Source organism: Tasmannia lanceolata, unplaced genomic scaffold, assembly GCF_043159265.1.
Source record: "Tasmannia lanceolata isolate RefF3 unplaced genomic scaffold, GAP_Taslan_0.1 ptg000005l, whole genome shotgun sequence".
NCBI classification, from domain to species: Eukaryota; Viridiplantae; Streptophyta; class Magnoliopsida; order Canellales; family Winteraceae; genus Tasmannia; species Tasmannia lanceolata.
Window position 1 is genome coordinate 22,454,094 of NW_027518682.1, and position 50,689 is coordinate 22,504,782.

Consider the following 50,689-nt stretch of genomic DNA (forward strand, 5'->3'; position numbering starts at 1 on the left):
TTTCATTATTCTCAATCGAAGGTCTAGATTCACCTAAGGGTAGTGCCAAAGGTGCAGCCTAGACTCTAATCACCGTACGTGTGGAACTGATACAGATCTCCGATGATTCTCTTCCTTCGTTCTCAAAAACAAACAAGAATCCGTGGTTGTTGTCAACGATTGCAAATCTTTCAAGGGAAGCAAGCATTTTAGCAATGTTTTATAATAAAGTTTTAATACGGTGCCCGTTTGGGCATGCCCGTGCAAGGACAGCCACACTTGACTTGATTGATATTACATCCAACAGCAGCCCATTTTTCATCTTTTTAAGAGGCTGTTGTTGGATCAAATATCAAGGGCGGCAATTCTTAGGATGACCCATTACACGAGCATGCCTGATCGGGCACTATATAAATTCTTTGTTTGATATGGTGTGCGAGTGCATTAATTCCAGTATTTTTTAACATGTACAGTAGGGCCCAATTTTAGGATGATCCAAACCGTTCATTTGATGATCGGAGGGTTAGGATCATCCTATGGTGATGATTTACAAGGGACAGCCTATTCGTGTTGTGGCCCGTACAGTGAATAATTTGGATCGTCATAAGAAGTGGGCACCCACTCCACAGTCCTTTACGACAAATATTAGACTTCACGCACAGACAACATATAAAATCTCCTTAGAATTTTTATGATGAAGGAATGGGCATGCTTGTATTGATCGACAAAAGTACCCCCTTGATATCTGATCCGTTGGCAACACAGTTTTTAAGATGCCGTTGATGGATCAAATATCAAGGGTGGTACTTCCGTCGATGACCATGAGCATGTCTGCTCCATCATCATATAATTTCTCCCATTTTACAAAGAAGTGATAAATTCGCCTCATTTTCTTTCTTGGGCCACCTCTTGTTGTGTTAAAAGAGGATTCATAGACATACTATAGAGGTGGTCCGGGGAAGAAAAAAAGGGACGAATATATCACTTCCCTTTTTAATCATATAAAAAAAAATTTATGCAATTTTTATTAGAAGTGATATTATGGGAATCTCTTGAGAAGCCCAATCCGGGTCCACCCAAATGACATAAATATGATCTGGACCATTTATTTTGTAGGCCATCATGAACCAAAATTCCACTTTGGATATGATCATAATTATCAGAGTCTTGCATACAACTCACTCAATTGAATAGCTACAAACATTTTGAACAGTGATTTTTACGTTGAATTATAATAAATTGGATTCTTGGATGAAATATCTGGTTCATGTGGGATGGGGCTAGATCAAACTTCTCAAGGCCTCAGTGTAGTTGTTTCTGTACATAGTGACGTCCTTTTACGGATCGGAGAGTTATGATTAACCTATGGGGATGTTCTTTTGGGGCACGACCTATTTCCGTTGGGCCCATGTACGAGAGGAGCAATTGACCATTGGTTAAAAAGCTAGTGTTGCGAAACTTCTTCAAATTATGATTGAACGCCACTAACTCAGAATCCAAGCTAAAGAAGTGGCGCTTGTGCATGCTCTGTTGACCTTATGAACATGTGTAGTTAGTAGCCTCCGGGGCATATGATTCGGGGAGTGCCGCAACATAATTCTTATCGACTCGATGGCGTAATCCTTTGCAGAAGACTTAAATAGGCAACATGGTATTATAGGTTTTAAATTAACATTACTCATACAATCTACTGAAACATTATTGTGATTGTACATCTCAGTGGTAAGGCTTTGTTCATTCACCTAGGTGGTTAAATCCCAGCTTACATGCCAAAAAAACTTTCGAAAAAATCTACAATTGAAGCTAATAAATAGGGATATCAATAATTAGGGACTTTTTGGTAATTTCCACCTAAATTTTATTGCCATTTGATAATGAGAATTGTTCGATCAAGAAAGGCTTATCGGTATATTCGCATTCTGCGGGGTATCATCCAATTATTTTCTTCCTTCTTTAATGCCTGCGCGAGAAAAAGGGGTTTCAAAGCCCCATACTTCAAAGAAACGGGTCCGACACATTAACCTGTAACAGGAAATGGACTGGCAAGGACATAAAATTCACCGAGTCAACTCGTTGAGTGCCAGGGTCGACCAAACATGACTTGTTTTGCTAATAAAGATTCACTATGTCATTGATTGATAGTGAAACATATAGAATTTACTCAAATTGCACTAGGATATAACTTACTTGGATGATCCAAGCCATCCATTTGATGAGCTACAACGTAGATACATTGTGCCCCCAAAATCATTTCCATAGGATGATATCAACCCTCCGATCTATAGAAGTTTTCATAGATATTAAGGCTAGGATCATCCTATGAAAATGACTTTTGGGCACAACCTATTTACTCTGTGGCCCATGGTCCCATGGTTTGGATCATGCTATGGTATAAGCCGTACTGTACTCTTTGACAGATACTGGAATTTACGGACTTGCACCATGTAACATCTCATAACTTGGTTATGTAAAAAGGAAATACTATGTTTACAGAGACAGCAAGTGATGTTTCAATTTTCTGAAAAAAAATTAGTACTTTTCTCCATAAAGACCCACGTTTGGATACCCACAAGATTAAGATTTGGATTTAGTTCATATTTTGAACTGGATCAAATCCTTTAGATTTCCAAATCAGCTACGACAGTGCAAAAAATTCCGATTTTAAAATCTTTTCTGTTAGACATTATTTGGAAATCAATATTTCTGGCAACTTCTTTCACCGTTGCTGCTCCTCGATAGACCTCCCTCCCTCCCTTAAAACATGATCATGAAGATGATTGATGTAGTTTGTATTCAAAACTCAAATCCAAATCAAAATACAAATGCTTGAGGTATTCAAACGGGCCCTAATGTGCATATCTCTGAGGCCACGTTTGGATACCCACAAGATTTAGATTTGGATTTAGTTGACAATTTGAAGTGGATCAGATCCTAAAAATTTTCAAATCAGCTACGACAATACAAAAAATTCTGATTTTGAAATCTGTTCTGCGAGACATTATTTGGAAATCAATATTTGTGGCAACTTCCTTTACTGTCGTTGCTCCTCGACATTGCTCCGGCAGCAGCGAGCCATCCCTCCCTCCCTCCCTCCCTCCCTCCCTCTCTCTCTCTCTCTCTCTCTCTCTCTCTCTTAAAACATGTTCATGAAGATGATGGATGTATTTTGTATCCAAAACTCAAATCCAAATCAAAATACAAATGCATCAGGTATCCAAACGGGCCTGATGGAATTTTAGGGAAAAAAAAATCTCTCTTGGATTTCTTAATAGTCAGTCACTGACTTGGTGAAACAGATAAGGATTCTAAAAAATCCATCTGTACATGCAATGCATGTGTTTGGTGATTGAGACAGTTAATCCAATGGGCCACCACCACAATAACAATGGATTTGGCCGTTTGGGAATTATTCATAAACGAACATATTAAAAAAAAAATTGAAAGTATTTAGGAAGAGTCACGGAAAATACTGTGAAAAAAAAATATATGCTTTTATCTTTATCTTATGTCTTTTATATAATTAAAATTTCCGCACGGTATTTATACATGGTTTTTGAAAATTTTATGAATTATTTGTGAAATTTTTATTTAACTTGAAGAATAAATATTTTTTTTCGTGCAATGGGAATTCTCTGCATTATTTTTCGAGAGTGTATTTAAGTCTAAAACAGCAAAAAAAAAAAAAGTATTTTCCAAGAATTTTTTCTTCAAAGAAAACTGTAGATGTAGGGAAACAGTCGTGAGATGTTGGGTTCACGTGAATTGAAAATTTATTCATTAGATGAAGCTTGCGGAACAGATCAATAATTGATTTTTTTGAGATAATCTTATAAGAGAACATTATATAAACACACGGGCAATTCAACTGTAAAATAGTTACCGTGTTGTTTTTTCATCAACTAGAGAAACGTACGAGTTTTGAAGACGTGTCCGCGTGTCTACTACAGATTCAATATTAGGGTACTTAAGAATGTTGCTCTGTTAGGTTGAGTTGAGGTTTGGCTAATCAACCAATTGGATTCAACACGGAACCAAACACATTAAGAAGGTCAAATCCAATGAACCCGAAACCATAGTTATACAATATCGAAATTTTAAAAGGGCGATGATATTTTCACCCCCCTTTAAATGTAATTTGACTTTAAAAAGGGTTAAAGCTGCCCAGGGGGCGAATGCATACTGCAGGGGGTGAAAAAATATATTGTAATTTTCCATCCTTTAAATACTACAATACATTGCTTGATTTGTTATAATATTTTAAAATATCATAAATTTATCGCCAGACATCGGCCGATATATTGGTATCCGAGGTCAGCAGATACTGATATAATTGATATATTGGTGGATATTTTTACAATATATTGGCTGATATATGGTTGTATTCGTAAATTAATAATCGAATATCGGTATCAAAGGTGGACGGATAGTAATATACTAATACAGTCTATATGTTTTGGTGGATATTTTCTAATATTTAAAATATTGGGACCCACAAGTTCTAATGTATTGAATGATTGACCTATTCATTACCTACCATATGAGTAGATTACATTACCCTTTCCATTCACACTTCTGCCATCGACAAGACCCGGTCGAGTCAACTCACCCCGAACCAAACTAGTCGACTCCGAGTCACGAATTTCTAACCCTTTGTTTTTAATTTAGGAAAAATTACGTATAGACCCCCTGTGGTTTGGCCATATTCCATTTTAAACCCTGAGGTTTCAAAGTCATCAAACACACCCCGGTGGGTGGTTTCTGACACTTTTTAAGTAGACCCCTTCTTTTAATGGTCCGTTAGTTAAACCCGACGGAATGACTAAAAGTTACCATGGTTAATGTTTTTATGACGGAAATATCCTTGCCCATCGTTCCAAAGCAGTAAAAGCCCTTCCCTTCTTCGTTTCAAACGTTATTTCCTCCCCTCTTTACAGAACATTAGGGTTTTGCCATTCGTTTGCAGAATCAAGGGGATTTCCATCTGAAGGATTTGGGTTATTCTTCCAAGGGATTAGGGTTTTGTTATTTCTCCAATTAGCAGATGGCATCAAGTGGATCATCGAATGGGTTTTCAAGAGCTTCAAGTAAAATCCATGGTTACTCCATTACGACATGCCATTGTTGAAGACGAATCACGGTGTTGTTGCAGTGAACAGAGCTTCAAGACGCTCAAGGTTGAAGACGACAAACGGTGGAAGACGAATCACGGCGGAGCGAGGTTGAAGATGAAGTACATTCAAAAAACCCTGGATTCGTTCCACTGAAAAACCCTAGCTTCGTTCGATAGAAATAAGGAAATAGACGAAATGGATTTTTTTTACACTTATAACGAAAGGGCATAATAGTCATTTCACCCAGTCAGTCAGCTCCGTCACATTAAAAAAAACCCACAGGAAGCACAGGAGTGTGTTTGATGACTTTGAAACCTCAGGGTCTAAAACGGAATTGCCAAACCACAGGAGGTCTATATGTAATTTTCCCTTCAATTTGCCAGCACCGCAACCACAAGCCTCCAAACAGCACTCCAATCATAACGTATAAGACGCTTTTAACACGTTTTGTTTTTCCTTCTTCTGAATAAGTCACAGTGACCACATTTTATTACCGAGTTTTCGTTCGACTTATCTCCTTGCCTTTTCCAGCGTTTTTGCCGTTTTAACGAGAGCTCCCTGTAGAAATTAAAAAAGCAGGGTTTCGGTATTTTTATGTTTTTGTCATAAAGAGGCCAGCAAGGAGAGATCGATATTTTCCATTTAGTTTTTTTGTGGATTTGAGAGTTGCTGAGGCTGTGGTTTTCCTTCGCTCAGAGAGAGAGAGAGAGAGAGAGAAGAATATCGATCGATTGCAGGGACCTGTTATTTTGATTTTTTTTTTCCCGATCCTTTTTTCTCCCTCGATTTTAAGTTTTTTTTTCTAGCTTCTCTTTCCCGTGTTTTTGAGACTTTTTTTTAAGACCACAAGCCCTTGTATGTGAAAAGAAAGAAAGTAAAACAAAGAGATTGTCTGGTTTTCTCTATCTTGCTCCCGTGAATGGAAGAGAAGGAGTTGCAATAGATAAGGGATTTTTGGAGGAAAATGCTATATCTGAAGCAACCGAACCGATCGCCATTTTAGGGTTCTGTAGCTCGAAATTTTGGTGATCTCTCTGTCTCGCATGTCCGTGTGATTTTTCCCGAGCCCGAGGCTCGGGATCTGAACCATGGAGACAGCGAATGAGCCACAGGCTCGGATCGAGGAGGCACCGGACCAGATCGAGGAGGTGCCGGACCGGATCGAGGAGGCACCGGACCGGAGGAGCTGTTACCTGCAGAAATTCAAGCTTTACGAGACTCGATCGGTGAGATTTTCCCGTTTATCTGCTTATATGAGATTTTCTGATGAATGCTTGTTTTTTTCTTTTTCCTCTTGGTTCAGATCTGTAGTGAACTCATAGAAAATCTTTGTACTCGTACGTTATGATGTTCTTTCTAAAGTTGTGTTACTTTTTTATTGCTGATTTTTTTTCCTAATGCTTGATCTTTTTGCAAAATTTCTGAATTCCTTTGTTTTTGTGCTTAAATTTGTTATTTATTTCAATTATTGTTCTTTTATGTTGAAGACATGTCCTTGCTTCTTTTGATGGATCTCTTACTATATCTGCTGTTTAAATTTTATCGTCTTCTATCTCCTATTTTATATTAATGTGAATTTTCCAGTTTTATGCTTGATTTTGTTGGTAGGATTATATTAACATCATCCTGTGTGCTAAAGCTTTCAGATAGTAGGATGGTTTTACTGTCCAATTTCTGATTTGTTTTATACCATTCGTTGCATCTGTGTTTATGCAGAGCAATTTTTTTGTACCGTAACTGTGTCAATCGCATACTTCTTTTTGATTTGGTTATTTTTGATCTATTTAAAGTTCATTGTGATTGTCTACGTCGATTTCCCGTTCGTATGTCTTGGATATCTCTATCCTCTCTCTGACTTTTGTCTACTGACTTAGTTATTCTTTAATGGGAATTATTGGCAATTGGGACTAGAGACAGCATTTTAGACGTTTACTGAAACTCCTTATGTACCCTTGCTATATTATTTAAAAAAGTATTTTTCTCCATTACCTCCATCGTTGTAACACTATCTTTGGAGTTTCAAGCTGAGTTTTTGTGATTTACGAACGCCGTTTATGTTCTAACTCAGCTCAGTGGAATTTGACTACAGGCATCAGTGCAAGTTTAGTTACTACTGAGTGGAATATAATGGTTGCACTTTCTTTTGTGTGATCGTTACATTCATTACTACAATTGTGCGTTTTTGATGAATTAGGACTTTCTGACTGTTCTGCTAATGTTCTTTTAGAAGCCCGAGGTTTACTCAATTCACGGGTTAGAATTTGACAGTTATGCGAAGTTTCGTGGAATACATTTTAAAAAACCGAATGCATTTGAATGGTTCTAGAAATGTACCATACTTTCCGTTGTGTTCTTTAGGATGGTTTACAGTGGCAGTAGTCATTTAGACAAAAATGTCATTTCTCAAAGGCTTATTATTTAAGAATAACCATATTTCACTTCAAAAACATTTGCATATATAATATTATATGCAAACAAAATTTTAGTCGTATCCAAAAGGCCCTAAGATAATAGGTTGTTTGCATGTAAATCACTAATTTGCAAGGCATTTTGCAACGAGTCATTAAAAATTATGAGAAGGTAAAAAAGTTTAATTTCTGAGGAAATATTTCCAAAAGATCTACAAATACTACAGCACACTCGTATGAAATTCCTTTGAATCAACTCTAAAATCATTATTTTTTGCCTAAAAACTTTAGTCGTAGCGCTTTTTTTTATTCAAAATGATTGAAGTTTTCTTAAGAATAAAAAAACAATCTTTTTTGGGGAAAAGAGTTGTGCTTTTAGAGTTAAAGGACATTTTTGTCCAAAAAAGGCTAATGAATGACCATAAGCAGTGTCTAGTGATGTATTGGAAATATGTTTTAAAAGTTGAACTTTTTGCCTACATCATGATTCTTGTTGACTAATTTGTATATATTTTGTAGATTAAGAATTTCTTGGTTAGAAATTCTAAGCTAATTTTTTTAGGTGGTAATATGTTATGTGCTTATTTGGGTCCCACCTTGGCTGAAATAAGTTAGTTGTGATATTTGTTATTTTCAAATTTGCTTTGTAGTTATTTAGTTAGTTAGGAGTCTTAGAGATAAGACTTATCTAGATTATGGATTTTTAATAAATAACGTGTAACCAGTATTTTGGAGGGAATGAAGAATATTATCCCAGAAAGTGTGGTTGTCTACACAAAGGAGGACTGATCCTTCCCTCTAAGTGGATCAAGAGGCGGATCTTCCCTCTAAGAAGATCAATTCCGTTGAGGACCAAATCGGGTTCGTAACAATTGGTATCAAAGCGGTCGATCCTGCGCCATGGCTACGTCTTCGAAGATTTGGGAATCAATGCGTGGAGATTTGCAGGAGATTAAAGCACTTCTTGTGGAAATGATAGAAGAACATCGACGACTTACGGAAGGCTTGAACAAAACCAGCACAACGGTCGAAAAGGCCTGTACGATGAAAAAGAAACATCGAAACAGAAAAAGAGGAGGAAAGAAGAAGGGAGAAAAGAATCAGCTAGAAGAAAAGGCGAAAAGGCCACAAAAGAAAGTTCGTCGTCTGTTTTCAAAATGTCCGACGTCATAAAAAAAATTCTCGCCCATAGTCATCCGTGCGTCAACATCCAAATCGTTTTAGAAAAACCAGGGAAGCAGGATTCGTACCTGAGGGTGGGGATTCGCGATTCCCCCCCCGAATCGCGAATCGGAATCATGATTCGATTCGATTCCCCGATTCTGGGGAATCTCGAATCGATTCCGTCGGAACCCCGATTCCCAATTTTGGGAACCCCAATTCCCAATTTTGGGAACCTCGATTCCCAATTTATGGAAACCCCGATTCCCACTTTATAGAACCCCGATTTCCAGGCGATTCCCTGCGAATCCCCAGCGAATCCCAACTCCCCAGCGACTCCCAGCGATTTCCCGGCGAAGCTCCGACAATTCTCCGGCGATACCCCGACGAATCCTCGGCGAATCTTCGTCGACTCTCTGGCAAACCCATGATTCCCGCTTCCAACCATCCCAGGAGCCTTCGATTCCCGCTTTCGAATCCCGAATCGAATCCCGCTTTCGATTCCCACCCTGGCAACCTTGAGAAAAGACACCGCAGGAGCTTTGATGAATGCCGCGATGAGATCGGTTTGAAGATGGAGTTGTCTCAACCATTGATGTCAACTATGTTTTTCGTGAAGATGATGCCCAATAAGATTTGGGACCCCAGCGGAATAAATTATCTTCTCCAATGATCCAACCTTTGAGGACAAGGTTGATTTAAGGGAGGAGGAATGTTACATGCTTATTTGGGTCCCACCTTGGCTGAAATAAGTTAGTTGTGATATTTGTTATTTTCAAATTTGCTTTGTAGTTATTTAGTTAGTTAGGAGCATGGTTTTAAATTTTGACCGAGGGACTGAAACCGAAATTTTCTGAAATTTCATTTTTAGCCAAAATTTCGGTATTTTTTGTAATTTCGGTGAAATTTCGATTAAATGCCATTATTTATTAAGAAAAAAAAGTGTTACAAAATTTCGGCCGAAATTTCGAACCAAATTACCAAATTTCGGACTGAAATTTCGGATTTCGCCGAAATTTCCGTTTTCGGTGGGGTCTGAAACGGTTACCGAAACCGAAATTTTCAGCCATGGTTAGGAGTCTTAGAGATAAGGCTTATCTAGATTATGGATTTTTAATAAATAACGTGTAACCAGTCTTTTGGAGGGAATGAAGAATATTATCGCAGAAAGTGTGGTTGTTTGCACAAAAGAGGACCGATCCTTCCCTCGAAGTGGATCAAGAGGCAGATCTTCCCTCTAAGAAGATCAATTCTGTTGCGGACCAAATTGGCTTCGTAACATAATACGATTCTAAGAGATCTTTGAATGTCAAAACAAACTGTCATTGCATATCACAAGCTCACCACTATGCATATGTTATGTCCTCCAATGGATGGCCACAATACAGTTTGTCGCACAAGAATCAAAATGGCAGTGGTTAAAAGCAATGATAGTGAATGTTCCACATTCGACAGGAAAAGTTCATTTAGAAACAATGAGAAACATTATGTTGTTGTGATTTTTGTACCAAGACTTCTCCTCCTATAGACAACTCAGATCCTCTAACCACACAGCCGTATTAATAATCTAGATGTGTTTCGTTGCGATGGGACATGGAAGAGCACTTCACACAATTAGTGACATGATCCATGTCAAACCTATAAGAGTGGAGGTTCGATTGAGGTGATTATAGTCATAATCTAATCAAAATCGGGCAGTGTGAAGTATGCCAATAACTCTTTTGACATTTTAGAGGGGTCGTTGGATCAAGTGGTGCACAGTTAACTCTGATCTATAAAATTATAAAATCCTTTTCTAAAAGTTCCTCTAGTCACGTTTCTTGAGTGAATTGTAGGTTTGAATGACTTTGTTGTATCTTTGATTTTTTAATTTTCCCAACGAAGCTCTCACATTTCTCCTGATAATAAGTTTGATTATACTTGGTGAACTTTATGATACTGTCTTCCTTTTGTGGGGATATGCCTTTGCCTTAATTGGTTGCTTAAAGTCCTCCATCTGGGCCTCTATTCTGAGTCCTCATGAAGTTATGTGCGTTTGGTTTATGCTGCTTAGTATTCCATGCATTGTGTATTATAAAAGAAAAGTTATATAATGCTTGTCCGATTTCTTTATGGAACAGAGATTTTATATGATAGGGAGAGACAAGAGTAGAACACTATGGAGAGTATTAAAGATCGACAGGTTGGATCCCTCTGAGTTAAACATTCGTGAAGATTCTACCACATACTCAGAAAGTGAATGTTACGACCTGTTGAAGCGGATAAATGAAGGAAATAGGTCTACGGGTGGACTGAAATTTGTTACCACTTGTTACGGAATCATTGGTATGAACAATTCAAGTGCAAATTTCATTGAGTGCCTTTAGAGATTTATTGCCATCATTGCAGTATTTTTTACAAATTCGTATGATTTGTTTCTGTTTTTCAGGGTTCGTTAAATTTTTGGGGCCTTATTACATGCTGATTATCACAAAAAGAAGACAGATTGGAGCCATTTGTGGCCATATAGTATATGCTATCACTAAGAGCGAGATGATTCCACTTCCAAATTCTACTGTGCAGTCCAATATGGCTTATTCTAAGAATGAGAACAGGTCTTTTTGTCCATTCTGCATGTAAATGTATAATGTCCATGGTGCTTCTGGAGGAGAATGTAGAAATTAGTATTCAAAATCTCTCACTGCCCCTTTGTATTGTAGAAGGGAAACGAATTCAGATGTGATTTTTTTATTCTTTATTTCTATTTAAATACTATGATGATATGAACTTTGGAGGACTTTTGTCACTAATGAGCAAGTCCTATCCTTTATGGAGTCCGCTTATTTTAACAATAAGCTGAATAAATTCAAAACTCTATGTCGTATTTGTTGATAAGCCCTTTAATTTTAAGTCACTGTAATGATAAAATTAGGAAGAGTTTGCATTTGGGAAACATATGAGATTCCATTTATTGCATTTTTCTTATTTGAAAGTTATTCATTTTCATAGAGTGTTTCCACTAAATCAGTTAATGCAAATCTGCTGAGGCAAGCTTCATGCAGTAATGTTAAAATTAGATGAAACAAGGTATTGAGAGCTGAAGTATTAGGTCATTTTTTTACTGTCATTAGTTAAAGTATCTTCTCAAATGTTGTACACGCTTTCTCATTTCAGTCATTGTTTTGTGTTTTTCATTGGCGGCGTAGATACAAGAAGCTCTTATGCACAGTGGATCTTACCAAGGACTTCTTTTTCAGCTACTCATACCATGTTATGCGTAGCCTTCAAAAGAACTTATGTGGTGATGAGACAGGGCAAGTTCTCTATGAGACAATGTTCGTCTGGAACGAATTTTTAACGCGTGGAATACGGAATCACCTCAAGAACACTGTCTGGACAGTTGCATTGGTGTATGGCTTCTTTAAACAGGTAATGTTCTGAAGATGAATGATTCTGGGGCCTTCATCGGGAAAATATAAGACAATGCTTGGTTAATCTTTTAGAATTTATTTCCGTTGTTAAATTAAATATTTGCATCTTGTTGGTGAACTGTTTCTTTCTCCTGATGCTGCTAGGTAAATATAGAAAGAGACTAATAGTTTAAACTCTTCTCCATGCACACTTATAATAGCATTCCGTAAACATGTATTCTCCCTTTCCTGAATCTGCGCATCACTTGTCTTTTGATGTCAGACATTTCCTGAATGGTTGATTGTTTCAGTTTGGAACGGGTTGGGGTAGGCCTGTACATCAATCTATTATGAGCTCAAGGGTGGGACATTTGCCTGATAATTGCATTGTGCTTCTGATTCGACAGTTCGATCTATGATTGGTCTAGCATTGGTAGTGAGTGGTTATGGAATTGAAAATATACACATGTGGATTAAAAATTGGTCTGAGGACATTAATTTGAAAAAAAGAAGAGAGAAAACATCGAATCGCGTGATAAGTGGTATCCCATGTGAACAAATAAAATCATTTCAGTGCTCAAGGTTTTTGTATAGACTCCCGTCCTTACACTTTTAAGAGGTAAAAGCGGTATTGGCACTAATAATAACAAATAATTTCTTACTAATGTCTTTCAAATTCCACCATTTTTTAAGCTTTAATTGAATGTCGTGCTTATGATATTTTTTCATTTCAATATATTGATAAGACTGTTCTGCTAGACAGGTCACTGTCCAACGTTGGACCTTTCTTGGGTTTAGTTGTATTTTGGTCTCTCTTCTCTTAAACATGAGTCATCTTGTGCTTAGTTGTATTTTGATTTCTCTTCTATCTTAATTCCAGTTCTTTGGGTTTCATGTTTGTACATGTTATATTCTAATGTTGCTTCTTGTCCTTTCCAAGTTGTTTGGTTTTTATGTGATTTCAATACTTACACTTCAAACATTACATGCCTTGTACTGCTTATTCTATATCCTTGCATTTTGTTTGGAATCAGCCTCGTATGTCAACCATCTCCTGGTATAAGCAGATCTTCTCTGTTAAATTAGGTGACCAGGAAGATTGCCCTTTCATGGTTTATCACTTTATTGACATTTTAATCCAGGTTTACATGGTTTCTTGATAATGGTTTAGAGGTGACTTTTGTGTCATAATAGCTGTTGGCATCTAATCTACTTGTCTTTATTTATTGCTCTTCGTAAATTTCAGGTTTCTATTTAAAGGGTTACTGATGGTCTATGTTTTTTAATTCAGGCTAAACTTTCGATATTGGGAAAGGACTTTAAGCTGACACTTATTGCTAGGCGCTCACGTCATTTTGCTGGCACCAGGTTGGAATAAATTTAGCCTTGTATGGTATATATTGGCTTTTCTTTATAAAACTTGACATGTTTGACAGTGTTGCTTTATGAAATTTATTAATTATTAACAATCAAAGTTTCAAATATCTTTCAAAGTGGAATTACATATTTTTCCTCCTTAGACTTTCTTGCTTTCTTTTCTCCTATAGGTATCTGAAACGAGGTGTAAATGAAAAGGGTAGAGTAGCTAATGATGTCGAGACGGAACAGATCGTGTTCGAAGATGTTCCTGAAGGATGCGAAACACAAATAAGTTCTGTTGTGCAGAATAGGGGATCAATTCCCCTATTTTGGTCCCAAGAGACTTCACGCCTGAATATTAAGCCCGATATCATATGTAAGTTTTAGACACGCTAGTGTAGAACGTAGTCCTCTTGATGTTTGAATGTTCTATTTACTGGCTTATTGTTGTCTCCTTCCAGTGAAGAAGAAGGACGTAAATTATGAAGCTACCAGACTTCATTTTGAGAACCTTGTCAGGAGATATGGAAATCCAATAATCATTTTGAATTTGATAAAGGTAGTTTCTCCAGTTTGATTGTGGCAAGATTTTCTGACAACTTCCTCTTGTCTTTCAGGCGTGCTGTCTGATCTAAATGCTTCTAGTTAGAAAAGAAGAACATAAATTAGAAAAGTATTTCTTCCCTCCTTTCTATTAACTTGACTGCGTCTAAACAGACACACGAGAAGAGACCTCGAGAATCCATACTCCGTGCTGAATTTGCAAATGCAATTGATTTTATTAATAAGGATCTATCTGAGGAGAACAGCTTGAAGTTCTTACATTGGGATCTACACAAACACTCTAGAAGGTATTTGGCTTGCCGAGTCCAGTATTTATTTGAATGCTATATTTGAATGCTAATGTTGCTGCTTGGAGATATCTTTCTAACTTGAAAGGAATGTAATTTTCAGCAAGGCTACCAATGTCTTGACATTATTGGGCAAAGTGGCTACATACGCATTGAACATAACAGGCTTCTTTTACTGCCAAGCGACACCAGCATTGGGACTCGACGGAGCTCTAAAATGGCAGTTCTTTGAGTGAGTACTTTTATTGCATTAGTTTTTGTCGTTCCTTGTTGACCGTTACTTGTACATCTTATTGTACAACTTGTCGCCCTCTGATTGCAAAGAAAAAAGAACACCTGACTCCTCTCCATAGTCTCACTTTTTATTCTTTTATTTTCATGCTGATAACCTTATTTCTTCTTCATCTCTTACAAATGTTTGAAGAGAACCTTTTTGTGTGTAACTGTTACAGTGGTTGAGTCTGTTATGTTTGATATTGGGCTTTACACCTAAACGATTTTTGTCCTGAATTGAGTCCTAGGCTCCCAACCTACCTTACAACAATTCGACTCAACTCAACTAAGCCTTTGTCCCAAACTAGTTGGGGTTGGCTAATGAATCCTTTAGAAAATTTGCATGAAGAAGGTGAAAAGATCTACCCGGCTCAAATTGACTACGTCTACTCCTGACACTAGTTGGGTTCGTCTACATGGATCATTTTCTTCCATTCTATCCTATCCAAGGTCATGTTCTCTGTTATGTTCCTAGCCCTCAAGTCTTTCCTCAATGTTTCTACCCAAGTTGTTTTCGGTCTGCCCCTACCTCTTTTTACTCCATCAACTTGGCATGAGTCACTTCTTCTCACTGGAGCATCCAAAGGCCTTCGTTGGATATGCTCAAACTATCTTAAGCGGTGCTCTCTCGTCTTCTCCTCAATTGGTACCACCCCCACCTTTTTACGGATGTCTTCCTTTACTTGGTTTGTTTTTACTAGGCATTTTCTTCATTGCACTTCCCTAGGCTCACCTAAATTGAATTGATGTGTTCATGCAAGTGATCTTGGGGCACTTTGCCTTCTCCCTACTGCCTGTTGCCACTCTTGAAAACTATGACCAAATATCTTTTCTACTGGATAATTATGTCCTGTATGCTTGAATTTTATCATGCTGTAGTCAATCTTGTTTTTGGCCCAGACAGTTACACTGTAGTTTCTCTGAAATGGTATTTGGTATCACATTACAGCTTCTCTGCATGCTGTAGTTTACTTTTTATTTGTTTATTTTTAACGTTGAATATATTACAGGAAGGATGATGAGGGTAATTATTCTCAAAACCTTTGCAACAATAATACAGCGGATGCTGACATATCAGAAAATGGAACACAACAAGATCATATTGAACTTAACGAAAACCACTTGGTCAAGCCACCTATGTTCCAAAAGGGTGTCCTCAGGACCAATTGTATAGACTGCTTGGATCGCACAAATGTTGCACAATATGCCTATGGTTTGGCTTCCCTGGGGCATCAGCTTCATGCCCTCGGTCTCATAGATGTTCCAAAAATTGATCTGGATGCCCCTTTGGCTGAGAATTTGATGGGATTTTATGAGACAATGGGTGACACACTTGCACACCAGTACGGTGGTTCTGCTGCCCACAACAAGGTACACTTGAAGGGTTGCACTCATTCTTGAAAGCATAATAATTTGATGGGTGATGAAATAAGATATGTCCTCTCTTGGAGTGACCAATTTCTTACTTATTTTCAATTCTTGAGTTGTAGTTGCCACTGCATGTACGCTTTCACACTCTCTCATTCTCTAATAATTCTTATCAGAATTTTTATTCGCGAACAACGTTTGTGATTTTGAGTTTTGTGAGTGCTAATGTTAGTGCCTTCCTTTGATTAGTATAAATTAAGGATGACCTTTTATGAGGAGATACGGGCATCGTACGAAGTTTTTGTAGGTTATCTATATTTTATTGTTGAAGCTAACAGTTTTAACACTTTTACCTCTTAGAATCGTAAGGACAAGAAATTTCACAAACCTTTTATGAAGAGATATGGGCATCGTACGAAGTTTCGGTCGCCACGGAAACACGAACGTTTCAGTTTTGGGTGAAAATTTCGGTGGAAATCCTGTAAAATCACGGGAACATATGCAGATGTTAGAACATACCAATGAAATTTCACCTTGTGTCTGATAATTTAGTACATACCAAATTTCACATGTAATTCATATCAATATTTATAGATAATACATGCACACCACATTTCACATGCAATTCACATAAAAATAATTTTTTTACACAATGATATATAGTACCACTAGTACATTTACGATTTTAGTTTATGCATCTCGGTCATTTCGTTTTTCGGTTTTGGTGGTTGGAGATGGAGATGGAAACAATTCGGTCGTTTCATGTCGGTTTTGGTGGAAATTTAAAACCTTGCCATTATCTCTTATTTCTTTTAAGCCATTAGGAAGTAGTAAATTAAATGACTTCTGAATAAAAGAGGACCCACTTCACTATTCAAGCACAGATATGGACACAGATCCGCCCCACTATTTGCCGAGCGAAGGACGTGCTGAAACCGAACCGGGTGACCTTCCGTATGGTCACAGGTCTCATCGATCAAATCCGTGAATCTCCACAGATACAACTTGCTACCATCCATCCATTTAATGGTATTAAGAGAATCTCCCTTGACTATCAATCTGTCCAGCAAACTATCATCAACAATCTTAATGCCTTGGAGCACCGCTCTTACCTATGCATTGTTAGAATCCCTGACTCCAATGGGGCGCGAAAATCTCTCCCCCTCCCCCCCCCCCCCCCCCCCCTCTCTCTCCTCCTCTAAGCAAACTTCCCACCTCGGCTGGCTTACTAGACACATCAAAATTTAGCTTGAGCGACCCAAGGTGAGGCAACACCCAACTAGGAGTAATTAACCTCTCCCTTTCTGATGCATAACAAATCCCTTTCCAACATCTGTTGAGGTCAGAGACAGAGTAGATTTTTAAGGAAGAGAGAGAGAACCCACACCCTAGATATAACAAAGGAAATGATCTTAATGAATGTAAAAATAGAGATTTTATATGGTGGCCGACCTTTACATGTAAAGGTTGGAGAGAGAAAACCCCCCTCCATTGATTTTTGATCCATCAAAAGCCCTTTTTTTTTACTTTTCTTTGGATAAAAAATCAAGGGTGGCAGGTTTCTCTCTCTGCCCTTGTTACTAAACGGTCGGCCACCGTATAATTTCTCGTAAAAAGAGGTCCTTTGGATCGGTTTTTGAAAAGCATTGTTGCTCTCCATATTTATTTTTCTTTGCTTTCTCTTAAGATTGTGTATTATTTTTCCTTGTCCCATTTTTCTTCTTTTTTTCATATTGGTAAACATTTCCCTTTTTCTTTACTAACAACCTAGCCAACCCCAACTAGTTTGGGACAAAGGCTTTGTTTAGTTGTTTAGTAGTTAGTAACTTAGATTACTAAGTTATCTGTTAATTGTTGTATTTATGATGTTACCTAGATATTCTCTGAGAGGAGAGGTCAATGGAAAGCAGCAACACAGTCCCAGGAGTTCTTCAGGACACTTCAGCGATACTACAGCAACGCCTACATGGATGCTGAAAAACAAAATGCTATAAATGTGTAAGTTTTATAACATTTATAGTATGAGCTCACTGCTCAAGAAACTGATCTTGTGCCCCTTTCGTGCAGTTTGATAAATGATTAGTGAATTTGGTTTGCTTTTCAAAAAAAAGAAGAAGTGAAGTTGGATTCACCTCGCTTGATTTCTGAACTAGCTAGCATCTTATTCATTGCATAAATTCATTCCTTGGACAAGCAGGTTCCTGGGGTACTTCCAACCCCAACATGGTAAACCAGAACTCTGGGAGCTGGATTCGGACCAGCATTACAATGTTGGCAGGCGTGCCCATTCCTACGCCAAAGAAAATGCAAGGTACTAATATGTGAAATTATAGGGTTCATCAAATTCTTGTTTTTTATTAACCTAGACATTGTTTTCGTCGATTAATTTTTTTGCTGCAATAATAGAAGAATAGAGCAACCCATCATGTTTCTTCCTGGAAGAAATGCAAATAATATAAAAAGGTGCATTTACTTGAAAAAATGTATTAAAAGTGAAAATGCCACAGGTGATACCTGGGTGCTTCAGCTGAAACTATGTTCTTGATGCAGACTCTTGCATAATTGTTTATTATTACCATTAGCAATGTTACTTGAAACTCCTAAAAAACTGATTAAGTTGTGATCAAAAGATATCATCATATGATGTGCACTATTAGGTACTAACACCTTGAGAATCACAAAAGTCACTCAGTATGTTTAAACCCATGATAAAAACCTCCTTTAGTGTCGAAAGGAACCATTCTGTACTGTGCTTGTATCTAGCACGAAAGAATGAGGGTGATTAGTGTTCATTTTTTTTTCTTCAACCATTACATTTAGTGTTCATACTGTGCTGGTGGTCACGGGTTTGAGTCACCGAAACAGCCTCTCTGCAAAGTAGGGGTAAAGCTGCGTACATTTAGCCCTCCCCAGACCCCGTAATGGCGGGAGCCTCGTGCACTGGGCCGCCCTTTTTTTTTAACATTTTGTTTTTGTGAAAGTCGTAGCTATCACAAATATTTAGCTTCATAAAATTTCTTTTAAATTGGATGCAGTTAGTAGACCTGGCAAACGGGCGGGCCGGGCCGGTTTTGACCCGGCCCATACGGGTCCGGGTCACTATGCTTGGACCCGGACCGTACGGGCCGGGCCGACCCGCGGGCCGCCTGGATTTCTGACATATTATTTTTAAGATTTTTTCTTTTAAAATAGGGATTCGCTAGCCACCTTCTCCTAGTCTACTTTTCGGCTTGTCCACATCCTTTGCTGCAAAGATCTGACAGAGGTACGAGTTGCGCAAAGGTGGCTAGCAATAAAATAATAGCAATTTATAATATTCATACGGTTACTAACTTTTAAATGAAAAATGACGGAAAAAGGGAAGCAAAGTAGAAAAATTACCAAAGAAATACGAAAAGAAGGTGTTAAAATATGACAATTACCAAAAAAAACTACAAAGAAAAATTAAAAAATATGACAATTACGGGAAAAAAAGGCCAAAATAAAACTTTTGTAATTCTCTACGGGCACCTGCGGGTCCACCCGCCCGGCCCATTTTTGACGGGCAGGGTGGACCCGCGGGTCATTTTTAAACGGGTCACAGATTGGTGACCCGGACCCGGACCCGGAATTTACGGCCGGGCCGGGTGGACCCGGCCCGCGGGTCCGGGTCACTTTTTGCCAGGTCTAGCAGCTAGGCATGCATTGTGCTTTCTTTGTAACACCTAGGGTTTGTTTCCAATGTTGATTTTTTTTTTTTTTGGAATGGTATTGTTTGTTGATGAAGTTCAACTTATCTTATTTCTGAATCTCACTTCATCTATTGTGCATTTTCTGGTTGTGGGCAAAAAGGTTTTCAGCAACGGAGTATTTCTCCAGAGTTACTGATTGTAAGATGCCCTGTGTATCATACAGTCATGTTGATTTTATTATGGACTTTGCATAGGTTCGGTTAGTTGCCGTTATATTTGAAATGCAGTTCCATACCTCTGCACAAGAATGCAAAATGTGCACCACTTGTTTGGCGGTGATGGTTCGCAGGTCTTTTTTATGGTTTTACCTGCTATCTGACATTGGGAAATTTTTCATTATATTTGATTTTTAAACAGTAATCATTGAGTTCTTGTGTTTTATAGGTCATTTGTCAAAAGATCCCTATCTGACGGCAACATTCTATCGGAAAGCGACACGCCTGCATCAATAACAAATGGTGGACATGAGAAACTTTCTCACTCAGCATTGCCTCAAAGAACACTTCAAATGGGAACTGGCAAGGGTCTATCTGATTCCACCCCGGAAATATCATCTTGCGAAAGTGATATATCATATTCGAGGTTGGCCTCGGGAATTTCTAGGGAAATGTATATCTCAGGAGATTATTAATTTTTTTGTTTATCTTCGGGTTTTTATCGGAGAAAAACTGGAAAAGACTAGAATATTTAAAATAGTATTTTAAGAAATAATATAAAATAAAATTTATGTTTAAAATATCGTGATAATTTTCACAATAAATGACAAAAATGAAAATATTGGGTCCTAAAATTCTCGATTCATTTCAAGTTTTTCTCATTTTATAAAACTGTCGCAATAAAATCAGATATTTTGAAAAGTCGGTGCTTTCCCTCTCCTTTTTCCCCATTATTTTGGTTCACACTTGCTAAACCACCGGTTGTGATATTGTGTTCTTGTATATTTCGTACAAAGCTCTTCTGCTAAACCACTGTTGGCATAGTCTATTCTTCTGTATCCTCCCTAACCCCTTACTTGCTACTTGCTTTACTCCCCCTTCCTCATCACCATCAAGACTATAAAAATAAACTAACAGAAAAGGTGGAAAAGAAATCAAGAGGGTCGCTCAAATGTGGAATAAAATCTTCATGTTACTTTTCTCGTGCTGTCTGGCATTTGGCTCATTAGCTGTCTTTTCTAGGTACACCCCCTCGATGACTGGGAGGCAGCTGTTTTCAGATATGCAAAGTGATCGTATTTATTTCAATGAGCATGGAGCAGGAGATTCAAATTTCCTTGACCTCGATTGGCTTTCTTCTTCTGGGAACTCATGTGAGGACGAAACATACGAGAGGTAATTTATGTGTTTGGTGCTTTTGCATGTTGAATTGTGCTAAATGCACTGCCTACTACCGATCAATTGTGCATTATATTATTCAATACAAAGTGCGCTACTAATTTAAATTATATCAGTGATATATTATGAGTGTGTTGAAAGTTAGAAAATGTCTGCCCCTTTCATGCTGCAGATCCAACCTTATTAATTCCCCAATCCCCAGCATGTCATCAGAAAATGTCCACAATGGCATAAGTGTGGAAACAACCCCACATCCAAGTGAAAATGGGTCTAGCACCAAGGTCAGTGTTCTTGTCCTTCACTATTGCTACATTTTGGGTCTACAACCACTCTTTTGTGCTTTTCTAATATTCATTGAACTTTTCTTTTAACAGTAACTAACTTTGCTCTGTAATTAATAATAATCACCAGTACTGTGTAACGGGCAGACCAAGTATAATCTGACTATAACTTGCCAAAAAAAAGTGTTGTTTTTCGAATTACATGAATCAAAATATAAACCTTTCCAGATAATTCTTTCATTGTCTGCTGAACTTTTGAGTATACGTTTTGCAGGGAAGAGAGCAGACAGAAACAGATATGTCCTATGGCTCAGCCCAGAATTCTGAAAACCTCGGAGAATTTTCTGACAGTTTCGTGCATTGGGTTACATACGGAGAGGCTTTATGCCATTGAATTCTTCAATCCATATTTATTTTCATCCCCATCTGTCAAACCGTGCCAAGGATGCCAACTGAGAGATCAGATAAAGAAATAGAGAGAGAAGAGAGAGGTAACTAGACCACAACAGGAGTGGTACCGGCATTCCTTTGCAAGATGCCTGTCCTTGAGAGCCTTGTAATGGCTCATGTAAGATTGCTTCGACCCTAAAATCTTCGGTTGGAGTCTGATACAAGTTTAAGTAAATAGCTTATAATTCTTTTGGAGCTCTATTCCGCTTCACTGCAGTTTATGAACTGAGAATTTTCATCCATGTAAATATATATCATATATATATATATATATTTGCTCTCTTGAGCTCCACACAGTAGGCATTATTTGGTTTATTGATGTTTCCTTTTATTTGTGGGTTTAAAGAAATACAAAGCCATCTGGGATGGAGCTTTGATGCTGAAAAAAATAAATAAAAAAGAAGCGCAGGGTTGGGGCTTTTCAAAGGCAATTCTGAAGGTGGGTCATTTTGGCAACTGCTTCATCCACAGTTATTGGCAGCAGATTGATTGTGTCCGCAGCGCGAGATATCTTAAGTTCCAACAGAAAGACTAGAGACACTGAATAAAACTGATTTTGAGGTCAAGTGTTCTTTGTCAAAATTTTAAGGCTGCCATGAAGATTTCCCGAAGATATTTGGGCTTAGAAAACTGAAGGGTCAATTTTAGAGGTGTAGTAGGAGCCTTTACATGTGATCTCTATATGGACTCCAAACTGACACCTTTTGAGATTAGAAGATAGAATTTTGCCCTTGTCTGAAATTAAGTCCCGCATTCTGCAATTCTAGTAAATGGGATACTCTGCAGACATTTCAATGAACTCATCTTGCTGTTATTTGAAAGGGATTTGCTACCGTTTCATCACGGAATCAGATGAATAAATCAATGAAGACAAAATCTGTTGAAAAGTGAGTCTGTGGCGGCTCTCACCTGCAACAGACCATCCGCCAAATGCCTTCCGCGATGGACGCTAGTAAATCCCTATTTGAAATGTATGGATATGGCAATGTTAGCTTCGTCTCTCCTCTCTGCTGCTGCTGCTATTACAAACAAAAAAGTGATGTATTTTTCGCCCAAATCCCTGCTTGATTGGATGGGCCACACTAGATGAATGCATCTCTCAATCACTCTAAGATGATCCCAAATCATCCGACGCTACTATAATTCCATTGATTATCATTTTATCTGCCAACTTTAGACTTGGGCCCTATTTTTAGATTGGAGGAGTTTCCTGGAAAATTTTGGAAAGGAAAAATATTCCTCCAGTTTAAGACCTGTTTGTTTTGGATTTAGAGAACCGACTGGAGTCCAAAACTGACAATTGGACTCAATATTACCTCCAGGCCTTGTTTGTTTTGGATTTTGTCAACAGCTTGACTCCCAAACTGATTATTGGACTAAAAATGAACATAAATTTCAGTCTAACAATCAGTTTTGAACTAAGAATCCGTTCTCAAAATCCGGCACTTAATTTTTCAGTTGAATAATCAGTTTTGGACTCACAATCGATTCTCAAAAGAAACAGTACCTTGGTTTCATTAACAAAAGTGATTACTGCAACCTATGACGTTGTTAGATAACTGTAGGATGAGATGAACGTGAAGCATTCAGCATTGTCTCAGCTGCAGTGTAAGCTAGAAATGTGCAAGTTCCAGCTGTGCCGCCCTCTGCTCTGCTTACAGCTCTTTGCTATTATGTTCCATTCTCTTAAAAGGCTTAGGATTGATCACAACAGAGTGGGCCATACCATAAGAAACACAGGACCACCTTGTGTGAGTTTAAATAGCAGAAAGATCAATGCTTGTGTTTTTGGGCTATTTCTGTTGGGCAATTTCCGTCCACCAGATCTTCACAACCAATGCATTTACTCTTTAAACTTCAGTTCTTTTCCCCTTTGTGAGAAAAAAGAAGGCGACCTTCATATTCATTGAAAAAGAAGCCTACAAAAACGCCCATGTTTTTTCACAGTAAAGCTTCAGCAATCACTTGAAAGACTATGACATCCACAAATCCTCAGTTTCTTACTAGCATCAAAATCTCAGTAACAGATCCAAAACAGTCTTTCAGGTTCCCTGTATATCTACCAAAATGAAATACATTCCCCAGAAAGAGAATGCCTAGGGGCTAAAAGAATTCATTAAGAGCTCCACATAAAAGCTAAACTACATAACTGATCTAAATAGCAGTGGCAAGGAACAAGCAAACTTCTATTACAAACCCAGCTTTCGAAATAAATTTTCCTCAATCCCACCCTGTTGGAGCAACATCAGGAACACCATCTAAAACAGGAGCAACCATTGGTGGTGCAGCAGCCGGTGCGGCAGCCGTATCCCATCCATCACCTGCTACAACTACGGATGTCCATGAAAAAGAGAAGTGTTAGTATAGTTAATAAATAATTAAATACCAAACAATAATCTTGCAAACATGACAAAGAAATAATCAGCAATAATCAAACGCAGACTGATTCTAGGCATCATTGGAAGATTCTGAAATGATCAGCAACCAAGAGTAATAAATAACCTATATTTTTTTTTAACACAAAGCATCTAGGAACTATAAGGAATTTTTGCCTTTTCCATTATATAGGTGTCTCAAATTATCTTCTAATAGGAAACCATTGAAATTTTGATATTCACGTATCAGTTAGCAAATTAAAGAAATGAGAGCATGACAGTAATTATTCTGACCTGGAGATGCAGTCCAGTCAACCCCAGTAACAGAAGGAATGGCCGGAGGCACAGCCACATCGGCTGCCCACTGGGCATCACCACCCATTTGGGCCGGCCATTGATCGACCGGAAGCCCGAGAGCAGCTGCAGAAAATTCAGGAACTCCGTAATCAGGGGCCGCAACAACATCATCTCCCTCCTGTTCTTTGGCCTCTTCCGGCTCCCTATAGAAAAACAGATCAACCTGCATCCACAACACCAGCAACATCAGAACCAAAACCAACCGCTTCTCAAAAAACAATCAGTAAGAGGCGCAGACGAAATGATGAATAAAGCTAGAAAAAGTTTCAGTAAAAAAGAGGAAGAGGGTTTAATAATAAATTTCACATTTAGTGGAAGGGCTAACATAATTACATTTCCCATGGATTCATTAAGAATCTATATAAATTAAAAAAAAAAACAAGATTAATCAATGGTATTTTTGTTCATTATGCAAATCATAAAGGATTCAGGGGCACTAGAGATAAACTTAGAGAATCCATTCACGGGGAAAGATAAAATTGCCTACATTAAATCATTGGAGGTCCGGGTCATAAAATCTGATTGTAAACAGTACGTTTTAAAACTTATATTACAAGAGTAATTGCTTTAGGACACATCAAATTTCAGTCGTTGGCAATGAACCATATAGAGAATCCAGATAGGCATCAAGCAGCCTGTGGCATATTCCCTGGAATTCCATTTCATCAAAACCTTCAATCCATATCATAAAATTAAATTTATTGCAATTAACAAAATAAAACGCCAATATTGCATTCTTTTTGGGTAAAACATCAAAATAGTGCATGATCTTCTTCAGATATGATTGTATCACATCCTATAAGTAATTGGATTCACTCGATAGTAGGATTTAAATTGTATATCATAACATATTACAAACATCACAAGTGGTATTTTGGCCAATAGAAAACAAAATTTATAACACAGATTCAGAAGAGAAAAGGATGTCACATAGATAAAACAATAAAACAAAATGAGTAATTCTTAAAGATATAAGATGCATTTGGATATAGGGACAAAAGAATTATGGAAAAAAATCAATGCAAAAATAAATAAATAAAAGAACTGGGGAGAATGGGAATTTTAACCAATTTTCCTTTCCTTGCTTTTCTTTTTCTTTTTAGCAAACTGAGATAATAAGATGAATGCAATGTTGACTTGACTTGGCAATGAAGACCTTCTTTTCTATGAACTCAGTAAACAGTAAACTAAATATAAAAGCAACGAAGGAATCATAAGCCTTGAATGACACTTACCATCACATCCCATTTCTGGCCAGGAAGAATAGTACCACGCATCTGCAAAACCATCCTGGCTAACAACCAGAACAGACAGCCAATACTGTGCTTCCCCTTGTTGTTGGCTGGAATGCCGATGTCAACATACCGCATTGGGGAATCCGTGTCGCAAAAAGCAATGGTAGGAATGTTTCCAAGTGCAGCTTCCTTAATAGGCTGCACGAAATTTAAAGCAAACCATGAGCTTTAAATCACAAATGAGACCAAATGGTTAAGAAGTCCACGTACCACGTCGGGATTATACTAGAGAGACTTACCTGGTGATCAGTTCTGGGATCAGTGAGGATAAGAAGACGAGGCTCACTGAATGAAGTTTGAAGCTGATTAGTAAAGGTACCAGGTGTGTGACGCCCGGCAATTGGATGGGCTCCTGTGTATTGTGCAAACTTTAAAACTGCTCTCTGACCATAAGGTCTTGCAGATTGAACGATGATATCCTGAGGGTTTTCAATAGCAACTATAACCCTGGCAGCCAGCTGCAGTTTCTCCCATGTTTTCCCAAGGTTTATGATGTAGATACCTGAGCATTAAAAGTAAATGATGAATTGCAACAGCATAGTTAGGAACTGGAAGGAAGTTCTTCAAATTGTCATAGAATAAAAAATATAATGCTGGAATGGACTTCTCCTCCTGCAATGGCAGAAGCCTCGTGCACTGGACCGCCCTTTTTTTGGAATGGAGTTCTACAAATTGTCACAGAACAAGTTTATCTGCTCCTATATATTCATAATATTCTTTATTTCTCTTTCATAAAAAAAATATTATTTAGAGGGTTGAACTGCTAGCTCAGTTAGTCAAGGCTTTGTTCTTCTGGAGGTCTGAGGTTCAATCCAAACTTACCAACCAAAAAAAAAAAATTATTTACTTCACATATCTACTGGAATGATAAAATATAGGCATTTGAGCATTTCATCCAAATGTTAGCACTTTGCAGATGTGGCTTCACATGCAATAGTGCATATGCCTGCAAATGTTTTTGTAGGCATGTGAATAAAATCCCAGTAATAGGCACAAAACCTCAATCGAACTATATTGTAGGCGTTGTTCCACATTTTGATATGCTACAGGCATTTTCTATCATTTCGGACACACACACACACGTGTGTGAGCGGGCGTGCGTGGGCGCGCGCACGCGCACACACACACACACAGAGAGAGAGAGAGAGAGAGAGAGAGAGAGAGAGAGAGAGAGAGAGCATTCTCAGCTAAAATACGTGTTTCATAACGTTACCCTGAGATTGCGGTTTCATATGAATCGAATGCACAAATCTCTCAAGGCCTGAATCACCCTTTCAAAAGCTTTTAATCTTTTACTCCGTCTTTCCCTTTTCCTCTTCTTATTACTCTCGATACCCCCATGAGCGCACAAAATTTCTCTAGGGTTGTCAAAATCTAAAGAGGATCATATATTTCTTGCCTATAAACAGTGTCACGACTACTAGTTCACATCTCTAATTCCCTTCTTCCCGGTCTCAGATCCTACAAATAAAATGTCGTTAAGGGGGCCGTGGATTTTAGAATTCAAGTTTTAGTTTGAAAAAGCGTAAAAGAGGGTTCGATCTAGCGAGCCGCATGCTGTCCTGACACAGCATTTCTTGGATTTTAAGTAAGAAATCCAGGTTTTAGAAATCTCTTCCACATCCTGAGATTTCTAAAACCTGGAAACAAGGGATGATCTCTCCTGCTCTCTTGCTGACGGAAAGAAGGGCGAGAAAACAGTAAACGACGGCTGGTTTCCTTCTTCTCTCGTCTCCCAACTACAATTTGGAGGAAATCCAAGATTCTAAAATCCGCGTATCCAAACAGCCCCTAAGAGTTTCGAAGTTGTGAACGCGTTGTTTTCTGTTTTCAGAACTCTCAATACTTTAGGGTTTACATTTCACCAAAAAAATCACAGATCTATTACTCAAAGGAACACAACATAATCTACGGATGGGATACAAATCAAATAATAGCGAGATTGACTCTATATTGATGCGAAACAAAAAAACAGAGAGACATTTTTAAAATAAAAAATGAGATCATTACCATCTGTTCTTCTTTTGAAAACGTAGCGCTCCATCTGAAAATCGCAGTTCTTGGTGCCCAGATGAACATCGGCCGCCAGCATCATCTGAATGTCCGCCTCTTTCTGCGATAATCCCTTCGTCTCCATGGCTAGGGCTTGGACGATCTTGAAACCCTACCTAGTCTTTCTCACTAGCTCAAGGTCGAGATTTTAGGGTTTCTTTCTCTCCCTCTCACTTCTTCTGTTGTTAAAAACATAACCCTAGAATTGTTTTTTCCGTGGAAAATGAATCTTTTAGCTTTATTTTCTATTCCATGAAACAAGTGTTACAAGGAAAATTGAATCATGAATTATATGAGCAGAATAATCTAGAATGATATGGTCTTTGTACAATGGTCAGTCTGCATTAGGGCCCACTAGATGGATGGTATGGATCCTCTTGCCCTTTTTAATATGGTCCGCGCCTGCATGGAAGTACACCTAAAATGTTCAATGTGTCTCATTTTATTAGATTTTATTGGACCCCAACATTAATAGGTCGTGCCTCCAAAATCATCCTAGCCCTCTGTTCTGTAGATGTTTAAAAAGTAGGACATTTATAAAATTACATGGGAGGGTTATGATCACCCTAGGGAGATGATTTTTGGGATATGGCCAATTTAAGTTGGGGGCCTAAAAGGTCTTATGTCTACTCTCTCTCCAGGCTCCAGCCATCAATGTAGAATACAGATAGAAGGAAGATCCTAAGGTCATGTTTCGTTTAAGATTATGACTGCCGATTGTGATTACCAAACCGATTATTGGACTCAAATCTAAATTTAATTTTGAGTTCAATAATCAATATGGCACTCACAATCGGCCTGGCATATAATCATTGGAAAATGATACAACCGATGGGAGATTGTAACAATGAGAATGTGCCATGTGTGCAACAAATTACTCTTATAGCATACGAACCAACAAATTACTCCTATATGTGCTTCATATGAATCACGAGATTAAGAAGGATAGAGAGCTTTTTGAACGATCATAACAATTAATCATACCATATGTTAGAACTCATGCCACGTCTCAAGTGCTCATGTCCATGGACAATGTTGGCCATCACAAGTCCGGTCTATTGCCATAGCTCCCGCCCTCATCCAAGGATCAATTATGATTAAAAAAATATACTCTAGGATATCCTTAAGCTGTTAATTTGTGCTCGCATCAATCATGCAAATGAGATCTCCATTTGGCACTGGACCTCGACCCAGTGGGTTGCTGTACAATGGACCATCAGATCAACGGTCTGGATCACCAAGCACATACGCCACGTGTGCACTGTTATTGTCATTTTAGTTCATCAACAAGACGATATCATCTTACAAATCACAGGAGAATAATGCTACAGAAAACATATGAGAAGCCTGACCCACATCACTCACATTACATAAGCTTTACCAAATGCCATAAACTTGCCCTTAAATTTTCAAAAAATGAACAGAACAAGGTGGGATGTGAAATATTTGGCAAAGGATCATATGGCTCAAAAAATCCTATGCATTTGAAATCTCAATACATTACACCAATATCATAATTGTGATGTGCTTGTCAGAATGAGGAAAACAGGAAAAAGAGTACCCAGCTCACTGGAAAAATCAGCCGAGAATTGGGAAGATCCGGGTGATGTGATCTAGCGGAATACTGTCTGCAGTGTTCTTCTTGAGTTCGGGCTGGTTGAACTCGTTGCGAGGGAGAAGGATGACCTGGCCTCGGCCATGGCCCTTCTCAAGAACCCACCCGCAGTTTGCAACCTGATGCTCCAGAAACTTGTCCAAAGAGAGTCCTTCGATGTTGATGGCCTGTTACAACATGAAAGACCCCAATTTAAACCTTAAATAAAACTGAGAGGCCAGGAGCCATCTCTCTAGAAAAATAATACATGTCAAGAGGATTGACTCCTATATATGTCTATTTCTATAGAGATGATATTTCCACCCCTTTCCCCTAGATGCTCCAGCCCCTTCTGTTTATTGTATTGACAGTCAAAGTTTTTTTTTTTTGTGAATGGCCATACTTAAGATGCGTTGTCCCTAAAATAACCAAAATACCCTCTATACAAACAGTGAAGAGGGCTACTCGACAGTCTTTGACACCAATGCCAGGTCGTGCGTATGCCCCTCCTGTTTGATCAATCATTCTTCACATCAATTTTCAACTTTTGTATTGTTGTTGCTGTTGGAATCTCTTGATTTCTCTCAAATTGTGGTTAGTTTTCCTTTCATTTCACCTGCTTTGGATGGTCCATGTTTGTAAAGGGTGGTCGTGATTTTATTGTTATTCCTATTGATTTCCTTTGGTACTCTATGTGCAGGGGAGGCCTACGGAGAAGTAAAATAGACAGTGGGAAAGGGGATGTTAAAGAAGGAGAAGACCTCACCATTGCAGCAGAACCAGGTGTGGTTTGCACAGGAGAGTAAGTCCCCTTGGTACCTCAGTCCCTTGGCAGTGCAGACTCTCTGAGATATTCTTACCGACCAGTGGATCTGATGGCCTCATTCCACCTCAGAGCCAACAGTGTTAATCTCATCATCAACAATTCCAATACCCACTAAATAAAGACAACAGACAGAGTTCTGTATTGCTGGACTCTGAAGTTTTAGACCAGTTTCCGCAAAGATTTTCATCCTTTTTTCCTCGTAAACTCAAAATTTCACACTCAATAGAAAACGCTTGTAACTCAAAATTTCATACTCTATAGAAAACGCTTGCTATCATAGAATGAAATCCTTCTTCTCCACTGGTTTCTTTGCTTACTCCTAGAATCAGTGCTTATGTTGCGGCTTCTACATCCTGAGTATCTGAGGATCTAGACCCCTACTTCCATTTTTCAATTTCTTACATGTTTCCTCCCTCCCTTTCTGCCGAGGATCTAGACCCATACCATTTTGTGATTTCTTACAATTTTCTTCCCTCCCCTTCGACTGCCGCTGCTGCTTTTGCTATCCCGCTGTGAAACCTAGTGTCGCCCCTCTTGCAAAAGGCCTTGCACCCAACTCTTCGAATTCCTTGACAGGAAGTGTACATTAGGGCAGTTAACTTCCCTAGACGGGTTATTTCAGGCATTTAAAAGAAAAGATCTTAAGTGTGAATAAGGAGAAACAATAGGGGTTGGAATGGCAAGAAAAGGGAGTGGAAATATCATTTCCATAGTTCACATTTTATGTGTAGAAGACAAACATAATAGTGCGATCAATATTCTGATATAAAATTCAGCTTCACATTTGACATTCTGAGTTGCAAATGCATCAAGAAATTGATAATCCTTGACTACATCCAGAACAAATTAAAAAATATAGAGAGAAAGTTCAAATATTACCTCTGCAAGTACAGGTCTGGGAACTTTTTGGTAAGTCAGGGAAAGGACATGGATGGCATAAGCTTGGATTGCTTGCTCAAATCCTGCATCGTTCACTTCTTGTAAGCCAGATTATTGGGCAACGCAACAACAAAAAATATACTAGATTTATCACAGATGATCGAACTACTGTAGTTTGAGAAACAATCTGCACATTGCTTGCCAAGTTGCCATAAGTGGCAAGAAGGGGATGCACGTTTTCAAGCAAAAGGGTGATTGTGGCCGTAGAAAATAAGCTATTGCATGACCTAAGGCATTTGGAAACATAAGATCATAAAGTGGGAGGGGCACCATACGTAGAATCTTTGCATTACTATAGATTGACAGAGTGAATCCTATATTTGGAAAAGGACTATTTCGGATAAAGAGCATGCGGAATTCTATACAACTTAAATTTCTCACAACTGCAGGGAACACGTGACAGGTAGACCAAAACAGCCTTCAGTACTTAAGATGGCCCTAACCCCCCTTTTTTTCACAAGGGATTCTTTTCGAAAAAGTTCCACGATAAATTGCCATAAAACAAAGGATTTCAAGATAAGTAGGCAACCTAATTATATCAAAACCAGTGTTTAAAAATGCGGATGCCGCACGGAACGCAGCCTAAGAAAATCCTAGTCGACTCGGCACGATGCGGTCGAGTATTCGGTTGACGCAGTCATAATTTGGGAGAGTAAAAGTAGTGTTTTTATTGACTCGATTGGGCAAAATGCGGAACGCGGCCAAGGTAAAAGGGAGTCGACGTGGACAAGGAGGAGTTTCAAAACTATGATCAAAACAGAAATAACCTATGGAGTATGGATTACCTATGCCATCATTCCAGCAATAAAACTTTTATCTTCAACCCAACCTGTGATGGATAATATGGCATGTGCACATTGGAACATATATGTTATTACCTGGCACAACTTCAACTATAGTGCGATTCTTGGCAGCCTCGTCCCAGAACTGGCGGAACCTTGCTGTCTGCAGTGAAAAATAGCAATACCATTCCAAGTCAGTTTCAAGCATATGCAAGTCAGATCTACACAGACTCATACCTCCAGATTCATCAAAGAAATAAAAGGAGATTCGTACCTCCAGGTAGTGTGAAAGGACAATCAGTGTCTTGAACTGCTCCTCCATTTGCTGATAACGACAGAGAAGAGAGCAATTTATGTTTTAACAAAGGGGTTGTTGTTTATATACAGAGAAAAAACGAAGATGAAAATAGGGAAGCCTAATATCAACAAGTGCTAAAACAAATATATAGCTTCAAGGCAGCAGATATTCGTTATTTTGCCTTTAAAACACCTGATCCATTCATGAATGCCCAAATGCTCATGCATGACACTCATTTACATGTCTAAAAGAGACGAGGAAAAACAGAAATACCACTCGTTCTGGGATTAAGAAGAGGCAGAGGTTAAAATCTGGAGCTGGCATTGCCATGAGAGCCTGTTCAAATAACAAAAGAAAAAGAACAAGAACAAAAAAAGAATTGAGCATTAAAATTAAGCTTAGATGCCATGAAACATATGGATATATAAATCATTCTTCTTTCTTGCTTAAAAATATCATTTAGAAATAAGATTGCTGGACCTTGACCAAAATGCGAGCAACAATTTGGACACTCATCCGCTCTGGTTCAAACTGTAAAAAAAAAAAACAATGTCAGCATGGGCTTTCTATTGTTCCACTCAACTCATTACCCAATATTAATTCAGATGGAATAAGGAAAACGAAACTCACGTAATGTGAAACATGTGCGAGAGTGATATGTTCATACAATTATGGTGATTATGGGTAGTTATAATCTAGTTATTATCTAGTTGTGGGAGTATGTTTTAGAGTTATGGGTGTTAGTTATGGTTTATGTGTTTAGGGTGGCGGGTAGTGGGTGTTGGTTGTTGGAGTATGTTCTAAGTGGGAAAATGGATGGGTAACGTGTTACTACTCTGTGTTTGAATTTAAGTAGTTGTATTATAATGAAATGAGAGGAGAAGAAATTTACAGCACAAAGGAGAAAAAATTACAGCAACAAAGGAGACTTTGTTCTAGGAGAGTCATGGCTCCTCTCGAATCGAGCTATTAGGAGGTCCGGTTGCCTCGAATCAACCTCTCTACCCCTCATTTCCATTTTCCTTTTGTTTATTTGCATCACGGCCGATTAGGCACGTAACAAGTGGTATCAGAGCCGTCGATCTAGCACGATGGCTGCGTCTTCGGAGTTTTGGGAATCCATTTGTGAAGATTCGCAGGAGATTAAAGCATTGGCTTTGAAAAAGATGGAAGAACACCGACGATTTGCGGAAGGCTTCAACAAAATCCAAATGGAGATCAAGGAAATGCGCAAAGAAGATAAATGGTTGAAACTTGAGGAAGCTGATGTTCGTGTAGAGAAAATTGCGAGAATTGATGCCGAAAAAGATGAAAAATCATATTTCTTTGCAAGTTTGATCACGACGGATTTTGAAAGTAGAGTTCCAAAGATCGCCACCGTTACTTTTGAAGATGGAAGTCCAATTTTAATTATGTTGCACAACAAAATGATTTCCATTACGATTTGGGACCCCTGTGAATTAAAGTGTTTTGTTCAATAATTCGACCTGGAGGCCAAGGTCGTTTCTAAGGGGGGAGGAATGATATGTGCATATAATTATGGTGATTATGGGTAGTTATAATCTAGTTATTATCTAGTTGTGGGAGTATGTTTTAGAGTTATGGGTGTTAGTTATGGTTTATGTGTTTAGGGTAGCGGGTAGTGGGTGTTGGTTGTTGATGGAGTATGTTGTAAGTGGGAAAATGGATGAGTGACGTGTTACTACTTTGTGTTTGTATTTAAGTAGTTGTATTATAATGAAATGAAAGTAGAAGAAATTTACAGAAACAAAGCAAGCTTTGTTTTGAAGAGTCATGGCTCCTCTCGAATCGAGCCGTTAGAAGGTCCGGTTGCCTCGAATCAACCTCTCTCTCCCTCTCTTCTATTTTCTTTTCGTTTATTTTCGTTACGGCCAATTAGGCACGTAACAAATTGGTATCAGAGCGGTAGATCCTACGCCATGGCTGCGCCTGAGAATTTGAAATCCCTACGCGATGATTTCCGAGAAATCAAAGTGCTTTTTTGAAAATGATGGAAGAACACCGGGAATTTGCGGAAGGCTTGGAAAAAATCAGCAAATAGATCAAAGAAATGCATAAACAAAGAAACGAGTTAAATCTTGGACGTGTTGATGTTCACGTGAAGAAAAATGCAAGAATTGACGGTGACAAAGATAGTTTTGTTAAAGACACCACCAAGGATCATCTCGATTATTTCATCATTTTGAAGTGGCTTCATGAAAAATCTTATTCCCTTCCAACTTTGATCACAATGGAATTTGTAGGCAAGGTTCAACTGATTGCGACCATTAAGATTTGGGACCCTGGTGGAATAAAGTTTTTCCCCAATAATTCGACCTTCAGGACAAGGTCGTTTTATAAGGGGGGAGGAATGTTATGTGTATTTTCTTAGGATGTATGTGGGGTTAGTTAGTGCATAGTAGTGGGTATGTGTTTTAGTATAATGGATATTAGTTACGGCTAATGTGTTTAGCGTAGTGGGAGTTAGTTATTTATGATGTGTCTTGTTAGTGGGTAAGTGTGCTCGTGCTGTGGCACTCCCTCTTGCTTGTATTTATGTAGAAGCAATTCAATGAAATGGAGAAGAAAAAAATTACAGCAACAAAGCAAGCTTTGTTTTGAAGTCATGGCTCCTCTTCTATTTTCTTTTCGTTTATTTTCGTTACGGCCAATTAAGCACGTAACAGAGAGAGTACAACTATGGAAGTATTTCTGCAAGTAGAAATTATTATGCAACATATAGTATCATAATTACAGCTAAGATCAACCTGGTAGAGTCGAAGAAGGCAAAGATTGGCATCCAAACTGTATGTCTGCGATGAAACCTACATCATGAAACGGTGAAGAAAATTCCTGAGTTGTAATAGAAAGAAAAATTCTATATTAATATAATACAGACACGCAAACACTTCTTTTCTTCTTCTTTTTTGACGAAAGAAGCATAGATTAATAGGAAAAAGAGTTACAAGCGCACATTGCTGGGCAGCTAAACAATCGGCCAAATCATTAGCACTTCTGGGAATAAGAAGAAAATAAAGTGTACAGTTCTTGCATAAGTCCCTAAGCTCATCAATAATTTTTGCTAATCTCCACAGACCATCACTAATACGCCTAACCCACGATATAGAGTTGCCTGAATCACCTTCTCCACACACATGTTTTCCTGCAAAAGTGTCACATGCACAGATGCAACAAAACAGAGTAGCATTCATAGCTAATATGCAGTTTGTTTATTACATAGAAAACCCATGAGTTTGTTTTGTAATCAGCTTGCTCAGACAAAACGCACCATTTGCATTCATAAGTTCTCCATCTAGCTTGGTTATATTAATTGGAAAATAAAGATCGACAGATCTCGTGTAAAAGCTGAAAGTGGAACCTGGTGTTCTCCCTTATAGAAAACTGGAAGTATTGTTGAATTTAAAAAGGAAAGTGATCTAGTGGAGTAGTTGAAGTTCAGTTCCGGATACACTGTATCACCAGGTATCATCCCTTCATTTCCACCCCATATATGCATCACCAATGTCCCACCAAAAGGGTGTTGGCAGAACTGCAAACACCAGACAAACTCAACTCAACTCAACTAAGCCTTTGTGCCAAACTAGTTAGGGCCGGCTAATGAATCCTTTACAAAATTTTCATGAAGAAGGTGAAAGGATCTACCCGGCTCAGATTGACTAAGTCTAATCCTGACACTAGTTGGGTTCGTCTACATGGATCATTTTCTTCCATTCTATCCTATCCAGGGTCATGTTCTCTGTTAAGTTCCTATCCCTCAAGTCTTTCCTCACTGTTTCTACCCAAATTGTTTTTGGTCTGACCCTACCTCTTTTTACTCCATCAACTTGGCACGTGAGTCACTTCTTCTCACCGGAGCATCCAAATTATGAATCTACCCTATGTCATTTTAAGGAATATGGGGCTAAAAAAATTACAATTATCAATCCCTCCCCATATCTTCACAAAATGAATCTTAACTACATCTGTCACATCTCTAGTCAACTGACCTTTAGAACAACGCCATTGTTATCCTTGGATGTTGATGATACCGTTCTTCTACCGTGGGGTAGCAACAAATGGTCATAGGCTGTTGAACCTTGCGTGAAGATATGGTTGAAACTACATTCCTCAAAATGTTGCTTATATCATGACAAGTTGATCGTCAAGGAAGGGGAATACCTTTCAGTTTTTTTTTTTTTTTGAAATGGTAATTTCTTTCAGCTATTAGGCTCAGGTTTCAGTCGGCCATGGCGATTAATAAGGTATGGGTCAAGGAAATAGGCTATGCAAGTATTAAGAGTAGGTAAATAATGGGTAAAGGTGGACTAGGAAGGTTTACAGACTGTATAGATCTGGATAGGTTGGGAGGTAAGTTAAAATCTGGGTCCTATGACAGATAAGAAGATACAAGGGTAAAGTTCTGGGTCGTGTGTTATGATGGAGGGGTTTAAGATTTAAGGGTAAAGTGTCAGACAACTGATTTTAGGGGACTATTGCAGGATTTAAAACAGCAGCACTGGGCTTAAAGGGGTCTCTAACAGACCATTATAGAGACTGATCGGTACGGTTTTATATGTTGTAGGCTAGTCTTTGAGACTAAAATAGGTTCCGGTAATAATCAATAGGCTAAAGGTATGTGCAGACTGTTAGGTTATAGGATGCAAAAGTAAAAAACATGGCCGAAGGGCTATAGGGATAGCTAGAGGGGTTTCTGGGACTGTTCGAAGGTAGGGATTTAGGTTTAGGTTAGATCTGTCATGAAGAAAAGGACATTGGCAGCTAGGGCTTGTGTTTTAATGGTTGTGGGGTAAAAGTTCAGGGCTGGGTGTTGGTCAAGATAATTGTAGGTAAGTCAAGATAATTGTGTTGGAATCACACCAACAAGGCTCAAGCCATCACATTAAGGGGTTCCTAAGGCATCACACCGAAGGATCGAGGCAGCTCACCTTGGAGAGCAGACATCACATCCATGTTTTGCAAAGAGAAGTAGAGAACAAAGAAACTATGTTTTTATTCATATATAGCATAAAAGAAAAGTTCACTGAGGCTACCTATATACAAGAAAAGAAAGTAATCTAGAAAGTTCTAAAACCCTAAACAAAAGCTAACACTCTTAGACAAAAATACCCTCTAATGACTTAAAAGGATTGTTCCGCACTTAAAATTTCTAATACATGTATGGGGTCTATTACTTAATTGACTTACGTGATTTGGGTGAAAAAAGACTTCCACCACCTGTGACTTAAAAAGGCTCCTAACCAAACTTGGAAACTACTAAAACAACCCTACTAAAAGTCCTAATTAAAACAGATTTTTAAGTGCAACAACTTAAAAGTTAAAAAAAAAATCTAAGAACTCTTTATTTAAAATAGAAATAAACCCAAAATAAATAACACTTCCATGTCGGACCGATTTGTTGCAGCAACTCGCTTAATTCTAAAATTACTCACGACTTGTTTGATCAACTCAAACATGTTGGAACTGTTCGAAACGTTCCTCTCCTTGTGATTCCTTTTCGTGGATTTGTGGGGGACCCTCCCACATTTGTTGGATCACATGGCCCATATCTCTCTTGCCTTTCTTGATTGATGGTTACCATCACATGTTATCATGGTAATTGCTCCTATAGTCCTATTGTTCTTCAAGAACCTGGAATTCAGACATGGCACTACAACTAAGCAGCTCATACTATAGAAAATTACCAACCCTGCAATAAAATGTGAATAAGCATGTTCCATTTGAGGTTTGAAGGGTGGGCATGTATATGTATGCAAGCTGTGTTTATGCATTTTATCATTATGCAATGATTTGAAGCAAAAAAAAAAACACAAATCCATGCACCTTTCGGTCTTCAAACAACAATACATCCTTGTGAAATAAAAAATGAATCCTTAAGATGAGAATTAATACTGAAAAGATGTCGTAAGATGCCGGTCTGCACAATTCTGGAATTACTTTACGTCAGCGAAGTTGATAAAAGGAAGCCAAATTCCATACTGATGAGACACTACATTTAGACTCGACTCGACTCAACTCAACTCAACTCAACTAAGCCTTTGTCCCAAACTAGTTGGGGTCGGTTAATGAATCCTTTAGAAAATTTTCATGAAAAAGGTGAAAGGATCTACCCGGCTGAAATTGACTAAGTCTAATCCTAACACTAGTTAGGTTTGTCTACATGGATCATGTTCTTCCATTCTATCCTATATGATAAAACACAACATATATACTCGACACGAAGAACCGATAAAACAAAAATCATCTTTGACAAAAGCTATCGAAATTGTCTACAATTTTTATTGGACGAACTCAAAATCCCCATAATAAAATGATAATTTAATGCGGGTGTTAAGAGGGAAGAAGAAGAAATTAGAACTCAAGAGTCAAGAACACAACTAGAAGAAGAAAATAAGAGCAATGCTCAACCCAAATGATATATCATCAGTTAAGGACCTGTTTGGATGGCAAGAAGATTTTGATTTGGATTTCTCACATTTGCAGCCCTTTTTGCATTGTAATTTGGATCCAATCAAATTCTTGGATTTCCAATTCAGCAACTGACAGTGAAAAAAATCAGATTTCCAAATAAGATGTGCAAATAAGAAATTGGAAATCCACGGATTTGACAGTTTCCTTCTGTTACGTGCTTATTTGGGTCCCACCTTGGCTGAAATAAGTTAGCTGAGATATTTGTTATTTTGACATTTGCTTTGTATAGCTAGGAGTCTTAGAGATAAGGCTTATCTAGATTAGGGATTTTTAATAAATAACTTGTACGCAGCCCTTCTTTATTCAATGAGAATTTTATCCCCAAAATAGTGTGTTTTGTGCACAGAGGAGGACGACCCTCGCCTCGAAGTGGGACAAGAGGCTGATCTTCCCTCTAAGAAGATCAAATCCCTTATGAACCGATTTAGGTTCGTAACACCTTCACCCCCCTCTTTGCTCCTCAACCTCTCCCCTCCAATAGGAAGTACCCACTTCCCCCTCTCTCTCCCTCAACAAGAGCTGCCGGATCTATTCATTTTGTATTCAAAACTCAATTCCAAATCCAAATACAATATATGAGGTATCCAAACGGGCCCTTACATAAGTTTATCAAATCCAAAATTCCCTTCTACAGCTGGTTTATATTGACACTACATCATAGTTCTACTCAAAATCTCCCAGTTGTCCTCATCTTCTAAGCAAGTCGAAGAAATTTAACAGAAAACGAAAAGGAAATCAGTTATATAAAAAATCATAGAACGGAGTGTTCATCGAATAATCGGGAGAAAAAAAAAACAAAGAACTGCGGAATATTAGAAACCCTACCTGTTCGTGCACGTAGTTCTCGAGATCGGGAAGGATATCGGGATTGTACGGGTTTACAGCGACAAGCTGTTCCACCGTATATGAAACCTGCTGCTTTTGAACCTCTCGTTCTCTACCCATGCCTATCTACCAAATCTCGGTACAGAAAAACCCTAGAAACCAAAAAAACAGCAGAAGAGGAAGAAATTTTCGGAAACGAGGGTTTTAGATTCCAATCCAGGAAAAATAAGGAAACCTTATAAATGAGGGTGACTGAACACTCACATCCTACCAAATGACGATAATACCCTTAGGGTGCGTTTGGATTGCCGGAATCAGGAATCGTATACGTATCATCGTATACGTATCAGATTACAATCCAATTCCAATTCCCTTCGTAAACGGCTAATGGTTCCAATTCCAGTGTTTGTGTAAGCACTAGAATTTGCCTAGGGAATCAGTGATGATTCCAATTCTAGCGTTTGGTAGCGTCCGGAATGAAATCAAAATTTCAATTAATATAATGAACTTATAATAAATCTATATATTTTTCATCTAATTTATATTGTTACTCTTAATTTCCATGTTATATTTGAACTCCAATAATCACAGTGACCAGTCAAAATAAAAATTAAGAGAGAGAACCGGCTATTACTTGTATATATATATGAGAGAACATTTCCTACACACTTGTGTAGGTAAGTTACCTACACACTACCTTAAAATACAGTGGAGGCCCACATTGTTTGGGTGATCCAAACCATTCATTTGAATGGTCCTCACATAGATAGGGTGTCCACAAAAAATCAGATCCATAGGATCATTCCAACCCTACAATTTGTGGAGGTAAAATGGACGTACATAAACCTTCACAAATTAGTCCATTTTTTGCCTCCATAGTTTGAATGGTTAGGATGATCCTATGGATCTGATTTTTTGTGGACACCCTATCTATGTGAGGACCATTCAAAAGAATTGTTTGGATCACCCAAACAATGTGGGCCCCCACTGTATTTTAAGGTAGTGCGTAGGTAACTTACCTACATAAGTGTGTAGGAAATGTTTTCTCTCTCTCTCTCATTAAGTTACCTACGCACTACCTTAAAATACAGTGGGGGCCCACATTGTTTGGGTGATCCAAACAATTCATTTGAATGGTCCTCACATAGATAGGGTGTCCACAAAAAATCAGATCCATAGGATCATTCCAACCCTACGATTTGTGGAGGTAAAATGGACGTGTATAAACCTTCACAAATAAGTCCATTTTATGCCTCCATAGTTTGAATGGTTAGGATGATCCTAAGGATTTGATTTTTTTTGGACACCTTATCTATGTGAGGACCATTCAAATGAATTGTTTGAATCACCCAAACAATATGGGCCCCCACTGTATTTTAAGGTAGTGCGTAGGTAACCTACCTACACAAGTGTGTATGAAATGTTCTCTCATATATATTCTTCTATATATATATATATATATATATATATATATATATATATATAGAAGAGTGATAAATCAACCCTCGTAATATCTTAAATCGACCCCATGTTTCTCTCTCGTCTCTCTTTATCTCTCTCTAAGCACTGCCATATATTGGGGTTGATTTAAGATATATGGGGTCGGTTTATCACTGCTATGTATAACTAAAAGATTGACGCAAGAGAAATGCCATTGCTAGGTTAATATAATATTCTAGCGTTTGCCCTTTTTTTCTTTTATTTTGTTACTCTTTCCAATGTATAATATAAAATGGGATTTGCTAGCGTCCATGGCAGAAAGCATTTTGAGGCTGGTGTGTTGCATGTCATAGCAGCCAGCTCGTGAATGAAGACAAAATCTGTTGCAAAGTGAGCCTACGTGTTGCCTTCTGCGATGGTCCCTAGGAAATCCCACATAAAATATATATTTGTCCTCTTTCACTGAGGCATATCCCAATCTAATATTTTATTATATATTTCTTTTCACTCCTCTCTTATCAAGAGAGCTCTAATATTATATTATATATTTCTTTCAATTCTCTACTACAATAGATTATGACGAGATTAACATGCGGCCTCTGTTTTCTTGCTTTCAGCCATTTAGCATCTTCTTCCTTTTTTAATGCAAATGAAAAACAGAAGATGGAAGCAAAATCTGGTATTCGTCGTGGAATGAAAAATGAAGAAAATCATGGCGTGATGAAGGGAGCCGTTGTCTGTTTAGAATTGCAAGAGATAACCTAACAATAAATACCTTGGTTCCGGTATTGATTTGCAGCATAGCCAGAAAGAGGAGATATCGATGTTTAGAGAAGAAGAGACGAGAGAGGGAAGCTTAAGAAAAGAAACACGTAATACTGGAACGTAATATGAGATGAGATTTCATGCCTTTTTTTCTCCCGATTCCTGGAATCAGAATACCACTCCTTTGGGCGGGTATCAAAACGCGCTCAATATTCCAACGTTTTTTCCGCTTGGAGTCTAGCAACGTTTCCTATCCCGTTTTGAAAACGAAACCAAACGCCGGAATCCCCTAGGTCGGTATCAGATACCCATACCGATTCATGATTCCGGCCATCCAAACATACCCTTAGGCTTTGAATCGAACATCACTTTTTGAGAGCCCTTGTCTACATTACCTGTGAACCGTGTGTATGGTGATTAGGATCATTGGCCTAAGTGTGCCACCACAAGTACAATCAATTTTTGCTTGTCCCTATAAACTCTTACGTGGCATGATTAGCAAATCCATATCGCCCATGTGGTGAGTCGATACTTGATAGTAGGATCTAGATGCATTCTTAAGATCCATGGACATATTTCAAATCCGGATCTGCAGTTATTTCTGATTGGATCCAGACCCCAAAGAAAAATCCATGCGACAGTCTTAAATCTGATTTTACTATACTGCTTTCCAAAAATACCCTCTAATTTTTTTATAACTTTAGTATTATTTTAGGGATATTTTAGTAAAAATGAGTTGTATGCATTTTTTCAATTTGTTATTCATCTCTATCGAGTTTTTAGTCACCCTCCTCTTTTCCTTCTCTAACTATTGACCCAAAGTTCCTAAGCCACTGCGCAATGTTGTCCTCTCCCCCCCCGGCACACACACTCTTTTCTAGCTGTATACAATATAACTATGTAAGTAGGACCTAATAGGACACTTCGCCCGATATGAAATTGAACACGAAAGAGTCACAAGGAATATAACATGAAGAACACTCCGAATCTGATCCAACCAATAATGCTTTGTTTGGATGCCGGGTTTTTTTTTTACCTGGGATTTATGTGGGTAAAGGTAGGAGACAAAAGAGGGGACAAGCATTAATTAGAGAAAGATATTATGATGAGTGGAGAGAGAGGGTAGAGAGAGAAAGAGAGAACACCATTTTCAAGAGAAGATTTTGCTGATGTCAGCAAGAAAAAGCTGATGTGACCACTAAAACTTTACCCACATAAATCCTGGGAACAAAAAAAACCTAGCATCCAAACAGAGCATAAGGGATTTGAATGGAACTGACTAAGACATAGGTAGATCCATCGACACCCCTAATTATATTAATATTTTATTTGAGATGAGTAGCTTGGAAAACACATCCATTTTCTGTAGTTATAGATGAAGTGATTCAATAGAGACGTGTCATGTGCCTTGTGAAAGATAAAAGGAAGTGATAAAACTCTCGGGAAGAGAAAAACCTACCATATGCATATAGAATATACAGTACGAAAAACAACACAAAAATAGCATATACAATAAAAAAATATAAACATTGAAAAAACCTCCCATGTACAGATAGTATACAGTAAAAAATTAGCATATACAGTAAAAATATATAAACACGCAGCATATGTATTTAAAAACCCTACCACATACATTAAAAAATCTAACAATAAACATTGAAAAAAAATTAGCATACACATTGAAATATAGAAGAAACATTGTAACTGACCCATAATAAATCTAAGAATTTTATTTAAATCTAAGTAACGTTGAAGAACAGATTTTTTTTAAAAAAAACTTATAAACAGAGGGGGCAAAATCTTCTTTGTCTCTTTATTCCTCGTGGATCGATGGCAGATACTGTAGAGAGGGAGGAAGACCAGAGAGATGGATTGTCGCGCCAGAGGTGGGGGGGGGGGGGGATTGAGAATAATAAAAGTCGATGTATGACGCCTATAGCGAGGGTTTGAACTAAATTGTCGCCATGTTGGTTATCAATCCCGGTGTCGCTTCCACTGCAACCAGTGGCAGAGGCACATATAGCGTTGGCGTGGGGCACGACCCCCAATGACTTGTAAAATCCCTTTTTATTAGTACTAATATGTAGAAATTCCAGTTGTAAATTCCAAGTGATATGGCCACGGCCCCATGACCAATGCGGGCAAAATGTACTTTAGCACCCCACTCCAAAAACAAAAAAAAAACTGTAGACTCCTAGCTCCGCCCTGACTGCAACGTATGACCAAATGGCTACAGTTGTAAGAAAGTTGTCACTGGGGTAGTGTAATTCCTTCAATCGATTTGATTGAAGCGTCAAGCAATGTGCGATGGTTGCAGAAAGCCATTGTCCGTATAACGTAATTCCTGGGCTGATTTGAGTGAAGCATCAAACCCTTTTGTGACAATTGTTAGAAACAGTCGCCGAAAATGATTAGTTCCTGCAGTATAATTATTCGTTGGCGCTGAAGGAAAAAAAAAAAAAAAACCAGCGACGGTTTATAACTGACACCAATTTATATTTCAAGCGACGGTCTTCTACAACCGTCGCTAATATAGTAATTAAGGAGGTAACTTGTAGTACGTGCCAATTTATTAGCAGCCGTCGGACCATCGCCGTCGCTAATGTCTCTTCACCATGAGGGTGTAGAAATGCTGTCCCTTAAATAAATAAAAAATATGTTGTAAGAACTAACGAAAAAGATGATGTAATATATGCAGGAAATTATTAACGACGATAACATTAAACCGTTGCTAATTGGTGTTTTTAGAAGTTTTAAATATAATTTTTATATTTGATACAACAATCATAACTGTTCCCATAAAAATTTCTAATAGTGTCAATTTAAAATTTACCATCACGGGTTAATATGAATTGGCAACGAAATATGTCGTCATCTCTAGTTGTATGTTATAGCAGACGGTTAATTGGCAGCGGATAAAATGCCGTCGCTATGGGCTCTTTTAAAAACCATACGGAGCATGGGCAGTCGATGCTTGCTTTTCAATGGACAGGCATGTTTTAGTATTGCCACCTAGATATCTTCATCTTAACATTTGGCTCTTGAAAGAGTTAGAATACGCTCTCATAAGTGATCCAGAACATCGTGATAAGCAAGAAAGGAAGCACAATTTTTTATTTTCTAATAATTTATAGTTAATTGTTGATATTAATTATTAAATTCAAAATAGTCTAAGGAGGAACCTCCTCCTCTCGGCATAGTCAGTCATAGTGACGACGGTGGATACAAAGGCCATTTTAAGCTATTCAATGCGAGAGTTGGTACTTTGGAATCAAATTAAATAAAGGAAAATGATTTCAGCGCTCCAGTGTATTGATAAACATGCGCTCCACTTGTTTGTCGTGTAGTATTTAAGGGCTTTAAGTGCTTTTTTGAGAACTGTAATATTCATCTAACAGCCTGTTAAAAACTACACGACAAAAGTTGGAGCGCATGTTTATCAAAACATTGGAGCGTAGAAATCATTTCCCAAAATAAATAGATAAACTTTATCATGGAGTTTTTCAATGCACAGTTACATAGACATTGGATTTTTTTTCTTTCACTTGAAATGGCAAGATAACCCAACGCGAGAGAGAGAGAGAGATAGAGAGATAGAGATAGAGAGAGAGAGAGTTGGTGGGAGTGTTCTTGATAGGGGTGCAACTCGGGTGAGGTTGGGTTGGGTTGAGGCCAACCCTAACCCAACGCGAGATAGCATTTCCTCAACCCTAACCCGACCCAACCCGAGCCTCGGGTTGAGGATTGTCAACCCTAACCCAACCCACCTCCAAATCAGGTTGGGTTGGGTTCGGGCTCATCTAGGCCAAACAAAAAAATACAAGGAAAAAACATAATCCTAAAAAAATAATGAAAAAAATTAGAGGAGGGAGGCCGGGTTCGGGTCAGGTCGGGTTGGCTTTTCCCAACCCTAACCCAACCCAACCCGAGCCAAAATCGGGTTGAACTAGTCGGGTTCGGGTTGAGCCCGACCCAAGTTGCACCCCTAGTTCCTGACAAAGGATAATTCTGCCATTTTCATGAAATGACCTTTGCCAAGTGGCAAATCAAAATGGATAATGGCTAGGTTCCAAAAAGGTTAAAAAAGCTAGACAGTTGATTTTTGCAGTTCGCTATCTGATACATGGGATGCATGTCCAGCATGAGACTAAGAGCATCTCTCTCTCTCTCTCTGGGTTTGAACCCCGACGTCTACCCTAAAGAACAGAGCCTTGACCATTGAGCTAGAGGCTCAATACCAAGTTCAACGGTCTCGATCGCACATGCTTGTCCTGCCTGGGACCCTAGAATTAATCGTAAACCCTTGATCCCAACAAGATCAACATTTCATTCTGCCAAGTCGGTTAGTCGGTCTCATGAATCACGGTGTCCTCTCGTGGGTAATTCTAGCGTTTAAAAATGCGAATGTGACGTGAAACACGGCAAAAAAAAATCCTTGTTGACTCGGTGCGGACACGGCCAAGAACATAATTGAAGCGGGTGAAGTGGTCATAACTCGGGAGAGTCAAAGGAGTTTATTAACTCTGTAGGGCAAAATGTGGAATGCGAATGTGGTGCAACGCGGAACGTGGTCAAGGCAAAAAGGAGTCGACTCGGGCGAGTTCCTTGTCGAGTCAAGGAGTTTTTAAATACTGGGTAATTCTATTGTGAGAATCACACTAGATAAGACCAGGTTAGATGCACTATGACATAAGCTGTTTGTTTACATGGATTTTATAATCCAGATTACTTAATCCTGAATTTTATAAATGTTAGAAGCACTATGACATAAGCTGTTTGGATACATGGATTTTATAATCTAGATTACTTAATCCTGAATTTTATAAACTAAAATCTAAATTTTATAAGCTAAAACATAGATTTTATTTGCTAAAACCTGGATTTTACAATCTTGAAAATGTACAATCTAGGTTTTAGCTTATAAAATCTAGCTTAAAAAAATCAAAGTTTTAGCTTGTAAAATTTAGGATTTTGCAATCTTGGATTTTAAAATCCTTGCATCCAAACGGCCCTTAACCATTTTATTTATGAACATAAAATATTTTTTGGAAATGATATTCGCCCCTTATTTTTCCTTGGGCCACCCGCTTGTAGAGTTGTAGTGTAAAAGGCTAGTCATAAATACACTATAGGGGGCTGTCCCAGATAAAAAAAAAGGGGGGGCGAATATACTACTTCCCTTAATTTTTCTTAACCATCCATCAAAAGCCTTTGATAAAATTTGTTAAAGAGGAACCCAATTTGGTGAATTATGCCATCCACCTCTTAGAAGGGCCCATCAACTGAGCATTGTGGATCATGGTAATATTATATAATTAACCCAACTAACATTGCTTCTCACGAAATCATATCCAAGTCATACCCAATAGCGAACTTTATGATCCAACTGGCCACCTATAAATGAATCGTAGAAAGGAAAGAACAAATCTCAATAAGACCAAGCCGATGCATCAATAAGCCAAAGCCAATTTTTGAGGAATGATAAACTGAAGGGAGCCCTTGAAAAAAAAAACATCTACAAGGGCGCCCCCATTGGCTAATCACATCAAAGTGCATTTATTGCTCTAATTAAGTTTATGCTTCTATGTGCTCTTATAAATGCTGGACCGATGGGGCCGCCCTTGTAGCTGGTTTCTGCAAGGGCGCCCTTCATTTTATCATTCCTCTTTTTCATTATCTTTCTTTTATTGGGGGCGGGGCGGGGTTTAGCCTTTAGGTGCCTAGTTTGCCTATATTTTCTTAATTCGTGGGTCGAATTTATGGGTAAAAATCACTTTTCTTTTCGGTAGATGGGAACTAACTGCTAAATCTGTTCAACTATAGGTAAAGACCCCTTTTCTGTCCGGTAAGGGTCTCTTTTCCTTAACAGGTAAGACTTTCCGATGGACGATAGGCCCAATGAATCACATTTCTTAAGCAAGAGAATGTTATTATTACAAGTACTATTACGCTAAACGACGTCTTTGGATGCCTCTAATAGTCTTAGGAACGATATAGCTAAGGGCTTCTAAAGAGGCCTTCATGCCATATTTGAAAATAAAATTAAAATAATCGTATTTACAAATTAGAATTAATTTTTGTGGCATCCAAAGATGCCCTAAAGTGATATCCTTATCTCTTTAAATCAAATCCAAGTATCTAACATCCTCCTAGTTACATCTAACTGTAAATTACCAATAGTAAGTTTGAGATTTTTACCTATAAATCCATAATTAATAGAATATATTCCAGCTAGTTAATCATCAAGAATCATGATTTAGCCAGCCAGCCAACCAACCAACCCAACTTTTAAAAACTTGTTTTATAAGTAAAAATCAATGGATTTTAAGATGAGGTTCGAAATAAAAACTACAATGAGACATGCTTGCCATAAAAGCGAAGGTGGTAAGCCAAGGGTTAAATTTCAGGCTTTCAGCCATCCGTCACAGGCTTACAGCCCTATAATTAAGCCGAGCAGAAATGATATTAGCACTCTTTTTCAGGAAAGACAAGATGATGGGAAACACGTGTTCCACTGAAAACCATGAGCACACGGTCCGCACTTGCCGCAAAACCAGCCAGCATGGAAAGCGTGGACGCGCCAATGGTGAGGGATTTTATGGGAGACAGTAACAATAAATGCACCTCATTCTTCACGGTCCAACTCCAGAAAATTAGCTCGCTGATGGCGTGAATGGACCCGAAACAAAATTAATTGGATTGGATAAGCTGTAGAATTAGGTAAAACTGTGGGCCTCGTTAATTGACCTTTCCGCTCATGGAAATCATGACGTCTCTCTCGCTCTAAGCTGTTCTGGACCCCGTGTTTTAAAGACGATTTTTTGTTGTCCTCGGCGACTCCACGGGCGTGGTAATCTAAGTCATTAACATGATGGTCCCGAGAGGCTTCAAAAAACAGATCCCAGCCGTTCTTAAAACAGACCCTTAAAAAACAAAGAGGATTGCTAAACAGATGGGTGCCCTTGCAGAAATGAGATGAAAGGGTGCTCCCATTCAATCTACCTCACCACAGTGCATTTATAATCCTTTGACTCTTACGCGGTTATAAATGTGCTGTGGTTAGGTGGATCCAATGGGGGCATTTATAAATGTCACCACCGGTGCATTAATAAATGTACTGTTGTTAAATGTACTAAAGTGACTTGCAGCCAATGAAGGAGCCCTTTCAATTTAATCTACTTTCTGTATGGGCTCCCTTAAGTCTAGCACTGCATTCCAAATGGGTTTGGATTTTGGATAATGGACAGTGTGTGTGGGTCACTGGGTCATAAATATAAATGAAAAATTTAGTCTAATGATATTTGCACTACCATGTCTTGATAATGGCACAGACTCACCTTGTCTATTTCCTTTTTAATTACCTGCTGAGAGCGTTTCGGGAATTGTAATGGCTTTTGACGGCTGGTTAAAAAGGAAAAGATGGTGAGCTTGTGTAATTATCGACACTTTGTAGTCCAAATATCATGGCCAAAATATGTCGGGCAATCGATTTGCAGATTTTCAAAAAAATGTGAATTGATTGCTGAAAATGATGACCACCTGTCCATATTATTCAGCGATGTCAACTTATCTACCTCAGATTGATCTACCTATATATATCTGTCACGATTTGTAACGATAGCTTATCACTCTGATCCTTTTTGAAGTGTTTTATTGATCTACTTGGAAAATATATGTGACGATCCATTTTGAATTGGACAGTTCATATGAAAATGAAATGTTGTTTGTCCCCTTGGCCTCTTGGGCAGTGTTTTTAAATATTACAAAAATAAACACATGCCGTTTGACATTCTGAGTTACAATCCGAAATAATTTCGAACCTTGGGATATGAATCCAATAGACATAGTTGGATCCGAGCTCTTGTGCCCAAATCTTGTAGAGCAGTGTTTCGGATCCTTTGAACCGTTGGACTGTCTGGGTCCATTGATACCCTTGTGTTTATTAAGTAAAGTGGAAATATAACTTTGGCTGAAATTTTTTCATTTGGAAAATTTTTCTTTCGAAAATTAGATTAAAATATTTTAAGTACAGCTAATTTAGAGGAATATCATCATAAATTGCAGCTTCTCTAGATAAAATTAAATGAGGTTATTTCAAGTTACCTTTTGGGAGATGAAGGTGAACGGTGGGCAACTTCAACAGAGGAGGTGAAAATTTCACGTCCTAGTCTGGAAAAAACAAAAGGGGGCTTAATGCACCATCATTTTGCAAAGACAGATGACATGACACGACACGACATAGACCCACTGCCATATGGATGACAATTGTTCCATGAATATTGTTGCCCTTCACAACTCCCGCCTATTGCCTTTGATCCCACCCTCGTTAGGTCAAGCATGACAGAAGAGACGCCCTGAAGATGTTTTTATGCAGTTGATTTTTTTGCACACTACATTCTGGGAAATTGTGATCTCCATCAGACATAAAACCTTGACCCAGATCGTTCCACATTGATGGCCCATCATATCCATTATCCCGACTACTAACCACGTATAATACAGGCATTGGTTAATGTTCGTTTTCATTGGGAAACGATACTATGATAAACGGTTAATTTGAGAAATAGATGAGAAGCTGAACTTGGGCCCACCGGCATTATGACCGATATTCTTTATGCAATGAACCTTACTTTTAGATCCCATTACGTGAAAATCACTTGGGACATTTCTAATAAACTGATTATTGGACTGAAAAATATGTTTAAATCCGAGTCCAATAATTGGTTTAGCACTCACAATCGGCTGTCATAATCTAGTGGGATACCATTATAAAGAGGTTGTTTCACGGTCAGCTCGGTCACAATTAAGTGCAGTGCCCGAAAATCAGCCTTCCACTTTAATTTGAAGGGTCGAGATTTACGCCCTGTTCGTTTCAGATTTTTGGGCCAATAATCGGTTGGGGCCCTCAACATGGCTACATGGCCTAAAAGATATAGTTTTTAGTCAATTCTGAAACG

General features: G+C 38.3%; 3 protein-coding genes across 3 annotated transcripts; 1 reads left to right on the top strand and 2 right to left on the bottom strand.

Annotated features, from left to right (window-relative positions):
- The first annotated feature begins 5,586 nt into the window (after window positions 1-5,586).
- Window positions 5,587-21,991, top strand: LOC143877986 (phosphoinositide phosphatase SAC3-like). Its single transcript, XM_077380355.1, has 16 exons — window positions 5,587-6,316; window positions 10,780-10,984; window positions 11,088-11,253; window positions 11,845-12,067; window positions 13,340-13,416; window positions 13,596-13,783; window positions 13,869-13,966; window positions 14,125-14,258; window positions 14,362-14,490; window positions 15,542-15,902; window positions 17,776-17,897; window positions 18,097-18,210; window positions 20,015-20,212; window positions 20,809-20,961; window positions 21,137-21,245; window positions 21,520-21,991. The coding sequence occupies exons 1-16, from the start codon at window positions 6,179-6,181 to the stop codon at window positions 21,637-21,639; spliced, it is 2,535 nt and encodes an 844-aa protein (XP_077236470.1). The 5' UTR covers window positions 5,587-6,178; the 3' UTR covers window positions 21,640-21,991.
- A 1,685-nt stretch (window positions 21,992-23,676) lies between these two features.
- Window positions 23,677-27,943, bottom strand: LOC143877987 (small ribosomal subunit protein uS2-like). Its single transcript, XM_077380356.1, has 5 exons — window positions 27,733-27,943; window positions 25,962-26,224; window positions 25,663-25,860; window positions 24,365-24,590; window positions 23,677-24,025 (listed from the first exon to the last, which is right to left on the bottom strand). Exons 1-5 carry the CDS (start codon window positions 27,857-27,859, stop codon window positions 23,916-23,918), a joined length of 924 nt encoding a protein of 307 aa, XP_077236471.1. The 5' UTR covers window positions 27,860-27,943; the 3' UTR covers window positions 23,677-23,915.
- A 1,207-nt stretch (window positions 27,944-29,150) lies between these two features.
- EIF3K (eukaryotic translation initiation factor 3K) lies at window positions 29,151-39,747 on the bottom strand. Its single transcript, XM_077380358.1, has 8 exons — window positions 39,528-39,747; window positions 34,982-35,038; window positions 32,694-32,744; window positions 32,487-32,549; window positions 32,190-32,240; window positions 32,012-32,078; window positions 31,074-31,156; window positions 29,151-29,556 (listed from the first exon to the last, which is right to left on the bottom strand). The coding sequence occupies exons 1-8, from the start codon at window positions 39,645-39,647 to the stop codon at window positions 29,353-29,355; spliced, it is 696 nt and encodes a 231-aa protein (XP_077236473.1). The 5' UTR covers window positions 39,648-39,747; the 3' UTR covers window positions 29,151-29,352.
- Window positions 39,748-50,689: the final 10,942 nt, after the last annotated feature.

Coding starts and splice junctions, on each gene's coding strand:
- LOC143877986 (XM_077380355.1), top strand. CDS start 6,179: ATGGAGACAGCGAATGAGCCACAGGCTCGGATCGAGGAGGCACCGGAC. Junction 12,068..13,339: donor TGTATGGCTTCTTTAAACAG/GTAATGTTCTGA, acceptor TTTTTAATTCAG/GCTAAACTTTCGATATTGGG. Junction 21,246..21,519: donor AAAATGGGTCTAGCACCAAG/GTCAGTGTTCTT, acceptor TACGTTTTGCAG/GGAAGAGAGCAGACAGAAAC.
- LOC143877987 (XM_077380356.1), bottom strand. CDS start 27,859: ATGGAGACGAAGGGATTATCGCAGAAAGAGGCGGACATTCAGATGATG. Junction 25,861..25,961: donor ATCCCAGAACTGATCACCAG/GTAAGTCTCTCT, acceptor AATTTCGTGCAG/CCTATTAAGGAAGCTGCACT. Junction 24,026..24,364: donor TGACTGGACTGCATCTCCAG/GTCAGAATAATT, acceptor GGACATCCGTAG/TTGTAGCAGGTGATGGATGG.
- EIF3K (XM_077380358.1), bottom strand. CDS start 39,647: ATGGGTAGAGAACGAGAGGTTCAAAAGCAGCAGGTTTCATATACGGTG. Junction 32,241..32,486: donor TCTTAATCCCAGAACGAGTG/GTATTTCTGTTT, acceptor TGTCGTTATCAG/CAAATGGAGGAGCAGTTCAA. Junction 29,557..31,073: donor CCAGACCTGTACTTGCAGAG/GTAATATTTGAA, acceptor ATGTTGTAACAG/GCCATCAACATCGAAGGACT.